The 72,089-nt window shown below is 32.3% G+C and overlaps 8 protein-coding genes across 8 annotated transcripts in view; 5 read left to right on the top strand and 3 right to left on the bottom strand.

Annotated features, from left to right (window-relative positions):
* Positions 1-5,313: 5,313 nt before the first annotated feature.
* LOC111893327 (heme oxygenase 1, chloroplastic) lies at positions 5,314-7,549 on the top strand. The gene is made up of 4 exons (XM_023889387.3): positions 5,314-6,031; positions 6,689-6,912; positions 7,008-7,115; positions 7,251-7,549. Exons 1-4 carry the CDS (start codon positions 5,620-5,622, stop codon positions 7,341-7,343), a joined length of 837 nt encoding a protein of 278 aa, XP_023745155.1. The 5' UTR covers positions 5,314-5,619; the 3' UTR covers positions 7,344-7,549.
* Positions 7,550-9,265: 1,716 nt separating this feature from the next.
* Positions 9,266-11,115, bottom strand: LOC111893342 (protein BUNDLE SHEATH DEFECTIVE 2, chloroplastic). The gene is made up of 5 exons (XM_023889408.3): positions 10,924-11,115; positions 10,439-10,539; positions 10,039-10,105; positions 9,716-9,812; positions 9,266-9,519 (listed from the first exon to the last, which is right to left on the bottom strand). Exons 1-5 carry the CDS (start codon positions 10,979-10,981, stop codon positions 9,441-9,443), a joined length of 402 nt encoding a protein of 133 aa, XP_023745176.1. The 5' UTR covers positions 10,982-11,115; the 3' UTR covers positions 9,266-9,440.
* Positions 11,116-18,215: 7,100 nt separating this feature from the next.
* LOC111893357 (2-alkenal reductase (NADP(+)-dependent)) lies at positions 18,216-20,156 on the top strand. Its single transcript, XM_023889423.2, has 5 exons — positions 18,216-18,487; positions 18,617-18,791; positions 19,192-19,358; positions 19,477-19,559; positions 19,634-20,156. The coding sequence occupies exons 1-5, from the start codon at positions 18,254-18,256 to the stop codon at positions 20,010-20,012; spliced, it is 1,038 nt and encodes a 345-aa protein (XP_023745191.1). The 5' UTR covers positions 18,216-18,253; the 3' UTR covers positions 20,013-20,156.
* A 175-nt stretch (positions 20,157-20,331) lies between these two features.
* Positions 20,332-22,077, top strand: LOC111893324 (pentatricopeptide repeat-containing protein At5g61800). The gene has a single exon (XM_023889384.3). It carries the CDS (start codon positions 20,346-20,348, stop codon positions 21,987-21,989), a length of 1,644 nt encoding a protein of 547 aa, XP_023745152.2. The 5' UTR covers positions 20,332-20,345; the 3' UTR covers positions 21,990-22,077.
* A 3,520-nt stretch (positions 22,078-25,597) lies between these two features.
* Positions 25,598-28,344, top strand: LOC111893345 (2-alkenal reductase (NADP(+)-dependent)). The gene is made up of 5 exons (XM_023889411.3): positions 25,598-26,107; positions 26,377-26,551; positions 26,833-26,999; positions 27,686-27,768; positions 27,849-28,344. Exons 1-5 carry the CDS (start codon positions 25,892-25,894, stop codon positions 28,225-28,227), a joined length of 1,020 nt encoding a protein of 339 aa, XP_023745179.1. The 5' UTR covers positions 25,598-25,891; the 3' UTR covers positions 28,228-28,344.
* A 1,131-nt stretch (positions 28,345-29,475) lies between these two features.
* LOC111893340 (protein SUPPRESSOR OF GENE SILENCING 3) lies at positions 29,476-32,184 on the bottom strand. Its single transcript, XM_023889405.3, has 6 exons — positions 32,026-32,184; positions 30,950-31,654; positions 30,580-30,877; positions 30,096-30,340; positions 29,848-29,960; positions 29,476-29,732 (listed from the first exon to the last, which is right to left on the bottom strand). Exons 2-6 carry the CDS (start codon positions 31,652-31,654, stop codon positions 29,711-29,713), a joined length of 1,383 nt encoding a protein of 460 aa, XP_023745173.1. The 5' UTR covers positions 32,026-32,184; the 3' UTR covers positions 29,476-29,710.
* A 26,701-nt stretch (positions 32,185-58,885) lies between these two features.
* Positions 58,886-60,338, top strand: LOC111893329 (probable sugar phosphate/phosphate translocator At2g25520). Its single transcript, XM_023889389.3, has one exon. It carries the CDS (start codon positions 59,107-59,109, stop codon positions 60,154-60,156), a length of 1,050 nt encoding a protein of 349 aa, XP_023745157.1. The 5' UTR covers positions 58,886-59,106; the 3' UTR covers positions 60,157-60,338.
* A 7,689-nt stretch (positions 60,339-68,027) lies between these two features.
* Positions 68,028-72,089, bottom strand: part of LOC111893354 (protein NRT1/ PTR FAMILY 6.2) — a 5,111-nt gene continuing 1,049 nt past the window's right edge. Inside the window, exons 3-5 of the mRNA XM_023889421.3 lie at positions 69,806-70,023; positions 69,131-69,672; positions 68,028-69,030 (exon numbers count right to left, since the gene is read on the bottom strand). Of these exons, the coding sequence (XP_023745189.1) occupies positions 68,181-69,030; positions 69,131-69,672; positions 69,806-70,023 (1,610 nt within the window). The 3' untranslated portion in view covers positions 68,028-68,180. The remainder of the gene's footprint in view (positions 69,031-69,130; positions 69,673-69,805; positions 70,024-72,089) is intronic.

Raw genomic sequence — 72,089 nt, 5'->3', positions numbered from 1 at the left:
TTTTTTTCATATTTATATAAACAACTTCACCAACCATTATTGTAATAAATCTTTATTAATAAATTTATCAAAAATATCATGTTTGTGTCGTCGAACCTTTTTTTTAAAGTATTGTAACTTTTTTTTTCAAATTGTTTATCATTAATAGAGTTGGAATAAATAAAAATTAAAAGAAAAAACTAAATAAAATTAAGATATATGTGTTTTTTTAGGCTATAACATATATGAAGATGTTAGAAGACTCTGGTCCACATCTGCATCAAGAAGAAGACGCACATACATTTTTAAGTTTGCAGTCTTCAAAAAAAACAAACAGCATGCGAAGGCTAATGTCTACACGGCACAGACAGAAGAGGTCAAGAAGATCTACAGACAAAAAACAAACCACACCTAAATCATGTATTAATGTCCACACACTTTAAAATGTTTTATAAATGGTATGATTTGTTTCCTATATATATATATATATATATATATATATATATGTTATAGTGTGGATGGTAAGTATTGTGTGGATGTAGGAATGAATCTGAGCCAAGAGTTTAAAATTCATATTCTGATTGAATACAAATTCTGACAGAATACATATTCTGATTGTATGGACATTTTGAAGAATAACAAATTTTTGAACCATAAGTTGAAGAATAACAATATTCTTAAAGAATCATCATCTATTATTAATATTATTGAAGAATCTAAGGTCCAAAAAATAAACAAAAAAACAAATTTTACTATCACATTCTTTAAAAATACAATGTCATTTGTTTAATTTTTGCCACTTTTTTTATAAGAATACAAACTTTATAGTAAGTCATTCTTGAAAAAATCTTCGTTCTATAAGAATAAAATGTCAATAACCCTTATAGCGTGGTTCTGTTTCTTTACAACTTGCCACTTTACTTCATACCACACGTTCTTGTTTTGATCATTGCATCTTTTCTGTTTCTCTATGTGTACATCATAATACTCATGAAGCTTCTTGTTATTTTATCCACAACGATTTTAGCTTATGGTTGGGTTAGTTGGCTTAGTCTATGACTCTATGTTGAATATTGGTTGAAATGCAATGTGTCTTTTGATGTCTTTATCTTTTAATGGAAGCATACCTTAGACATCTTAAAAGAAACTGGCATAACCAACTGTACTAAACTTATAGTCAGTCAAATGGATTCAAATGGAAAGCTTCTTTCAGATTGAGTGAGCCCTTATCAACCCCATGTAAATCTCATAGGTTTGTTTAGTGTATTGTATTGTTACTGTAAAAAATGTTCATGGTTTATAAAAAAATATTTTCTTTTACGATAGAAGCATGCTAAAAAAATTATGCCATATTTTTTTTTATGTTTCTTGAATTGGTTGTGACAAAATAGGTTGGCATTGAAATCTGATGGCTTGTTTTTAGCAGTTATTTTTGGTGGAGAAACACTAAATTTAGTTTTATTTTTTATTTTTCTTGCAAAATGGAAGTTTACACAAACCATGAAAAGAAAAACTATAATCGATAATCGGAGGAGAAAACCCAACTAAGTGCAAGCATATACATGAGGAGAAAACCCAACTACGAGCATCGGTTTTCTTGAAATGTTACCTTGTGTTCAACTTGAGAAGCTTCAGAAGGTGAAAAACCCTTGAATGTGTTCAATTTATCATCGATTTCAAGGATACCAGGCGCTTCTTCCCTTCATTCTGCTCTTGCTCTTCTGTCACTTGGTTCTAGCAAATAGAGATGAAAGTTAGTTCTCTGGCCAATAGGGGAAGTTTCAACAGGAACACTTGACTTCTCCAATACCTTAATCGAACCTAGGGCATGTAAGATTGAATAGTCTCCAACGATGGCAGGAGAGCCCAATCTTGTTGGTGATGCGAAGTCAGCCGGAAGAGAAGGAACCTAACGTCGTCGGAGGGGACGTTGTCTGCAAGGCGAGTTGACGTTCGATTGTAGAGTGTATTGAGTGATGATCAGTAGTGAGTGTTTTGATCTTTGTTGAAAAGCCCTATATATTTTAGCAGATACCATGATTTTTGAAACAAGAGCGCGTCTCATTAAAATTAAAAGGCGACGGTTATAAAGGACGCCCTTTTAATTAAAGCGCCCTCCGTGTTTTTGATTTTTTCCATTTAGACACTAATCTAAGGGCACACAATAATGCGTGACCAAAATTTTTAAAATTTTTGAAGAGAGGACACCATTTTAAGGTCACTCCCTTTTGCGTAACATAAATTACTGAGTGTCGTGGATTGCACGTCGTAAAATGCTATTTTTCTAGTAGTGAGAGTCTTCATTCTCATTCTTCCCAGACGAGAATTTATTTCCTTTGACTTTAGATCTTCAACTAATGAGTAAACAAAGGCATGTATTAAAAAATAGAAATAAGCATGAGAATAAGATTATACAAATAACATCATTATTGTATTATGATGTTGCATTTTCAAAGATAAGATACTAATTTATTCAAGCATTTTAACAAATTCTTGGCATGCAATCATATGCAGGGTTAATTCATATTCTAAATTGCAAGATCAACTTAAAATTCTATAATCATTTAAGTAATCATATTCTAAATTGCAAAATCAACTTGAATGATGAATATGTAAAATTAAAGAAGAATGAGAGCACAGTGGTTATTGACCCCCCAACTTCTAAATTGTATAGTGTCTTCCTCATAATCTTAATTCATTAGTATAATCATATTCAACCTAATCATAATCACTTTCAAATGAAATTAAGAACAACATTTATTATAAAGGTTTTGTATTGCCTCCTACACAACTTATTCCTAATTCAAGATCAAGAAAAACGTAATCTTTAGAACAATGAACATACAAAGCATATTTTTTTTCTAAACTTCTCAATATCTTTGCCAATCAATTCTTATTTACACTACATTTCAAGAATTGATAATAAGAGAAACTAACCTAGAAAGATCCCTGTTTGTTTAGCCATGGCTGCAAGGGAGACTACCGATCAGGTAGCATACTCGACGAATCGATAATGAAGCCTCAACGAACATAATCCCATACACGCTTATGATTTTTGAAAAGGATCTACCTTATCCAACATTTTATTCCTCTGATGGCTATGTAATTATTTCTTTCAACATAACTGATTTGTATTGAATTAGATAGCGAAATTTTGAACACGGAGATAGAAGAGTTAAGAACTGATTAAGAGATGGGGGTGATGATGAATGAGAGGATGAACGACATAAAAAAAGACTTTGGTCAACACCATTAGATTCTTGGGGTTTGATGCTGTGTACTGACAATATATGCATTAGGAAGATCAATTTTGGATCTGAACCAAATTACATTTGATCTGATTTGAGAAAAGGGGTAGGGTTGAGAACCACACTAATTTTAACAGATTGTTTGGGGAAGAACATAACTCAACGGATGTATAAGTTTCGCATCGGCAGAGATGATAAGAGGAATGAGAGCGTAGATGGGGTGAAGAGCTTACAAGAGAAATGGAAAACTCACAGAAGAAAATCAAATGATTGAGAAGATAGGGTTTTAAATAAAGTAATTTTCTTAAATTAAAGGGTAGATGAATTGCTTAATTAATTATTAAAATTAAATAATATCTTACCCATATTAATTCATACATCCACATAATATTTATTAATCCACATTTAAACCTACATTTATCTTTCTCTCTCTCTCTCTCTCTCTCTCTCTATATATATATATATATATATATATATATATATATATATATATATAGGGTTAGGTTATATTGTTCTAACTATCTATTGTGTGCATGTAGGATTGATTCTAGACCAATCATTTTAGTTATTTTAAAAAAGTAATTAATGCATATTAGATGTTAAAGATATGATGAGCATTAATTAGAACTTCAGCATTTAATATGCATTAATTACTTTCTTAAAATAACTAAAATGATTGGTCCAGAATCAATCCTACAAGCACATAATAGATAATAAAAACATTTGAACCTAACTCTCTCTCTCTCTCTCTCTCTCTCTCTATATATATATATATATATATATATATATATATATATATATATATATATATATATATATATATATATATATATATATATATATATATATTCAAAATTATATAACTTTATTTGTCATCTATATATTCCAATAAACATGAAACTATATTATTGTAAAGGATTTGTTCATTCAATGAAAAAAACGTGTTCTTATAACTTTCATTAATAATGGAAATAACATGTCTATTCACAATGTATTCTTATTTATAGTAAATTAAAATTTTATTTATTGAGATATTAAATCACTATAACCCAAAAAACTATTATTGGTGTTTTGAAATGATTGTATAAAGACCCGTATAATATACGGGTTTTTTTTAAAATTAATATATTTTATTAAGCATTACATGTTTAATAATTTACAAAACTGAATTTGAAAAGAATATAAATATTAGCTGTGAATGAGCCAATTTTTACAAGGTTTTTACAAATTATCGTGAATTCAAAAGAGATTACCTGAAAATTATGTTTTTCAATTATAAAAGTTATTTAAATTTAAATTGAATTTAATATATTAATTGACAAATTACATGAGAATTTATGGAGACATTTAAGTTTCTTTATTAGTTTATTATAAGTTTAGATTAGATTTTTTTTTATAATTTAATAACAGAGTAAAAAAAAAGCACAATTTGCCAAATTGATTTAAATGAAATTGAAAAAAATTAAGAAAACGCTATGCGACATATTGAATTAGGTGATGACATGTGGCAAAAAACATTTATTTATTAGGTAAGATTAATGTATTATTAAAAACATAACTAAGGTATGTTTGATATTGAAAAACTAATTTTTAGCAGAAAAATGGTTGTTAATTAATTACCTAAATTGATAGGTTATCTTATAAATTAATAAGTTAATAATGTTTAATAAAAATTAAAAAAATAATTTATAAGCTAGATCATAAATATAAAATAAAATTTTATACATGAACAGTGACATATATAACTAAAAAAATATAAACTTGATATCATTTAGATTATGTTTAAAAAAGTTTTATAAACTTATCAAAAAGTAGCTTATTAACAAACTAACTTATAAATTAATTTATAAAAATAAAATAAGTTTTTTATTTAGTTTTATCAAAGATTATTAAAATAACTTATAAAAACTTCACTTATAAATTAATTTAATAAACTTAATTTTATAGTTTTAACTGACAGTAGTTATAATAAGAGAGTTTATATGATAATTTATTTTTGTGGGGTCTAAATATAGAAAGATTATCATTTTATGTTATTTTTTCTCCTTCCAATATGGTAAATAGTATTATTTAAATCCAATAATCGAAATATTGCCCATCTCGAAACAGCCATACGGAGGCCATACATTCATCCGCACACAGAGATACGTACCGCTTTTTTTCTCTTTCTTGCTTCACTGAATTCTTGAAGACTCCATAGCCACATAGAACATCATTAATTTTTCCTTAAATAACTATTAAATGCTTTTCTTTGTCTTCAAGATTACAAAACAAACCAACAATCATTCACAAGCTAATCCTTTATTTTAATTTTAATTCCGATTCATACACACCCTTATCTTGTCATCATCTTCCACAATCCAACTCTTACACAGAACTTTTCACTTCAAATATGGCTTCAATCCATTCAATTTCTCAATCACAACTGTTTTCTAAGAAACCCCAATTCATATCCACCCAGAAAACTTCTATATTCCCAATCACAACCAGCTTCAATCCCTCGAATCGTTTTGTGTTGAAGTCCAAGAAAATGGTTGTGGCGGCAGCGGGGACGACGGCAGCAGCGGAGGAGAAGTCGAAGAAGAGGTATCCAGGTGAGGGAAAAGGGTTTGTGGAGGAGATGAGGTTTGTGGCTATGAAATTGCATACTAAAGATCAATCGAAAGAGGGAGAAAAAGAAGCTCAAGAGAAACCTTTGCCTAAATGGGAACCCACCATTGATGGGTACTTGAAGTTCTTGGTGGATAGTAAATTGGTGTATGATACTCTTGAGAAGATCGTTGATAAAGCTGATTTCCCTGAATGTAAGCTTTCCTTATTGCTTTGTTTCATACTTTAGTTATAAGATTGTGATAAAGTGTATAAAAGAATCATGCTTTTCATGTGTTGTGAATGGTAGAAATCCTCATATAATTGTCCAACTTTATAATTAGAAACCTTGTAGAATGATCTTATACACATATGCAATATGTGGTAAACGTTTATTGGGTGTTTATTTTCAAAATTTGTGCTTACCATCTTTACCCCCCATGTTTTAGAAGTTAGAGATACACTTTGACTTTTATGGTCAACTCTTCTAGGATCTAATTATGATTTAAATTTGGTTTTTAACCCCCTTTTCTTGAATACATCTATTGTGGCTTGAGAGCTCTAATTTGTGTCCAAAGTGTTTATTGCAACTTATTGAGCTTTTGACAAAAGGTGGGACAATATTTTATGTCTCATATACATGAATCTCACTCTAAAGTCTCTAATACAGATCAAACATAGTACAGTTTGTCATGTCATGTCATGTTATACATCAGTTTATGTCTCATATACATCAATCTAAAGTCTTTAGTGCAGGTAAAACATAGTATAACCTATCATGTCATGTCATGTTATACATCAGTCTCAAGTCTTGCAGTTTAAACATAGACAGTCTGTCATGTCATGTACTGCTATTTGTTGTTTCTTTGCAGATGCTGAATTTAGGAACACGGGATTGGAAAGGGCGGAAAGTCTTGAAAAAGATTTGGCATGGTTCAAAGAACAAGGTCATTCTATACCCGAACCATCATCACCCGGGCTTAATTACTCGGCATATGTCGAAGAGTTATCAAAGAAAGATCCACAAGCATTTATTTGTCACTTTTACAACACCTACTTTGCTCATTCAGCCGGAGGTCGAATGATAGGGAAAAAGGTAATGGATTTATCAGGAACAAGACTTAATGCAGAAAGAACGACTTAACTGTCTGTTATGATTTATGGTTATGAGTTTACATGTCTCAATTGTAGGTAGCTAAGGAGGTATTGAATGGAAAGGAATTGGAGTTTTACAAATGGGATGGTGATCTTTCTCAACTCTTGCAGAATGTTAGGGACAAGTTGAATGTAGTTGCAGAGGTAAAAGATTTTCACTTTAAAAAACGGATACTTTAATTGTTATAATAATTATTAAGTAGATTCTTGAAAGTACAAAGTATAAATAAGATTTATTCTATGTTGTAACATGTTTGTTATATGTTATGTTATAACCAGAACTGGACTAGAGAGGAGAAGAATCATTGTCTTGAAGAAACAGAGAAATCATTCAAGTTTTCTGGGGAAATCTTGCGTTTGATATTGTCATGATGTTGAAAAACACATGAAATGTAATCTTTAAAAAAATCTCCTTGATACATTATCTTTGTTGTTTGTTTTTGGCATGAATCGTTGTTTTCTGTGCATAATCTGTACTTTTATATGAAATGTTGAACATGAAAGTGAAGAAAAAAGGTGTCTTGACTTTCTTGAATTGCATATAATGTGTTAACATGCTCAAATGCTTTTGTCTTTCATATTCTCTTTATATGTGTGTTCTTTGTCTAGATTCCTGTGAGGATAAAATACAGAAAAACACAATGTAATTTTACCATTTTATTGGTTTAGTCGCTTAACATTATACTTTTTTGAAGGGTTAAAATACAAAATGAAGCAACATATCGATTAAGCACTAAGCTACTCTTTTTATGATCATATTAGTTTATAACCCGTGAGAACCACGGTTACAAAATTAATTAAACTTACTTTTATAGTAAATATTCATAATTATTAATCAATTAAATAAATTATTAATTAAGAGATATATCAAATTTTTAAAGTTATTATAACTTCAAATTTAACATATAATTAGAAAAAGTAAATTTGAATTTTGAAATGATTTGCCTAATATATCTCAATGACATGTAATATAATATTAATGAGAGGTTGTATTAGAGTGATACATAGCAGAAAGAGATTAAAACTATTTTTTTATTAGAATAGGAAGATAATATCAGTTTAATGGTTAAATCAATAAAAAGATTACATTTTAGTGGCTAAACCATAAAACATAACAGTTTAGTAGTTAAATCGATAAAATATATGTTTTTTTTTATAAATATTGCATTAATATCAAAACCGGGTAATTGTGGAAGATGGTTTCTTTTAAAAGGTTAGAACTTAGAAGAAAAAAAAATAATGGTTTTATGCAACCACATAGAATTAAATGGGTAAAATGGTAAAACGATGATAATACATGTATATTTCTATATATTTTTTGTTTCCGTTTTTAAGTATAAAAACAAATTTGTATGATTCTACTAAACAGGAAATACTTGTTATCTATGATCCTAAAACAGGGGCGTTGATGATGATATTACTCACAACATAAAAGTGGAACGGTTAAAAATTGATGACAACCACAAGAGTTTTGTACAACAAAATAAATGCTACTAAAATCGAAGGAAAATTTCAAAAGGTTGAAGTCAGGCCAAAATGTTGTAAGGATCACAATGTTAGCCGATGAGGTGGACATGTCGTAGAATATTGTTAGATAGGATACCAATGAAAATATTTAAAAGTCAAAAGTTGTTTTTAAAAAGTCAAAAGTTGTTTTTAAAAAGTATTTGGTTTAATTTTTACCTGTAAAATGACTAAAAAGGAAGATAGGTGGAGGTGGGTGTGAATTGATTAGGTTAGTTGTAAGGGCATTAATGTAATTTACTTTTTTTTAGGTCCAAAAGTCACGAAAAAATACAAAAACGTGTCTTTTGCCCAACCATCTTTTTCTTCTTATGTAAAAGTTGTTTGTAGAACTTTTCCATTTATCAAACAACTTTTGAGACGTTCAGACTTCTGAAGAAATTAAAAGTCCAAAAGTTGTTTAAAAATGAACCCCAAACACCCTAAGTCAGTAGTTTTCTTTTTCATAGTTTGTATTTTCCATACCATATTTATATTCTAATCTTGTCCTTTAATGTTTTCAGCTTTATTACTAGTATCTGTTTAATTTCACCATTGTTGGCTCGTATTTCATAGTCATCTTTGGAAGTAGTCTTCCTATCATTATGTGTAGGCATGATTACCAACATCTTTAACTCCAACTTACCATATTATGAGATTTAGGTTTTGCTATTGTTGAAGTTGTTGTAATAAGATGAAAAAATAAGTCGAAAATCCATTACTATAATTAAGTAGATTTTTTAAGTTACAATGTTGTGATATAAAGAAATAAAAGTACTACGATGTTTCAATAAACAAATAAACGGAAGTAGATTATTATTATTTTTTTTTTTTTTGCATTCAACACTTACAACCACAACCATCCTTACATTAAGAACTAACTTACAAAATCGAATAAACATAGACTCATTGTTTCACCAGAACCACCACAATCAAGGTGGCAGAAGGTGGTGGCTAGAGATTTCCCTAATCATCAGAAGAGCTCATGAACCCACCTCTAAATCCAGCTCCATTGCAACCACCACAAAGAATCTCCTTTTTACCCCTACACATGTTCAAAATGCATACACTTTATCAATACCAAATCAAAAAAGGTCAACTCTTCACAATCTTTTCGGTCAACCAACAAGATTTCTTCAATCAAATAATCAAATCCCAAATTGGGTACGAAAACCAAGCATAAGATAATATGATACATTTTTCTTTATTAAAAATTTTATATAAATATGAGAATAATAAACCTGCAAAGCCAACACAATCCACCAGCTTTGAAACGTCCACCAAAGTGATCTTCGGAGTTCACTCCATTTCCTTTGCATTGTTTACATTGTATACAACCTAATATTGCACAAGAGGGCAAATTAGTAAATTCCATTCCTCCTTTACCCAAAGAAAGATTATAACCAATTCGAAGCATAGATGAGGTGACATGTCTCGCTTTTTTAGGTGCAACAAAAAAAGTTACAATTTTTGTCTTATTGATCGGTTCAAGAAACAGAGTTCAAGAAACCAGTTAAAAATACAGTGCAACCTGTTATGTCATGTGTAACTTTATTTTACTCACCATTCCCTTCACAATCAGCACAAACTATGCTGTTCACTTTTGTGGTGCTGCTTGTACCATCTGTAGCCTACAAGATGTAACATGAAATTTAAATCAAAAACTATAAAACATTTTCTAGTTTCTTTTAAAGATTCATTAAACCCTTTTTCTTTTGGGTGATTTTAATAATGACCCAATTTTTATTTTGCTATAAAGGTAATCTAACTTGAATGAATTCAAATATTCAATCCCTGAATGTACGACGTTTGAGTTTTTCTAGTTCATGAGAGCTTTGGCATCTAAAACACAATTCTTGAGCTTATTATACACCAAAGTATCAAACTTTTAAAGAAAATACAACAGTTTAAACAAGATTTTGCAGGGTTTTGTGATCGAATTAAGGTAAATTTTAGAATCTGACCTGGACTTCCAAAGATTGAAATCTTTCGAATTTTGACTTCTGATTAGTCAAATTGTTGATCAAAATCACTTTCGGGGCATTGGGGTTTCCACTAATGAGCCCTGAAACATTATCATCAACCGTTAGAACCTCCAAATAGTCCTTCATCAAACAGTAATGCTACATCTATCTTACTTACTTATCCTATTTCTATAATTTATACATTTATAAAAATCAAATATTGTGTACTCTTTTGTAAAAAGTTTTCGGAGGATAGATATTATAGTCAATTAGTGTATACATACATTTAGAGGGTGTTTGAATGTGTATTTTAGAATGATTTCAGGAATCAGAAGACATTTAGTTGATAAATAAATTTACAATTATCCTCGAATAATAAATTATCATACAACAATTTCATATTCAAATTCGACATCTCTTTTTTATGCACATATGCATCGTACGTATACAATATACATATAAATATAGAGAGATGAGGGGAGTACTTGTTTTGCTCGGGGAACTGAAGGAGGAGATAGGGGTAAAACTCAGAGCACAAGACATTGTGTGAAGAGATTTTTAAGGGTAAATATGTGATAATTGAAGGTTTCAAGATTTTGATAGGTATAAGAAAAGATAGGAAATTTTTGGTCTTCAAAATGCGAGTTTTAAGAGAATTTGAGGTCCCGTTTCTTCCTACAAGTAGATAAGCCCCTCTTTCTTCCAAGAAGAGGGATTTTAGTACTTCGCCAGAAATACCCTTAGGATATTTATGTTGGAAGAACGACTACGGGGGTATAAGTGTCATTTCATTTCATCTTTTTCCTTTAAAAAGTGAGAATTAAAAGAGAAATTCGATGGATCCTTTTCTTACTACAAGTATATTTTTTCTTCCAAGAAGAGAGATTGTAATTGCTTTACCAAAATTATTACTAAGGTGGGAAGAAGTGGTGATAAACTTAATATATTGGCACAATGTCTACTTGTAGAAATTAGTTGTGTGAGAAGTTTGATTTTGATAAAAAAAAAACAACAAAATAAATGCAATCAATCATAACTCACATTCCCACTTTCTCTCTCATTTTTCGTATTGTTGGTGAACCAACACGTTTGGCTTAGTGTTCTTCTTGGCGCGCGTAAGGGATGGTGTTTGACGAGCTTGGCGTGCTTTGACGAGGGCTTGGCACGCCCTACTCCTCATAGCCTAAGTAACTCTTGATGTTAAAAAAAGTGTATGTATAATCCAAAACAAGTGTGGTCAAATCCTAAATCTTGATCCAATTTTTTTCCCGGTTGGGGAAATGTTAGATTAATCTAGGACTACTATGATGTTTATCTAGTCCCAATCTTAGTATGCTCAGGTCTCATCCTACTTAGATTTGTTCAGTCTAATTGGTATGATTAGTCTGATATTATATACACATTATCTATTAGGATTATTAATTTATAAACATCATAGATTACTAAAAAAGCCAATACATCGTTTTCTTAGTATATTTATCTTATAATGATTATAAATAAAGAAAATTCATCATTTAATACAAAAACAACGGTAAATGAAATAGTTAACCAACTATTAAATTACAATATCAAAACAACCAAAAGAAACGGTTGTAAATAAAATGTCCCTATTTATAAATAACTCATTTAAAATTCATTTCATAAATTCATTCATTATATTTATAGTAATCACATAGCATAGATATAAGATATCATATAAAAATAAAAATCACCAAAATAAGATAAGGGTAAATATTAATGTTTAATAACTCATCTTAATTAGTTGCAACACTTTTATTTCACTTCGTGGTTTGGATGTCTAGTTGTCATCTAAGCATATGTTTGAGTATTTAGCAACTAGTTACACTCTAATCATTCTAATATAAGTTCCTAATCTTTAACATCTCATCTAATTGTTACATATTACTCATGATATCACCCATGAGATCGTAGGAAAACATTTGAAGAAACTATACTTCATTTGGACATTGCATTTAAAAGTTATATAAGATACCAATTTTTTAACCAGACCATTACTTGGTCGAGTGGAATCGGTTTTTGATATTCCATTCGGTCAAGTGGAGCTACTACTACCCCATTTCAAGATTTTTGCACTTTTAAGATGTAATAACCTCGATCTCATAACATATAATCTATAAAAATATCTGAGTTTTTATTTACAATGCATAATTTTAGTCAAAATTTAAAATTTTTACATCCCAGGTTAAATCAAGTGAGCACAATAAAAATTTGTCTATTTACATAAAAATAAGTAATACAATAATAGCATCCTACTATTTGAATCCTCCTTTTATGCTCCTGTTTACTCTTCTGGGACCGCGACTGCTGAAATATAAACCTGAACCTGTAAAACATAAAGGTATCTGCAGTATCAGACGCAATGTGTATGGTTAGTTATTTTGTCTATCTTTCCATATCTATCGTTATCTTATTTCATACTTGTCTTTATAATTACTTCTCTAACTCATCTCATACTCTATACGTATCATAACCCTAACTTTGTCTCTATCTCTTCTCTACTCTATTTATTATACTCGGATTTATATCATTTATTAATCGGTCCTTTACGCTCTGACACATATTATCTTTTCTGTCTCTTATACTCTTTTCAATCTCATCTCCACTCCTTCTCATATGCTCTTGTGTGTCTCACCTCTACTCTGTCTCATGTGCTCTATTCAATATCATCTTTATTCTCTCTCATATACTCTGGTATGTCTCATCTCTGCTCTGTCACATGTATTCTATATATCTCATTCTCTACACAGTCTCACATACTCTACATCTTATTCTCTACTCAGTCTCATATACTTTGTATATCTCATTCTTTGTGCAATCTCATATACTCTGTATATCTCATTCTCTGCTCAGTCTCATATGCATTGTATATTTCATTCTCTGCTCAGTCTCATATACTTTATATATCTCATTATCTGCTCAGTCTCATATACTATGTATATCTCATTCTCTGCTCAATCTCATGTACTTTGTTTAGCAATGCAAATACATTCAACCTTACAAAAATATCGTCATTTTCATGCATTCTCGCTAATTATTATTTATTTTTGTTCTCACACATCGTTTTTCACTCATTTTCATTTTGACAGAATACGCCCCAATAAACATTCTGACAGAAATGAGAATAATAATAATAAGTGTATAATAACCTTATAGACGATTTAATTAGTGAGAATGTGTGTTAATGAAAATAGTTATGTAAGATTGAACGTATTTATATTATTAAACAACATATTTTCTTTATCATTCTCAAAGAATAACATTGTCCATATGTCCGTACAATAATTAGTTAGAATAGAATAACCTAAGCCTATATATATATATATATATATATATATATATATATATATATATATATATATATATCATCTCGACTCAACCTCATACTCTTTGTATATCTCATCTCTACTCAGTCTCATACTCTCTATATATCTCATCTCCACTTAGTCATGTATACTTTGTATATCTCATCTCTTCTCAATCTCATACTCTCTCTCTCTCTCTCTCTCTCTATATATATATATATATATATATATATATATATATATATATATATATATATATATATATATATCAAATTTCTACTCAGTCTCGTAATCTTTGTATATCTCATCTCTACTTATACAAAAATTTGGATTCCTACAGGAATCGTCTCTCAAGATTCTCAAAGGAATCATCATCTATTTTCCTTGCAAGTAACCTAACCTCATTCTTTATGGGATCATACTCATGTGCTGGAGAAATGTTTATCTCGTTCTCAAGGAAATTATACTCATCTTTTCCAAAGAAAAATATAATCATGTTCCCGAAGGAAGTATGCTCATGTCTCAATCTCATTTCCAAAGGAAATATACTCATATCACAATCTCTTTCCCGAAGGAAATATGCTTCTATTTCCGAAGGAATCTCAATTTCATATACTCATATTTATGAAGGAATCTCAATCTCATTCCCGAAGGAAATATACGCATCACATGCTCTGCTACATGTCTCTATGTACACTACATATATAATCTCCGATTATATATACATGCTCTGATACACAATTTTTTATGTATATTTATGATCTATTTTTTCATCGCATAACTTGATGGCAGTCACTTAGTGCCTCAAGGTTCTCATACATACATATATAAATATGAAATCAAACATATAACAATCATAAAGAAAAGGTGATAATGATAACTCACTCTATCAGTTAGTGAACACTAACTCTCCCACTTCAGCTTCAAATATCCAATTGATTAGCGTGATGAATATCTCGCCAAAACCTTTTCATATATCATGTAGAGTTTCTTAGGAATCATCTTAAATGATTAAGAGCTTAAGATCATTCCAATTTAACAAAATCACATTTTTTTTCCCAAAATACTAACTTGACAACTTCTTGTCAAGAAACTGATTAAGCTCCATGAATTAAGCTTATATATGACACAATTCATTAAGTTCTATACTTAATTTCACTATTTTATCACTTCCACCAATTAGGGCTTGAAATCCTAATAATCAATAAAAGAATTGAACCATTGAATCTCATCATAAAGTTTGTAATTAGCTTCTAAACACTTGTAATAACATCATGATCAAGTTACCCATAAGCTATTTCAAGTTTCAATCCCGAATTAAACATTTGCCATGGAAGCTGATAAACTCAATAAAGAAGAAAAATCTTACCTTTATGTGTTTCCAAAGATTACGACTTGTTTCCCTTGATTCTAGCCTTCTCCAAACCATTTTATATCTTCAAAATCATCCCAGAAGAGCCCTAGTTCGAGTTGGGATAACTTGGTTCAAAAACAGAGGTTTAACATATTGAATATGTGTTCTCTGCACATTTCCACGTCGTGGCATGTATATGGTCATGTCGTGGTCTCTAGGAATCAGCAAAGTACATTGTTGATTCCATTCCAACTCGAAACAATTTTTTCTTCACACTTCAAACGCGCAGAACTTCTTTGTTTCTTATCCTTTTTCAGTGATCTTTATATCCACGCTAAGCTAAGGACATATTCTACAACTTTATTAAGTCGCTTCTCATTGAATTAATACAATTCTTAATCTATTAAGTTTCGAAGATGGGCTAAAAAGCATAAAAATACAAATTTTACCTTTTTGGCCAAAATACATTTGTCATGCACTCTTTCTCTTGAACTTACTCAGCTAACTTCCCATAGTGACTAAAACTTGTCATAGCCATCTTCATGAAGTTACAACTTCATATTCTCATTTTTTTCTCATAAATGGCCAAATTGTCCTTTTTTATTTATATTTGACTAAAAGTCAAATTTTTCCAAATTTTTGGTTGTTACATAAGACTCCATTTCATGTCCAAACAAGTCCTAACCTCTTCCATTCCATTTCTAATGACATTCCATGACTATAACATTCAGACACATGTTATAAACCCTAAATAATATCCTAACAATCATTCTAAACCATTAATTAACTTTTTAGATGAGAAGAAAATGATTTATAGCTTCACAACTTTATAAATTCCATCTTTCCAACTTCGAACTCCATTAATGTCTCCTAGACTATATTGTTACTTATGCTTTGAAATTAGGATGAGAAAACCTAACTCGAAATCATATTTAGATCTTGTAACCAACATTCAATCATAACTTAAAGAGTTTTATGAGAGATTTGATTAATTATGAACTCTAAAAACACCATTAAAACCCCTAACATCACCATTGATCTAATTGAAGGTTCCAATGTTATGTTTTAAAATTTGAATCCATAAATTCACATTCAACCCACATAATTAACCCGGATCGTTATTTAGATTCAAAATCTACAAAATCTAGTGATGGTTCAAAGAAGCTAGGGTTTCAAAACCTCCATTAAAGCGTGCGTAAACTCATATTCACATAAGTAATAGGATTCTATCACTAGATTAGTGCTCTACATATAGAACCCAACACTAGATTCAAATTATTCAATATAAATTAGGATTTTATAATCAATGATTCTCTTTAACAAATATTTATCTCTATTGTTGAAGTAACACATAATTAAAAGCTTCCAACCCCACGACAAACATTTTGCTTATAAGCTAACACAATATCCGACTTTAGCCCATGCATTTTTCGAGAAGTATCATCCCCTCCCCAAAAAAAGCTTTGCTCTAGGAGACTCCAACTGATTCAACTAAGCCGCCATCCAGAAAACGACATATAATAAATATGTAACATTCGGGCACCGAAGCCAACAACATTGAGCGAGCACCTAGGAAAGCATGTTGGTTTTCCATTGACATATTCTTAATTTCTTATCAAATCTATCAATCACCTTTTGCCAAACTTGAACCCGAGACATATTAGAACTGTCCTGAATACCCGAGTACATACAATGGAACTCTTCCACTTTACAACCCACCATGTTTGAATACTCGTTAACTTCATTAAACTAAACCCCAACTCCAAAAAGACTATACTTGTGAAGATTCAAACAAAGACCAAAAGTAAAGTAAAAGTAGTTAATAACTCTTACAATGTTGGAAATGTTGTCCTTAGACCACTCATCCAAAAAAAGTGCATTATCCGTATAGAAAAGGTGAGAAACCGAGAGAATGTTGGCTTTGTTAGGAAATTGAACTCACTATTACCCACTTGAGCAATTGTAATCAATCATGCCGAAACCGCATCTTGTATAGATAAATGTAAAGACTCTCTATAATTATAATAAATTAAAAGAAAAGAAATGTCTCAAATCCCTTTCCAGCTGAAACTACAACGTTGGCTACCGTTAATCAACACTAAAACTGTAGACGAAAATAAGATTACTCGATACAAACAAACCAATTGATCTCACCCAAAAGAGTCATACACCTTTTTAAAACCAAAACTGTTTTTTTCTACAGAGTTTTGATTTGAATTTGAAAGCTTGGGTTCTATGCTTGTGACACGTGTTATGTATAAAAAAGATATTGACATACCAAAAAGCAAAAAGTTAGATAAGCACTGTTCTATACTTGGGTTTTCCAAGGAAAAGGATATTTATTTGGTCTAACTTCAGATATTTATTTTGAATAAGTTCAGATATTTATTTTGTCTAACTTCAGATAATACCGAACATATTTCATTTAAATCCAATTTGCTTTCTCTTTTTAAGTTTTGTCTATTCAAATTGGTTTCGCATATTTCTATCGGCTGTCGGCCTTATAATTGTTTTCTTATTATATCGTTCCGAAGGCTCGACATCGTAAAATACCAAAAAATATAAATATAAATAGAAACAAAAAGTTCATAACTAGAAAAAAATGGATGGTAGTTACATGGCATAAAATTTATTCGATTTAGGCCGGCAATGGTACATTTTTAATTCAACAAGTTCTTTATTTAATTCAAGACTCTTTAATCTTTATATAACATATGATGGTTGGTGTTGAATCGATAAATATAACCCTTTTGGATTATATAAATCTTTTCGTTATTTAAGATATTTTAATTGAAACTAATGATAGTCCAGGGAGAAAATAATATCCTATAAATATATTTACCATATTTAATTGATAAGAAACGTAAAATAATATCTACAGATTTCAAGTGAAGAATAATAATACAACTGGGTTTACGATTTAATTTTCATATTATTTAAAGTTTTTGACTTATATTAATATCTGTTAATTCGATACTATAGATGTAACTCCTAGAGAATCTTTTTGTACCATTTTGTCTTCTTTCTCTTGTAGGGTTTGTTCGATATCACATCATTTGCTTCTGTGGTTATTATATATAACTTAACCCATTCTTACATAAGCTGTATCAACTTCAAATAATTGAGTGCTCTTTTTGAATGGAAGTTACAAACAAATACGTGGCCATAAAGGCTAACATAGATGGAGCACCTCAAGAGTCTGATTTCGAGCTAAAAAACGGGTCATTTTCTCTACTGGTTAAACCCGGATCCAAAGATGTCATCATCAAGAATTTGTATGTATCAATCGACCCATATCAGATCAACCGAATGAAGATTGCTAGTGATTCTCAAACTACTTCAGTTTTTGCTACTATGATTGATCCTGGAAAGGTTTGTTTGATCTTAACTCAATAGTGTTTCTCATAAAACTTAAATGTATAGTTTATCAGTTTCGGTTTTATGATTCTGTTTTCATTTTTCTAAAAAACAAACAATTTCTAAAATATTTTTGTTTTTCAGGTGATTGATGCTTATGGTGTGGGGATAGTAATAGCTTCAGGGAATCCTGAATTTGAAAAGGATGACTATGTTGTGGGGCTTTTAAGTTGGGGAGAGTATTGTGTATATAATGGGCCTTACTTAAATAAATTGGATGCAATGGGCTTACCATTGTCATACTATGTTGGGGCCTTAGGTAAGTCCATTTTTAGGCAATCTTTTTGGTATACAATTTTGTTAAAACATGTCAAAATTATAAAATTGAATTCAAATATACAAAAGTTAAAAGCTACTAAATCAATTAAACAAAATGTTGTACATTTGATGGAAAAAAAATTCATTTTCTTAACAATGTATAACATATTTAGCTATTTCTAAAGTTACATTTCCGGATTAAATGTTCATTTCTACATAGCAAAAGGAAAGACTATGACTATAGTCTATAAATTTTATTATATTACAAAGTATATATTGCATTTGATATTGCCGATTTAAGCTTAAATAAGAATTTTACAAATAAACCAGTCTTTTTTTAGTAGAATTATATTTATCTTCTTCATATAAGCTTAAATGGGCTTTACGTTTGTAAAATACAGGGCTTAGTGGGCTCACTGCTTATGCTGGGTTCTTTGAAATTTGTAAGCCCAAGAAGGGTGAAAAGGTCTTTGTCTCTGCTGCTTCCGGTTCTGTAGGAAATTTGGTGGGCCAATATGCAAAACAGTTTGGGTGTTATGTAGTGGGCTGTGCTGGTAGCCCAAAAAAGGTTTTTTATTTTTTAAATTTAATTTAATTTAAATTTGGACTTTTTGTTTCTTTATAAAGTTAATGAGTGTAGCATAGTTTGAAACCATATAATTTACCTTTATAGTTTGATTTTTTAGGTGAAATTGCTTAAAGAAAAGCTTGGTTTTGATGAAGTCTTCAACTATAAAGAAGAGCCTGATCTAAATTTAGCTCTCAAGAGGTACCAACATTTAATAAAATATTGACTTAATAAATAAGACATCGAGTTCTTAATAGACATTTTTTTTATTCTAGGTATTTCCCTGATGGGATCGACATATACTTTGATAACGTGGGAGCTGAGATGCTAGAGGCAGCAATATTAAACATGAACTTGCATGGTAGGATTGCAGTGTGTGGGGTCATTTCAGAATACACTGACAACGGAAAACGTGCAATACCAGATATGTTAAGTGTTATATACAAGAGAATCACAATACGTGGATTCTTAGCTGGTGATCATATGGGCATGTTTCCTGAGTTCTTCTCCACAACCATTGATCATCTTAACACAGGAAAAATGCAAGTGCTTGAAGATGTATCATTCGGTTTAGAAGGTGTTCCTTCGGCTTTTGTTGGACTCTTTCGTGGTGATAATGTCGGGAAAAGAATAGTTCAGGTTTCCAATGATTAAGGACACAAACATACACACGAGTTTTTTCTCTATATGAAATTGTACCAAATGCATGTGGCAACATGTTTCTTCACGAATTGCTTCATATGACATTCCTAATTATACATCAATGAGATATTTGATACCGAAAAGGGTTTTTGATAATGTTATGCAAATGTTACAAACCCAAAGTACATAATATTAATGATAACTAGTTTATATCGTAGCTTTAATTTTATTAACAATAAACAACAAATTATATAATCATCGGAATGAAATGAATGATAAGATTTAAATAATGAGTTTACAAACACACGTCACATGCTATTAAATGTTGCATCAGAGTCGTATATAATGGTAGGAAGCTTTTATTGGTATCCCGCCATCTTTCAAATGATCAGGAAAACCCTTGAAATCTTTTCTAACGCCACCCTAAAAACACTTTCAGAAAAATGCAAAACCCTAAACCAATTCAAAGAAATCCATGCCCACCTCATCATATGTCACCTGCCGGAAAACCCTGTTATCATCGGACCTCTTCTCTCAGTCCTAGCGACCTCCAACAATGCCTCTTTCTTCTCCTACGCTCGTTTGATCTTTCAGCACCTTCGATTTCGAAACACTTTCATGTACAACACCATGATCCGAGGTTATTTACAGAACAAAGATCAAGTTTTTGCGTTTTTCTGTTATATAGATATGTTAAGGTTCGGTCTTGTAGCTAATAACTATACTTTCCCACCCTTAATCAAGGCTTGTTGTTCTGGTTCGAGTTTTCGAAATGCAAAATTAATCGGTTGTTCAGTTCATGGGCATGTTCTGAAATTGGGATTTGAAGACGACCAGTTTGTGGGTAGCTCGTTGGTTGACTTCTATTCTGCAAATTCAGAAATTGGTAATGCAAGAATGTTATTCGATGAAATTCCCATCAAGGACGTGGTTCTATGGACAGCTTTAATCGACGGGTATGGTAAAAACGAAGACATTGTAAATGCACGAAAGCTGTTCGATGAAATGCCTGAGAGAACAGTGATCTCTTGGAGTGCAATAATGGCTGCATATTCACGTGTCAACGACTTCCATGAGGTGATTTCCTTGTTTACAAAGATGCAAAAGCTCAATATAAAACCAAACGACTCCATTCTTGTCACTGTTCTCACAGCCTGTGCTAACTTGGGTGCACTCACACAAGGTTCATGGATCCATCTATACGCTAAAAAACACCACCTTCTTTCAAACCCAATTTTATCCACATCATTAGTTGACATGTACTCAAAATGTGGGTGTACAAATTTAGCGTTATCAGTTTTTGAAACAATTTCTTTCAAAGATACAGGAGCATGGAACGCGATAATTTCTGGAATGGCCATGAATGGTGAAGCAAAAACTTCTTTAAAACTTTTAGATCAAATGGTGTCAATCGGGATCCAACCAAGTGGGCCCACGTTTGTGGCTATACTTTCCGGTTGTGCACATGTGAAAATGGTGAAAGAAGGGGTTGACTTGTTTGACCGAATGGAAAAGGTTTATAAAGTTGAGAGAAAATTTGAGCATTACGCTTGTGTGGTTGATTTGTATGCAAGAGCCGGGATGTTGAAGGAAGCAATGGAGTTTATTGAGGTGAAATTAGGGGGTGTTGGTGGAAGAGATGTGAATGTGTGGGGGGCGTTGCTTGGTGGTTGTAGGAGTTATGGGAATGTGGTGGTTGGGAATGGAGTATGGCGGAGGATGATGGAGATGGGAATCGGAATGAGTGATTACGGGGTTTGTGTTGTTTGTTATAAGATGTATGTGGAAGCAGGGTGGAAACGGGAGGCGGAAGAGGTTCGGAATCGGATTAGGGAGATGGGAATTAGGAAAACTCCGGGGTGTAGTGTGGTGGAGGTTAATGGTGTTGTTGAGGAGTTTGTTTCCGGTGGTGTTTGTCATCACAAGGGATTGGAAATAAGTAAAATGCTTGATTTGTTGTTTAATGTGGATGCTCTTATGTTGTCATAAACTTTGATCAACTTTAACAAAAAAGATCGTGAATGGGCAATGCATCCTAGAAAAATTAAGAAAATTATATACAACAAATAATTGCAAATATTCTTTCAGAATTAGAATTACTAGACAAAGAAACGCACCACAATTACACAATCTTTAATCGTATCTTGTGGAAAATATTTCAAACATAGTCGGGTAGTTTTTTTTTTTAATTTATGTTTTATATTTTAATAAATTCTTATTTGAATTTGATGTTATCAAAATTTAATGTTTATTATATTTTTTATTAATTGTAAATATTTTATTCAAAATAATCGTGGAAAGATGAAAAGAAACAATGTTTTCATTTGATTTGGAAAAATCAAAAGTTAAGAGATAATAATAAATAAATAACGAGTAAATTGCAAAATTGATCTACCAAAAAGTGTATACTATAGATTGAGTACAAATTATTTTTAAAGACGATTGCATACATTAAATATTTTGTGGAAAATAGTAAAAAAAAAAAAAAAAAAAAAAAAATTACAAAATTAGCCCTTAAAATCGCAGATGAATTAAACCAACATCTGTGCTTTAAGCACTTTCACGTTTGCAGATGAACAATCCATCTTTGCTTTAAGCACTCTTATACATGAGTTGACAATTCTATTTTATTTTGTGCAATTGTTGGTTAGACTTGAACTTTACTTGATGCATGCTTAATTAGAATATTAGATTGTACATTCTATTTCTACTACGGACAATACCACTTAAAGTGAATACAACTCATTTCTTTTTTTTCTACAAATTACAGTTAAAAGCTAATAAATTATTCTTAGTATCATATTTATAAAATATTCAACCAACACAAAATAATAGTCTGGATTAACAAAAAAGTTAACAGTTCACTAGAGATTAATTTTAAACGACAGGAAGGGTTTAACTAATAATTAGATTAAGAATTAAGTAAAAAACGAGTGAGGTCGGTCGAGTCGTAACTCAACTGGGATGGGACTGGAAACAATATTTTGTAGCTGTGATTGTTGACCATTGCAACTGCTTGGCTGCTTGCACTTACAAACAAACTTATAATTTTCTTTTTCTACACGATAAAATTAAAAATACAAATAAAAACAATAACATATCTTTTAACAAATTTTCCAAAGAAATTACAACAAAAATGATAATTTTTTGAAAAAATTTATATATAATAAGGTTGTTTCTTAGTCAAATTCTATCAATTTAGTTGTAAAAATAAAAAAAAATAATAAAAAAACAAAAAAAAATCACTAAATCGCAGTCGAATAGAGAGGAAATCGCAGATTAGGTTGGAAAGGGGGTATATATATAACGAAAAAAACCATTTGCGAATGTACAAGTGGCTAAAGCATGTCTGTGCCTTAGTCACTTGTACGTTCGCAGATGGCATGACAAAATCGCAGATAGATTATACCCATCTGTGATTTTAGTGGCTAAAAATGCAATTTTGGTTTTTTTTTTTTTTGCTATTTCCACAAAATAATTAGTGCATTTGACTAAATTTTTAATTTTCTCTAGGATGGTCGCTCAAAAATCAAAACTTTAATTAATGTAGATTTAGCCCCTTGAGTTAACTTTCCATCCAAAATATCTATGAACTCTTACATGTCTCTAAAAGTCATGGGTATTTTCGTCCTTTTAGGTATATGTTCCTTTATTATTATTATTTTTTTTTCCAATTTCATGCGCTTATCTCACCCATATTTTTTTCCTTCTCCAAATGGTTGGACCTAGTTCCCGACAACAACTTCACTCAGCATTTCCGACCACCTAGTACCACAGGAAATCATCTCAAAGTCTCAAACTCAACACAAATCTACATAAATGTTCAAAATCGGCCCAACAACTCAAATACAAAACCAAAATCCAATGTGCAACTCAAATCCAAAACCAAAAGTAAACCTTCCATTTGTAAATATATGTGAAGTTTAAGATTGTCTCTCCAAAATAATTATTGCTAGTCATTGCAGAAAGAAACGAAACTCCAACATATATAGCCACTTATAAGACCGTTTCATAGCAATATGAGATTCATGTCCAAATTCAAAATTAAACGTGCAACTTAAACTCAAATCCAAACCCAAAAACTTTGATGCAAAAATCGCACATACAACCTTAAATGTAAAAACCCCAAATTTAATCATAGAAAAATCGATTAACAAGAAAGGGAAAAAAAAGCTTGGTGAATCAACGTGAGAGACCACGTTAGACCAATGAGTCGATTACATTTTTCGTTTTATGATCAATTTCCACCAAACCATTATTAATAATAAATTAATAATTGGGCGGTTACCGGAATTGAACTCGGGTCTCCCTTATGCACACAATGGCATCTGCCAGCAAGCGAGTTTTTTTTGTGTGTTAATCTCTAAATAATTTATTTAATGTCTATTATGCTGGAAGTTGTGTATATATTATTATTATTATTATTATTATTATTATTATTATAAAGAGCATCAGGGTAAAATAGTTATTTTGCATCAGTCAACACATTCAGTCACATATACAATCAAACAACATGGTTTCTTACTCAGTCAAACTTTATTACTATCTTTCTCAATCAGTACTTTTTCGGTTAACAACTATCAAACGACCCCTTACTTTAAAGATTTATAGATTTACCTTCGGTTTCATTTTTTGATGGTAATCGTACATGAAGCTTTCCATTCCCTGTCTTGATTCAACGTGAAACTAGTCACCGAAAAACCATCATAGCATAGAAAGTCAAGTGATTAAAGTTTTATGCGTTGGATTTCTCACCATCACATGAACCTTCATGTCGTTCTCATCTTCATGTTTTTTTTTTCTTACATTTGCATCATCTGATATGAGATAAGAGAGAAGAGAAAGAGATTCATAAAAAAATGGGTATCAGGCGGGTGGAGAGACATAGGCATCAGAAGAGGGATAGGTGAGATCAGGTCTAGGAAATTATTTAAAAAAATAATAATAATAATAATAAAAAGAGGTTAGAAAGAACAAATTCATGAAATAACGAAAATAGCCTTACTTTTAGAGTCATATAAGAATTAACCGATGTTTTGGATAAACAATTAGATCAAGAGACCAAATCTGTATTAAAATTTTAGTTTTAGATGATCATACAAAAAAATAATAATAATAAATAAAACTCAAACTACAATTTTTTCTGATAAACCATGTCGAGTAATTTTACAATTTACTCGTAAACAAATAAAATTGAACTCATGGCATATGAAAAATGTGGGTTTAGTGGGCATAGATACCACTGTGGCACTACCACATACTACCTCCTTTATTCCATTCTTTACATTCACTTTACATACTTAAAAGAAAAAGAGAAAAAAGGGAAAATGACTCTTGAGGGTAATTAACTTTTGCGTTTGTACTCATTTGGTCCCTTTTCTTTTTTTTGTATTCAATATACCATCGAACTTGTTGTTGGTGTTTACCATAGCCCTTTTGACCGGATTTTGACCTGTGATAGCCGGTCAAAAGGGCTATGGTAAACACCGACAACAAGTTCGATGGTATATTGAATACAAAAAAAAGAAAAGGGACTAAATGAGTACAAACGCAAAAGTTAATTATCCTCAAGAGTCATTTTCCCGAGAAAAAAAATCAAAGAAGTCAAAAAACGACTCCTTCTTTACACTCACTAAAGGAGCAAAACACTTTAATCCATTGAGAAAAGAACCCCAAAAACAAAGGAAAGGGGTTTCATTGGGATCCTTTCAACTTTCATTATCCCTTTGATCTGGTTCCAGGTTTCTATAAGCTCCGCCTTCACCTGTTTATCGATGATTCAATCGGAGATGAAATATTACAGCAACACCCATAACGCATCGAAGTGCTAGTATAGTATACTGATTCCGTTTCCTGATTTTCTCCACTTGCAAGCATTCTAACGCTCGTTAATGGAGGTCATAAACAGATATGTCGCCATAAAGGCCCAAATCGATGGCGTACCAAAAGAGAGCGATTTCGAACTGAAGAACCAACAGTTTTCGCTATCGATTAAGCGTGGATCCAAAGAGATCATCATCAAGAACCTTTATGTATCAATTGATCCGTATCACGTCAACCAAATGAAGACCACCGGTACTTTAGGTAGAACCATCGTTCCTGGAGAGGTTAGATCTCAACTCAGTAATCAATCAGCTTTTCTTTTTTCTTTTTCTTTTTTCTAAAATAACTTACCTTGTAATACCTCATAAATCAGATATTCACAAAATTGCCCACATTATTCAAACTAGTTACATATGATGATATGAATAGTTTATTTGGTTATAAATGTTTATAATTTATAAAATCATTGTAACACAAATGTTTAAACTTTTTTTTTGGACAAATCGATGTATGTTATGTGTATATATATTTAAATTTAATGTTGTTGTTTCAGGTGATTAGTAGTTATGGTGTGGGAAAAGTAATAGCTTCGGGGAATCCTAGATTCGCAGAAGGTGATTATGTCGTGGGAAATATAAGTTGGGGAGAGTATTCCATATCTAAGGGCTTCTTTCTAAGAAAATTGGATCCAATGGGTTTACCATTATCATACCATATTGGGGTTTTAGGTAATTTCATTTTTAATCAATCTAGTTTTGATCCCGTTTTAATGAATAAATCGATTATATTGTATTTAGTATTTAGAGTTTTTGAAAAGGGTAAAATTCTTTGTTTTTAGCAAAATTAAGAATGATAAAACTCGCATTTAAGTATTCAAATGAATTTAGAGTTTTTGAAAAGGGTAAAATTCGGGTTTTAATGTTTATTCTATAAGACTTATAAGACTTGATAGAAAACAAAAAACATAAACATAAATATGGTTTTATTGTATATTAAATGTGAAATACAGGGCTTAGTGGGCTCAGTGCTTATGTGGGATTCTTTGATATTTGTAAGCCCAAGAGGGGTGAAAACGTATTTGTTTCGGCGGCTTCTGGATCCATTGGGAATTTGGTGGGCCAATATGCAAAACTTTTAGGTTGTTATGTTGTGGGCTGTGCCGGTAGCCCAGAAAAGGTTTTTTTTTGTTCAATTAATTCATTTATTTTAAACTTTGGGGTGTTTTCTTTTATTAAGTTAATCATTTAATCTTATACATGGTTGTTTTTTATTAAAGCCGGACAAAATAACTTAATTGGTTAAGCCAGAAAAATTGGTTTGATTTATTAAGATACCAACTATTTAACTACTTGCCCTTTTTTCCTCATAACTCCCCTCACAATATTGTGAAAACTGCTTGTTGGAATGTAAAGGTAAAATGGATGGTTATTTTTGGGTTTTTTCCCACATTGGTAAGATGTATGTTTGGATAAAGTGTTGTAGACCTAAGGTCCATTTCTTTTATAGAATAAATAAATTGTCTGCATAATGACCATTTTATCTTTAGATTAAAAAATACAAATTTTCACAATATTCATCACTTTTAATGTGAAAGAAGTTGAAAGGAAAAAAGAAGGGAAATAGGTAAAGGACTAGTGTTTAGTTCATTAAGTGGATCGAGTAAAAAGAGACAAACCCTTCTTATTCACACGATTTATTCAGTCTACACTAGGAAAAAACACTAGACATCATTAGTCATTCAATCATTTTACCCGTAGAGAATTTAATAGAAAATGAAGACAAGAAATAGCCCCTTTGTCTCATCTATTATATGTTTTGTGTCATTAGATTCTTGAACTTGTATTCTAATGTGTCACATTTAGGTTGAATTGCTTAAAGAAAAGCTTGGTTTTGACGAAGCCTTCAACTATAAAGAAGAAACCGATTTAAATTTAGCTCTCCAAAGGTATTTACATTACCAAAATATTGAGTTGTCATAAAATAAAATAAAATAAAAAGTTTAATAAATATATTATTTTGTTCTAGATATTTCCCTAATGGGATAGACATATACTTTGACAACGTGGGAGCTGAGATGCTAGAGGCAGCAATATCAAACATGAACTTGTATGGTAGGGTTGCAGTTTGTGGAGCCATTTCCGAATACACAGACAGTAAAAAACACGTAAAACTAGATATGTTAAGCATTATATACAGAAGAATCACTATTCAAGGATTCATAACTCCTGATTACATGAATTTGTTTCCTGAGTTTGTTTCCAAAACCGTTGATTACATTCGTGCGGGAAAAATACATGTGCTTGAAGATGTTTTGATTGGTATAGAGAGTGTTCCTTCGGCTTTTGTTGGAGTGTTTCATGGGAATAATGTTGGGAAAAGAATAGTTAAGATTGCGGATGATTAAGGATAGAAACACAAGTTATTTCTTATTACCAAATCCAATCGTCAAGATGTTTTGTCATAAATTGTTTCATGTGACACTTGTTGTATGTTGATAAAGGATGGTTTGTATTGGTGTTAACTATTATTCTTATATATATATTAAAGGAGGACACTTTTTAGGAATAGTAAACTTATGTGACTTTTGGCAAGAATGGCCCTCTGTTTATGTGTTTGTGTTCAAATCCGTCTTTAGGTCATTTTATGTCCGTACCCATACTTTGTGCCGATACGTGTTGGAAATAGTTCCGGTTTCCCTGTCATTTTGTGTTCAAATCCGTCTTAAGGTGCAATTTTTGTTTTTTAAAACAAATATATGTAAAAAAACAAACTTTTTACATCCTATAGTGAAAATGAATATGTAAAAAATATGAATTTAATTTTTTTTAAAAGTCATTCTTAAAATGTAAAGTTATTTTCATATTTCAATTTTGCTGAAAGACTTGTCGCATCCTACCACCGCAACGCGGGGGTTCCCCACCTAGTTAATAATACTTTACCTTCATATTTCTATAGCATTAAAATCTTTTAACTTTTAAATGCACAATTTGGGGTCATACTCAAAAGTTGCAACTAAAACACTACAAAATCCAAAATAATAATTCAATTTTGATCCAAACTAATCTTAAACCCCAAAGATCCAACTTATACAAGTCTAATCCAAATTCCCTAAAGATGTCTAATCCAAATTGTTTGATTAGATAATTCAATTTTGGGAAAATAATCCGAAATGACAAGTAATAGCGCAAAAATTACCTATTAAGTCACTCAAGTTTTAATTGCACCCAATAGACAAACTTACTTTTTTTTTGTTCTATTATACCATTGAAACCGATGATAGCTGATTATCAACAGAAACAATATAAGTTTAATAACTTAAAAAAACAAATAAAATGTTATTGGTTGTTATTTTATGACAGTTTGATAGAAAATATTAAAAAAACTTTTAAACACCATTTATATATCCAAATCTTTGGTTTTTTATTAACTTGTCTTAAAAATGTTTAGACCAATCATAAAACAATTAAGATATTTTTCAAACTAGAATTTTTAATTTTCTTCTACCTATATAACTATTTCTAAGAAGTTGACAACAAGAAGCTACCCAAGCCATTGAATCAAGAAGGAGCTTACTCAAACTAGTTTGAAGCCCTATCTATCCCTCCATAAAAAGCCAATGCCAATATTAACTTTTACAAATAAAAGGCAATAATGAAGTAAACAAGACACATAAAGCAAAAGGGGTCAAAGTTTTACATATTAAACCCTAAAATCAAAATACTTACATAACCACCTCCACAAAACTATAACCATTAGAAGGTTTAAAACGACACTAAAGTATTTTTTAAACATTAATTAGGACCTAGTAGTATTAATCAACTAGCTTACTCTTCATTTCCATCATCTCTTCTTCATGCAACTTCATCAACTTTTCCCTTCATTTCTTTTCAACTTTCAACCTTCTCCTTCCTATACATGTTTAAGAAAATCGATTACACAAGATAAATGTGAAATTACCTAACTACCATTAACTTTATTTGTACTTTTAAATATCATAATACGGATTACACAAGATGACAAATACCTTTCATCTACACAAGATTTCTCAATCCTCTTGCTTTCTTCCTTTTTGTATGCATTTCGCGCATCTTGAATCACTTTCAGTTGGTCCTTAAAAAACTTTTCTTGGAAGTCCATCTAATAAAAAATACATCACATGAAAATGTAACCAATTAGCTTTGTGGGTGTATTTCAATTCCCTGTTTCTTTTTGACTTAATACAAAAAGAACGACATAAATGAGGCTTTCTCATTAAAGCCCTAACTTTTTTACCTCTTCTTTGTTTTGTTCATGGTAAAGTTGTGTTCTTTCTCTCACAATGCGGCTTTCTTCTTCAAGTTTTTTCAGCTTTTGAGACACTATCCAGAAGCTTTCTTCAAGTGCTTTTAAACTTATCTCTTGTTTGGCTACTTTTTTCTTATACCAATGCAACTGTTGGCTATCCTCATTCATTTGCTTCAACCTTTTCACAACCTTCTCTTGATACGAAACCAACTCAAACTTCATCTTTAATTTTGCTAAATAAACACATTCCAAAACTCAAAATCATGATCTTCCACTAACACCCCTTTTCTTGTTTGTTACAAAAGACAATATTTCTCATGATCAGGATCAGGAGGGCATTTATGTCTTTTGCACAGACAAGAGCTCAAAAGTTAGTCCATGTCTCTCCCACCTTTTGAGGTTATTGACATCAAAAAGTTGCAATTTTTATAAGTCCAAGAGAAAGAACAAGTGTATATAGTTAGTTGCATACCATGTGAGTATTGGTTAAAGATTTCCAAGTCTTCTTTTGTAGCCATGAAACCGTATAATTGCCTCTTATTACCCTCAAGATGGAAAACATTTGGGTAATGATCCCACGCATCTCTACCTAAGCCTTCATGTTCAAACTCCTTGCTTAAACGCTCAGCCTCAAGATACCCAACTGCTGACGTGTCAAATATCAACACACTCATCCCTCTATGCCCTTCAGGCCCAAATGAGCTTCGGGCTCTCACAGCTTCATATGAATCAAAGTAACTAAGAAGCTCTTGAGTTCCAATTCCAATCCACTGAAACTCACATTCATTTTCACAATCAAAAACTTAAAAGAAAGAAATAAGGGTACAAGATATAAGACATACCTTTTCATTTTCATCTTGTTGAAGCTGTGTATTCATGACAATCACCATTGGAGGCCAGACAATTTCATGATCTTTAACATCTTTATCAAGTCCTTTCCATTTTCCATAAGACTCACCACTTTGAATCACCATAGCCCCTCTTCTACAAAGTTCTTCATCCAAAAGTTTAGCAAGATCTCTATGAAGCTTTGGCCTTCGTGTCCCTTTGGTTTTGATATGTGTGAGAAATGATTTCATACCTCGATACCACTTTATAGAACAAGGGCCATTCTGACAAGCTGGACAATGCCATTGTCTAACTGGCTCGTTGATTTGCTGAGGTGTCAGATCATCTAAAATTCCAAAGAATTCAGAAAACCATGGGTTCTTTTTACGGGTGTCATGGCTCTCTTGACTGTCGTCTGAATCATAATCATCACTTAAAAGTTCATCTTCAGATACATAAATGTAATCCCCAGAAATTTGATTGTTAGCTGATTCATCAGTTTTCTTGGTATCAGGTTGAACCCATGAACGCCAACCACCTCCATCTCCATTTTTGTTTCCCAAAAAGAGGTCCCAACTGTTGTCTTGGTTGGAATTCAGGCTCATATCTACAAAACCCTGGTTCAATTGGTCAACGTCAGAGTTAGGAGAGACAGCCATGGTTGTACCCTTCTGTGAAGACTCGTTGCTGTCGCCTCTACTGCCTCCGCTGGTAGTCATCTGCATGCATTCAGATTTTGTGTTCATTTTCTCAATCTTTAAAGGCTGATTACTTTGCTTATGCGACGAAGTTACAGAAATATTGCGGAACAAATTAGTAAAATAAAGCATAAATTGGTAAAACCCTAAATTAAGACCGATAAATTAAGTAAAACAGGCAACAGACAACGAAAAATTGTTTCGGGAACATCATAAATACATTTATAGATAAAGAATAAGGTTCTAGCTCTTTCGATTTGGAGATTTTTGTTTCATGAATGTAAAACCCTACAGGGGTTTTGAGTGTAAAAACACATACATTGAAGCGACAAATGAAGAAACAACGTCGAAATGCAACGATCGAGAGACATATTGAGGAATCAGAAGATTACCTGAAGGAGATATCCGTAGCTCGACGGGAAACGACGGAGGAGAAAACACGATCACCGTGTGGAATAACAGTGTGAGCCGAAACAAAAAAGGGGAGTGTTGAATAGTGTGTCTGTTACAACTTACAAGGGGAATATGAATTGTGAAATGACTAAAACGGTAAAACTAAAACCACGTCTGAGCTCTATTTAAATGACTAGAATGCCCTTAAGTTGTGTGTCAATTATAATTTTGCCATATGTTCCTTGAAATTATTATTATTTTTTTTTTTTTTAGTTCGGATTGTAAATGAAATGAACACATATACGGTAATTTTTATTATATTCATGATTTTGAGAACCCATTTTTTTTGTCCTAGGTTCGTTATATCTTTAGACCGACCCTGAGTGAACGTTTACCGAACTGTTTATGAACTGTTCGACAGAAAGTTCTTTTATTTAATAAATGAACGAATATGAACAATTGTGATGTTTGTTTAATTATGTTCGTGAATGTTGGTTTATGTTGTTCGTTTATATAAGTTTATGTTATGTTCATATATGTTTAATTATGTTTCATTACATTACTATATTATATGTTCATTTATGTTTGTTTATCGTTTTCATTTGTTTATACTTTATATTCGTTAAATGTGTTCATGAACATAAACGAGCCAACATGGATAATTTAATTTGTTAAACGAATAAACATGAACAAGAAAACTTGTTCGTTTATCCGTTAGTATTCGTTCGTTTATTCGGCTAACTTATGAATGAATATGAACAAAACAAGATTATAATAAAAGATAAATGCAAGACAGTGATTTTTGTTATTATTAAAAAACGTCAAAAATTAAAAGAAAAAAAAATCTCCTACTACCCATTAATTTCTTACATCATGGTAAATATGTCAGGACCAAGCGAAATTGTCAAAAAGAAATGACTAAAAAATTATCAAAGCAACATCATTTTGCTATTCATGGGTGAAATTTTTTGATTTGGCCCATGGAGACATTTAGCTTTTGATCCACAAACACAAAAATAACTACCAAGATTCTTACATGTGAATACAATAATAACAGTAAAATGGTAGTTTTCGTTTGTTTCTCATTTTATTTATTTATATATATTATTTTCTAAAAGCTCTTTTTTTTTTAATTTACCAAAGACTTTTACAAAATTATATGAAATAAAATTACAAGGCAAAACTAGATACAAGCTACATATGTACATAACTAACAAAAACGAGACCTAACAAAGCTAAACTATAAAGCTAAGCAAAAACTAACTTGAGATCAAGACCGGATTGTGTCTAGATCATGAAGCAAGATAGTATGGAATGCAAAAGTCAACTATAAAAGATCTCAAAATAGCAAAGTTCTATTTCTTGTTCTTTATTTGGAAGATTGTATACTTAGTAAGTAATATGCTCGTGAGGGACGGTAACCACATGTGCAATGCTTGTAATAAGTCGACTTATTTGCATAAATTACTTTTATACTCTACCTTATGTATGTATACTAGAAATATAACTGATATGTGATTTACAATATGTAAAATATGTACACAAGTTTTAAATTTATAAAAGTGATTTTAATGCAACTAAAGTATAACACACAGTATGCAGTATGTAGTGTACCTAATTATATAGTCGTATAGTTGTGACAAGACCATGTATCAAACATATAAACGAGTATGATTTTAAACTAGTAATTAAACTAAGAACAAAAACGTAAAAAAAAGGTGGAGGGGGTGTTTAAATCAATTCAAACTTGAATTTAATTAGCAAACTAAACTAACAAAAGCAAAGAAGTTCATTAAATCGGTAATTTTAAATTACTTCCATTTAGATTTTGAATCCTCTTATTTTTCTATGATTGATTTATTAGATGTGCAAATTATTAGCTATCTTGGTCTAATTAACCAATACCATTAATTATAAAGCAATTAGCATAATGATCATGCAATTAGCTAACTAAATAATCAATTAAACATTTGAATTATAAAATATTTATCTAATGATTAATCTCAATGGTTATGAAAATCAATTTAAGAATAGAATGGTTATTTAATGTTATCTCCCACGTTAAAGTTCTTAATTATATCACCTAACCCTAGGATTGGTCATAAATTATATCACTTAACCCTAGTCCTAATAGTTTATTGTTCAAAATTTAGTTAAGATACAAGTTAATATAATTAGATTGGTCCTCTAAATTATGTAAAACTTAGTTTTAGATGATAAAAACCAAAACTTTAATATATAAGGATTTGAAATCAAATAAACATATTTAATAATAAAGTTTATAAATCCAAACTAACAAATCAAACCATAGTTTTAATGGTTACATCTACATCCAAGCGAAAACAAAGGGTATTGGCCCATCATCATAGCTAAAAACAAAAATAAAAACCAAAAAGGAAGTGAAAAACATTTTATTAAAGCAACCCAGATGACTAATTGATGTTTCCATGCTGCAATTTTCAAAACAACACCCCAATTGTGTTCTTCAGCTTTGAATTCCCTTATGAACCCTAATTTTTGTGATATAACTTGTCTCTCAAGTTGGCCTTAGGGACTAGGAAAGTTATGTTATTGTGTCTTGGGGACGCCAACACCTTTTAAGTCATTTTGGTGTATCAAAGTTTAGATCTTGCATGTTTGGAAGGTCTTAATGGATAAAATTAAAACTTTAGCCATTAATACATTGTTAATGACCAAATCTGGAAGTTTGAGCCTTGACTTAATGGATTAAGTCAAGTCTCCCTTGTGATTAAAGCCTGGACGTGACACGTCTTCCTTTGGCGTGACGCAATTTATGAAGTCTTCCAATGCGTGCCTGTTTAGACTAGAAACCCGACTATTTTGATATTTTGATATTTTTAAGAATTAGATTCATATTATATTGATATTTTGGAAGCCAAAAAATAGGAAAGTTGTGACCCTCTAAGCTCCCATTAAGTTAACCCTTTGGTTTTTATGTTGGACTTTAGCAGATTCGAACACACATCTTTCAGTATAAAAAGAAAAAAAAACAATTTATTAGTTGATCCAACTTCTATTTACAAATATCAATAAATTTACGTTCTATTATATAAAAAAGTAAAAAAAAAATTATAGCCACGTCTATTCGTAAATTTAACAAGATAAATAGTATTTTCTAATATTTTTTAAAAAAAGTGGTTATTGGAATATATATTAGCTCATTGTTATTTTAACAAACTATTTGAAAATGAAAAAATTATTAAGCCAGCCTAAAACACTAATTATTTATTTATTTTTAGCTAAAAATTAACAATTGTTCTAAAATAGCCACCAAAACAGTAGACGATTAGGATCGCCTACTCTTTTGCTCTAAAACCTATGATTTCAGTTTTAATATAAAAAAAATTATTTTTGAAATTAAAATCGTAGGTTTTTAGAAACCTATGGCATGCTCTCAATGGCCAACGGTTTCCTAAACCATAGGTATATAAAAAAATACAGTTTTGGCAAGAAACCTACGGTCAGTGCATTGTCTACTTGTACCCCGTAGGTTTCGTATGAAGCTTACGGTTTCATATTTTTTTTTTTCGTTTTTTTAAAACTCTATGTATAAAACCTACAAATCAACAATGTGATGGTGTTCTTTGAATGCTTCATTGAGAGAAAAGAGTAAAAAAAAAAAATAAGAGAAATGACATATACCTTTATATATTATGGTGGTCCGATGTGTCCTGAAAAAATGGACAGACCACGAAAGAGTAGCCCATAACTCATTGCTCTGAAAAAGTAGTCAATTTTTTTTCGTTGACTGTAGACGGTCCTAATTGTCTACGGTTTAAGTCGCTAGTTTGGAATAAATGATATTTTTTAAGCTAAAAATAGATAAATAATTAACTTTTTTGGCTGGTTTAGATTTTTTTTTTTCCTTTAAAAATCATATATAAATACTTCAGTTACTAAAATTTAGAGAAAGTAAAAACAAAGCACGTGATAGTCTTGGCTATACGCAGAAGATTGTAAAGGTCACGTGACCTGTGGATGGGGCCCTTCCAAATCTGCCTCCAATAATAGCTTCGAATGTGGAAAGTTTATAAAGGTTGCTTTGACCTTTTCTATGATACTTGACTTCCATTTAAAAAAAATTATAAAAATCAGTAAATAAAATCACAAATATGATTACAAAAATAATTATTAAACCATTAATATGATGTTACTAATTTACATGATGTAGTAGACTATGGGCGTGTTTGGCAAAAGTAGTTGTTAGCTGGAAGCGGGTAGCGGTTAGCTGGTAGCGGGTAACTGGTAGCGTGTAGCTGGTAGCTGGTAGCGGGAAGCTATAGCTTTTATTTGTTATATGAATGTTTGACAAAAGTAGCTGGAAGCTTTTGAAATATATAAAATTACATAAAAAGAAAATTGATTAAAAATAAAAAAATATATAAATATATTTTTAAGGGTAATTATGAAAATTGATTTCAAAAGCTCCGGAACGTTTTGTTAAAAGCTACATGAAGTAGCTTTTAGAATCATAACGTTTTGTTAAAACTAAAAGCTAAACGCCCGTACTACCAAACGAAACTTTTTGTTTAAACTAAAGCGTTTTGTCAAAAGCTAAAAGCTAAAAGCTAGAAGCTCCCAAACGCTTCCAAAAGCTTCGTGCCAAACACGCCCTATATACATTTAGATAGGTTCTGAGAGACCTTTTATCGACTGAGGTGGCGAGCAAAAAAACATTGAGATGGTTGATAGGTGGTGGATTTTATTTTCTTGGGTTGTCATTCAGACTAGCATGTTTGTTTATGTGGGTTGCTACAAGTTTTCTATCGGCTATAAAAAAACAAGCTTTCGATGTTGTTTGTATGATGATTGTTTAACTTATTTAGACCTATCGTAATTTATTGGCTATCGGCTCTAATTGTATTTTGAGAAGATTAAGTAGTAAGACTTAAAGTCAAATAAGTTTTCCGAATTAAAAAAAAATCATATTTTGGATATTAATTTATATGTTTGTTACGTATTTGCTAGTTTCAATAAAGTTATCAATATGGGTTAGCGAAAATCAAACCGAAAACCACAAAATAACCGAAAAACTGAAGCCAAACATAAAACTGATGGTAAGGTTTTAAACTAAAAAAAAACACAAATTTCAGTGCGGTTCAATTTTAATCCATATAACTGCACCACAAAATAACCGCAATATTTATTTATTATATATAATAAAACACAACTTGCAAAGAATAAAATGAGCCAAAATGATAGATTATTTGCAACAAAAATTTAGAAATAAATGAAGTCAACAAAATTATGCAAATAAAAGAGAGTTACCCAAAAAATCTAGTTTGACATGAAAAACCGCACCAACTTATTTTTCGGTTAAAACTCGAAACCACAAAACAACACCAAATCAAAACCATAAAACCGCACATATTGGTTTTTCCCGTATTGTAAACCACAGTTTTCAGTTTGTGGTTTCAGTGTGGTCCAAAAACGCATTGTGCTCATCGATAAAAACTTCTCCACCCACATAACATTAAAATAGTGTTTGTTTAACACTGAAATAATTATTGAACTTCAACCAATCCTAAAATAGTGTTTTTTAGAGCCCTCATTTTTCACTTTCATATTTGATGTTAAAATGGAGCTAGCAGAAAAATGATGTTAAATTTAAAGGTTGGTTGGAGGACTCTTAGCCTAAAGAGCACCCATAAAACCTTCTCCAACCACATAACACTGAAATAGTGATTGTGTAACACTTAAATAATTATTGAACTTCAACCAATCCCTAAAATAGAGTTTTTTAGAGCCTTCATTTCTTACTTTTATATTTGGTGTTAAAATGGAGCTAACAGAAAAATAATGTTAAATTTAAAGGTTGGTTGTATGACTCTTAGCCTCAAGAACACAAACTTGGTATTTTTGGTAGATGGTTTGAGTTGATCTAAAGTTATGGTTGTAGACTATAAACGCCATAGCCGGTGGTAAGGGGGGCAACCAGGGCCTGGTTTTTTAAGGGGTCGAATTTTTTTTTAATATATTTCAATTGCAGCCCATTTTTTAATTCTTAACCCAAATCTATTCTAGTTTTCATAGTCCACAAATTAAGGCAGCAAGTCGGCAGCGATAGCAAGGGCTTTACTCTTTAGAGATTACTCATCAATTTTATTATTGTTAATTCATTAATTGAGGCTGCGGCAGAAGAGAAGCACCGAAGTTTGATCGTTCGTAACTTCAAATAAAGTAATTGGCTAATTGATTATTCACTTATTGAGATAATCATATTAATATTTTTATTAGTGTATAATTGAATGAGGATTGATGAGCAATTGAACTTGAATCATTATAGAATAATTGAACTTGAATCATAATCAAAATTCACTAATTCAATTAAGATTGAATGTTGTTTATGTGATTATTGATTGAAAATCGAAATTAAGTTGAAATAAAAAATCTGATTATATGATTGAGTGTTGAAATTCTGTTGAATGTTGAAATTGTGATTATTATGATATTATCTAAAATCCGAAATTGTTTATTTGATTGGATGTTGAAATTTATCAGATGCTGAAATCAAATTATTAGATTATGTTTTTTTGTATTTAGTTGAATATTAAAAGTTGAAAGTAATGAACCTGTAGTGATGAAGTCTAAACAACTATCCGGTAGTCAAAAACGTAAAAAGAGAAAACTAAAAGAAGAAAAGAGAAAGGCCGATGTCGGTGCTCTAGATAAGTTTATTCATAGACAACCTATTGAAGAGCCTATTGAAGAGCATGTTGAAGACCAAGAAAATGTAGAAGTAGAAGTAGAAGAGGCAGAAGAGCAAGAGCCCGTTAAAGAGCTTGTTGATATATGTGATCCAAGAAGGTGGGAAAAACTTAATTATGAAGAGCTTAAACTTTTGGTTGAGAAAGGTCCTAAAAGAGATATTATGTATGGTCCCTACGATAAATCTGGTAGACGATTTTCTGCAGCTTTATATACAAGAACTTTACCAAATTTGGAGAAGTATGATAGAGAATGGCTAGTATATTCGAAAGATCTCGACAAGGTATTGTGTTTTTGTTGTAAAGTGTTTAGAAAAGGGATTTCTAAAGGTAAATTAGGTGACGAAGGTTATTCGGATTGGCACCATGTTACCAATATAGTTAAAGACCACGAAATTTCTTTGGATCATCTCATAAATAGGAATAAGTGGTTTTATATGCATAAAAGATTGAACTTGAATGAAACAATTGATAAAGTTCATTACGAGCAATTCAAGAAAGAAAGAGATTACTGGAAACAAGTCATTTTGCGAATCATTGTAGTAGTGAAGTTTCTTGCTAAACATAATTTAGCATTCCGTGAATCAAATGAAAAGTTGTATCAAAAAGGTAATTATAGATTGTATATTTTTTTTTTCCAATTTCAACAAATACCTTTTTGTTAATTATTATGATTGATTCCACTTCTTATTTGTTAAATATATTTAACGGTTAATGGAATTTTTTGGGTGTCATTGAAATGTTTGAAGAGTTTGACCTAGTTATCAAAGAGCATGTGCGGCGGATCACAAATGACGAGCTTCATGTGCATTATCTTAGGCACACGATCCAGAACGAACTAATACTTTTGATAGCTCAAGAAATTAAAAAAGAATTTATTAATACAATAAAGGAAGCAAAGTACTACGCAATCATACTTGATTGTACTCCCGATTCAAGTCACCAAGAACAGATGACTATAATAGTGAGGTATTTAAAGTTATCATATAATTATATTACTGTCGAGGAGTCATTTTTAGGTTTTTGAATGTTGATGATACCTCCAGAAAAGGACTATTTGATATTACACTTAAGGAGTTAAAGTCTTTTGGTCTTGAAGTTAATGATATGTGAGGTTAAGGCTATGATAATGGAGCAAACATGAAAAGAAAACACCAAGGAGTGCAAAAGAGATTTTTAGATATAAATCCTATATCATTTTACACTCCTTGTGGTTGTCATTCTCTTAATATAACATTATGTGATATGGCTAACAAGTATGTTAAAGGAAAGAACTTTTTTGGATTCATCCAACGCATTTATACTATATTTGCAAATTCTACTAAGAGGTGGGAAATCCTAAAAGATAATGTAAAAGCTTGGAGTCTTAAGTTATTGTGTCAAACTCGTTGGGAAAGTCGAGTTGAGAGTGTAAAGGCTATTAAAATGCAACTTTTTGACGTACGAGAAGCTTTACTTCAAGTTGGAGAAAAGATAATGATGTTGCAATTGCAAGTGAAGCAACTTCACTAGCAGAAAAAGAACTTGGTGACTTTGAATTTTTGGTATCAGCTGTTATCTGGCATGAAGTGCTAAACCATGTGAATATTGTGAGTAAAAAGTTACAGTCAAAGGATATGCATCTTGATAATGCTATTACAGAAATAAACAAATGGATTGGGTACTTCAAGGATTATAGAGAAACTGGTTTTTTAAAAGCGATTGATGAAACTAAGGACATTGCTATTGAAATGGGTATTGATCCAATATTTCCACAAAAGCGTTTGATTGAAAGGAAAAAAAAAAAGGTTTGATGAGAGTTCAAGTAGAGAAGAAGTTTTATTTACATACACCTGAAGAGAATTTCAAAGTTAACTATATCTTATACATTGTTGATCAAGCTATTTCTTCTCACTACAAGAAAAAAAGCCTTTTACGACGCTCATTGCCCGTCGTAAATGGCTCAGACGACGCGCAAATGCGTGTCAAGGAAGGCCATGTCATAAAGATAGACGACGCGCATTTACGACACGCATTTACGACGCGCGGTTACGACACGCAATGCGTATCAAGGAAGGTCCTGTCATAAAGGAAGACGACACGCATTCGCGTGTCGTAACCTTACGACGCGCGTGTTAATGACACGCAATGCGTATCAAGAAAGCCCCTGTCAAGAAAGGCCATGTCATAAATGAAGATGACACACATTTTTGCGTATCGTAATTTTAAATTTAAAAAAAAATTATTTATGGATTTACTTATTTTCATATTAAATTTGCATTTTATGTCACATAATGGAAAATAAAATACCATATACAAATAATACAATGCATTGCACAAAAGTTAATGTTATACAAATAATCATTCGAATAGTAGACAAATGTAATACTACAAATAATCATTCCAATAGTAGACAAATGTAAGATTTCAACATTTTTTATATAATTAACTAAATTATTAGCCAAATTTCCTGAAATACCAACATACTTTTCTATGAAGAGCATTAACACTATTCTTTTCCATCAAAAACTTCAAAACCTGCATAATTCACTACTAGAAAAACAGCCTTTTCCACACCAATAGCAAATGGCAAAGTGGAAGGGTAAACTTATATCTCTATTCCATGATAAAAGAAAAACAGCCACATGAAAATCTGAAAAAAGATAAAACCATAAATAAAAATAAACCCAATCAGGCACAAGACTTTTGGAGCAGTAGCACATATGAAATGGACAACAATGATAAAAAAAAAAAAAAAAAAAAACAAAACAAAAAAAAAAACGAGTTTTGGTGTTGGGTTGAAAAAGTATGAAGTTCTTCTAGACGATAAACCAAAAGAATTCACTAAATAAACTTCTATATAATAAAAGAAGTAAAATTAATTATACCCTGTCATTTGGAGCTGCTGCATACCCATAATGAAGAATGGAGGAGTGCAACAACTAGAAGAAGAAGAAGAACAGAAATAGCTCTTATTCATGAAAAAAAACATTTGTACCCTTTGGTATCTTTTAGAAATCAGCAGAAGAGTGCAACAACACTTACAATAAGAAATCAACATCAATTGCAGCAACAATTGCAGGAATCAGATTACACTGTAATGCTTGATTCCATTCCCTCTTTGATTACTGCATACCAAACAAACTACCTTATTTAAAGTAACTATGACAGACTCATCACTTCACTCGGTAAAAATTGTACAAAAAACCAAAAAGCTCTCTTACTTCATCTGAATTGTCTTCTAAATCAGACGCATCACTTCACTTGGCTTTCTTGGTGGCTGCAGCAGCACCATTCTTGGCAACAGCAGCTGGCTTTTTTGGCGCCTCCTAAATTACATAGAAGAATACTTAGAAAAGTGGAGAACAACATGTATCATGTAGAGAATGCTGCTAAAAAGTGACAAAATTAATGTGAAATTAGACAAACTGTATCCAAGTGCTAAGAGATTTACACTCTGACTCACTTCTTCATCTGATGAATCACTATCATCCGATGATTGAGATTCAAATTCAGATTCATCTGAACTACTTACAGGTTTACTAACAGTTTTTTTATTCGATCCAATTTTAGCTGTAGGAGCGGACTGTTTCTTAGGTTTAGGTTCCTGCAACATGTTAAAAAGGCTTGTAGAAGGGTGAAGAATAAAATAAACGATTTTTTTACAACATGTGATAATGACTTCATATTCAACTTCCCTTAGCTGATCAATGGCCTCTGAGATCTCTTCTTTTAAGTTCTAATTCAGATGTGACATCCCCAATTTCACGGCCAGAAAAGACCGATTTGTTTATGCTTTGTTTTTCAAAATCAGAGTGATCGTTTAAAGAAAACGGTTGCGGAATTTGTTCCCAAATAAAATATGATAACCATTTTATCAAAACATTTCTCGAAAAGAATGTATTTTTTTATTAAATAATAAAACCTCGGGATGTCATGTTCGTTACAGACCAAAAGCATAAACAACATAATATAGACCTTACAATAGTTATTCAACTACTGATCTATAATCCAAAATCTCTCGTCAAGTCCGCCGACTTATACTCTTGTGTCATTACCTGTAATGAAAAGAAAACTGAGTGGGTCAGGCTTGGGAGCCTGGTGAGCATATAGGGTTTTCATCCCACAATGTTACATCATATATTTATAAATATAGAACATTCAAACCTGCACAATTTCACCACATAAAGACAACTCTTAACCCACCCCATTGATCCTCACAATGACACGATCTAAACTCTCGCATCTAATATTTTTCCTCTTTACCTGATCCCTACTCATGGATCTAAAACTACCCGATCCATACCCACGGATCTAAAACTACCTGATCCATACTCACGGATCTAAAACTACCTCCTGATCTGATCCATACTCCCGGATCTATAACTGTGCCCAATCCATACTCCCGGACTAGGGACAATTATCTTAATCTTAATCCATATCTGATCCATACTCCCGGATCTATAACTGTGCCCAATCCATACTCCCGGACTAGGGACAATTATCTTAGTCTTAATCCATACTCCCGGACTAATAGCAAGTTTATCTCTTTACCTGATCCATACTCACGGATCTAAAACTAACCTCTAAATCTGATCCCTACTCACGGATCTAAACTGACCTCTTGATTTGATCCCTACTCACGGATCTAAACTAACCTCTTGATCTAATCCATACTCGCTGATTAACTAGATCAACAACAACAACATCGGGGCCTCTCATCTGTTTATCACACATCAACTGTCTCCCCATGTTCTACCCAACATATTAGTAGATAAAAATATATATTTTTATCCATAGTTTGAAACCTGTATAACATTCTCATTCAATACCTATTCCACATAACAGATGAGGCACACCCACATAACACGTATTTCATAGAGAATAAATCAGATCTATGAGATAGAAGAAAGTGAATATACATTCACACACATAACAACAAAACTATACACATAACACGTATTTCGTATAAAATACTTCATATTGATGTGTTAGAAGAAAGCAACTACACACCCACACATATAAACAACAATATACTTAATACACTCAAACCATACTTGTATTATTATCGTGTTTATGAAAGGTAGTATACACTCACTTGATCAGAAGATGATCGGACAGCACTACGACTTGCAGAAGTAGTATTCCTCAGCAGATCTGGAAGATCTCTTCAAAAATCAAACTTCTCGCGGGCAGAGCTTCGGCTCGGGAACCGCACTTCTCGGGATCTTCGGGATCTCGGGACTCGCCTCGGGGCTAGAGAATAATACCGGGGCTTCGGGGTATTTCTGGCACGCAAACCGATGCAAAATGGGAGAAAGAAGAGGAGAAATTGGCAAAACTATCGGCTGCCTTCGGATTCCTTTTATAGAGGCTGAGCCTCGCACGTACGCGGGGCGTACGCCAGTACGCGGGGCGTACTGGTCCGAAAAACGTCACTGCGTGCGTCATCCGAAGCCACTTGCTGCGAATGTCGACACTTCGGAGTACGCGGGGCGTACTCGAGTACGCGGCGCGTACCTCGGATCAGACCGGTGACTCCTTCGGATAATGCTTCCGAATTAAAGATTAAAAATAAATACAAATTATTTAATAATCTTCGGAAATTCATATCTTCTTCATACGAACTCCGTTTTCGACGTTCTTTATATCCACGCGAAGGTGAGACTACGCTCTACAACTTTCGTTTAGACTCCGTCGGCTAATTTTGACTTTATTTTTATTAATTATTTTTAATAGGCCGCGACATAAACTTTCGTTATAAATTCATAACTTCTTCGTTTGACGTCCGTTCTCGCCTAACTTTTTATCGCTTCGATACCAACAATGAGATCTTCGATTCTCATTTAGATTGCTTCGGCTAAATACTGCTCTAACGTAAATTCACTTTTTACGTTGCATTGCGTCGTGCCGGTTCTGTCGCGAAGCTTCGACGGGCCATAACTTCTTCGTTATAACTCGGATTTTGGCGTTCTTTATATGCACGGAAACCTTGTGACATATACTACAACTTGGTTAAGATTAATCCTTCTAGATAACCTTCCATCAAAAAGTCATTTTTGACGCTTATTGTTTCTAAATTGACTAGCCCTGATCTACGGGCGTTACAATTATCTCCCCCTTAGGATGATTACGTCCCGGAATCATCAACGAAATAGGATTCGCATACTGACTCCATAAGTTATCTTTCCATTCTAAGTAATAACCTTGATGCTCAATCCTGCATCTGCTCTTCGTACTATCTTGGACTTTCAATCATAACCTTCGAGTTACAAAATAAGTCCTTATTGCGAACTCTTTCTTCTTCTTAGGATAAATATATTCCTTTATCCAATGTAACAAACCGATGGGTCGTGCTCTATCGACCTCTCATCGCACGATGCGACGCTTAGACTCGGTCTTTAATAAAGTTAAATTCCAGAATGGAATATACCTTCCTTCATATTCTAATGCGATATAATCACATTTCAGCATGTAGCATTTCTGCCTACAAACTTCTTTTAACAACGAGAGCGACACTATCAATCGCATTAACTTCAACCTTCTGACTTAAGTCAGATGTTACATCTAACTCGGTCCTCTAGACCACGTACATATTCCTCGCCGTCGAACTTAAATTAAACATGACCACTAGGGTCGGAACAAGAACCATCTTACTAGTCATCACCGAAACAATGGTAATGACATACCAGAATAAAATGGAATCAATCACTAGTTTCTTGGTAACCTTGTGACTCTCCCTGATCCAAGTACGAGTCCTGTGCTTCCGGTAGTATATGCATCTACTACCTTTCACACCTACTCATACTTGTCCCAAGTATTGTCCCGCAGTCGACCAAGTCACCATACAAGAAAATCACATAATCAATCAACACATCAGATAGCAAAACTAGGGTTTATATTATTTCCTTGAAACGGTTACACAAAAGTTCAAGTTCACCCTATACCATGCCTCTAATAGGCTACACCACATGTTACTTTTCATATCGCTACTTTATATCTTGATCTTTGGATATAAAATCCTCATTCCTGATTCCTTGCATTGCCATCTGCTTCATCAAGGATCATGCGGAATGCTTTTGGTTTTGGTGGTGCATTTGGCCTTATAGCCTCTTCTCTTCTTGGGCAGTTTTGCTTGAAGTGCCCTTCTTCGCCACACTTAAAGCAGACTTCTCTTTTGGTTGGGCATTTGCTGGCGTAATGACCAGTCTTCCCGCATTTAAAGCAGGTCATTTCTTTAGAGCATTCACCAATGTGCTTCCTTTTGCACTTGTCACACCATTGTGCTCCTCCCTCGAGCTTCTTCGAATCATACTTCGAAAATTTTCTCTTCTCATCGGACCTTGAAGATCCTTCCATCTTTCTTTTCTCACCCACCTCGTTTCTCTCCAGACCCCTTTCCTTTAACTGGGTCTCCACATTTTTAGCTGCTCGGACTGTTGTCTTCAAAGTAGTTGCCATCTTGACCGTTGGGCCAAAGTCGGCAGGCAGTCCATTTGCGAACCTCTCAATTTTTGAGAGTTCAGATGGCACTAAGTATGGAAATAACTTCATCTTTTCGGTAAATGCAGTAGCATAATCATCAATGCTCAATTTACCTTTCTTCATGTTCTGGAATTCATTGTTCAGATCAATCAGATCTATCTCTGAGCAGTACTGCATCTTTAACTGCTCCAGGAATGATTCCCAAGACATCTTCAGGGCTTCCCCTCGAGGCATCATATCTGCCAGTAACTTCCACCAGCTCAAGACTCCGGTCTTTAGTTGTCTAACTGCAAAGACAGTCTTCTGTTTGTTGCTACAGTCGCAACTCTCAAACACCATCTCCATTTCGGAGATCCAGTCCATAATCTCAACAGGCTTTGGGCTTCCAGAAAGACTTGGCGGTTTGGCGCCCAAGAAATTTTTATACATACGCCCATCCCTGTTTCTTTCCCTCTCTGGGTCATTCCTTTCTACTACTGGGGGTTCTGCTCGTCCAACCGTCCCACTGTAGTTACCTCCCTCTGAATGCCCTCCATTCACTTCAGGCTTCTCCACTTGAAGTGACACTTCCTCACGATTCTGTTGGAGTAATCGCCTTGTCTCCTCCATTTGGCGATCCAACATCATCTGTATCATCGCTTGCACCCCAGCCATTGTCATCGGCTCTGGTGCTGCTGCTACAACAGGTGCTTGCTCAACCGCAGGTGGTTGATTCCTGTTTTCATCAACATTTCCAACCCCACTTCTTGTTCTCACCATTTTTGATCTACACACCCAATAAGGTGAAATTAGATCCTTATTCACGATAGATATTCAAATCATCCTTATCACTCCGAAACGTTTACATGCTAGTTCTAATATCGTAGACGTACGCTTAGAATCCTAAACACATAAGGTTTCCAGATCCGGTCGGCAACAGACCATAGATCCGAACAAATAATAGCATCAATTCAGCTATCACACAAAACATTTAGCACATAAAAGCATTTTAGGCATCATTCCTAAAATGAACTAGTGCTTGTGTCAATTTAGGTGTACTACCTAACATATTTTAGACACACTCCTCACAATCATTACTTAGCATTCTAAGTTTAAGTCTAGAAATTTCCTACAAATTCCTAGTTCGCTTAAACTAATGCTCTGATACCAACTGTGACATCCCCAATTTCACGGCCAGAAAAGACCGATTTGTTTATGCTTTGTTTTTCAAAATCAGAGTGATCGTTTAAAGAAAACGGTTGCGGAATTTGTTCCCAAATAAAATATGATAACCATTTTATCAAAACATTTCTCGAAAAGAATGTATTTTTTTATTAAATAATAAAACCTCGGGATGTCATGTTCGTTACAGACCAAAAGCATAAACAACATAATATAGACCTTACAATAGTTATTCAACTACTGATCTATAATCCAAAATCTCTCGTCAAGTCCGCCGACTTATACTCTTGTGTCATTACCTGTAATGAAAAGAAAACTGAGTGGGTCAGGCTTGGGAGCCTGGTGAGCATATAGGGTTTTCATCCCACAATGTTACATCATATATTTATAAATATAGAACATTCAAACCTGCACAATTTCACCACATAAAGACAACTCTTAACCCACCCCATTGATCCTCACAATGACACGATCTAAACTCTCGCATCTAATATTTTTCCTCTTTACCTGATCCCTACTCATGGATCTAAAACTACCCGATCCATACCCACGGATCTAAAACTACCTGATCCATACTCACGGATCTAAAACTACCTCCTGATCTGATCTATACTCCCGGATCAATAATTGTACCCAATCCATACTCCCGGAAATAGGGACAATTAACTATACCTTAATCCTGATCTGATCCATACTCCCGGATCTATAACTGTGCCCAATCCATACTCCCGGACTAGGGACAATTATCTTAATCTTAATCCATATCTGATCCATACTCCCGGATCTATAACTGTGCCCAATCCATACTCCCGGACTAGGGACAATTATCTTAGTCTTAATCCATACTCCCGGACTAATAGCAAGTTTATCTCTTTACCTGATCCATACTCACGGATCTAAAACTAACCTCTAAATCTGATCCCTACTCACGGATCTAAACTGACCTCTTGATTTGATCCCTACTCACGGATCTAAACTAACCTCTTGATCTAATCCATACTCGCTGATTAACTAGATCAACAACAACAACATCGGGGCCTCTCATCTGTTTATCACACATCAACTGTCTCCCCATGTTCTACCCAACATATTAGTAGATAAAAATATATATTTTTATCCATAGTTTGAAACCTGTATAACATTCTCATTCAATACCTATTCCACATAACAGATGAGGCACACCCACATAACACATATTTCATAGAGAATAAATCAGATCTATGAGATAGAAGAAAGTGAATATACATTCACACACATAACAACAAAACTATACACATAACACGTATTTCGTATAAAATACTTCATATTGATGTGTTAGAAGAAAGCAACTACACACCCACACATATAAACAACAATATACTTAATACACTCAAACCATACTTGTATTATTATCGTGTTTATGAAAGGTAGTATACACTCACTTGATCAGAAGATGATCAGACAGCACTACGACTTGCAGAAGTAGTATTCCTCAGCAGATCTGGAAGATCTCTTCAAAAATCAAACTTCTCGCGGGCAGAGCTTCGGCTCGGGAACCGCACTTCTCGGGATCTTCGGGATCTCGGGACTCGCCTCGGGGCTAGAGAATAATACCGGGGCTTCGGGGTATTTCTGGCACGCAAACCGATGCAAAATGGGAGAAAGAAGAGGAGAAATTGGCAAAACTATCGGCTGCCTTCGGATTCCTTTTATAGAGGCTGAGCCTCGCACGTACGCGGGGCGTACTGGTCCGAAAAACGTCACTGCGTGCGTCATCCGAAGCCACTTGCTGCGAATGTCGACACTTCGGAGTACGCGGGGCGTACTCGAGTACGCGGCGCGTACCTCGGATCAGACCGGTGACTCCTTCGGATAATGCTTCCGAATTAAAGATTAAAAATAAATACAAATTATTTAATAATCTTCGGAAATTCATATCTTCTTCATACGAACTCCGTTTTCGACGTTCTTTATATCCACGCGAAGGTGAGACTACGTTCTACAACTTTCGTTTAGACTCCGTCGGCTAATTTTGACTTTATTTTTATTAATTATTTTTAATAGGCCGCGACATAAACTTTCGTTATAAATTCATAACTTCTTCGTTTGACGTCCGTTCTCGCCTAACTTTTTATCGCTTCGATACCAACAATGAGATCTTCGATTCTCATTTAGATTGCTTCGGCTAAATACCGCTCTAACGTAAATTCACTTTTTACGTTGCATTGCGTCGTGCCGGTTCTGTCGCGAAGCTTCGACGGGCCATAACTTCTTCGTTATAACTCGGATTTTGGCGTTCTTTATATGCACGGAAACCTTGTGACATATACTACAACTTGGTTAAGATTAATCCTTCTAGATAACCTTCCATCAAAAAGTCATTTTTGACGTTTATTGTTTCTAAATTGACTAGCCCTGATCTACGGGCGTTACATCAGACAAACATAATAGGAGAGAAAATAGACAACATTAAAAAAAATCTAAAAAAGTTAAAATTTTTAATAAAAACCTACCATTTATCACCCCAAGTTATGCACGAAGGTTAGAAACTTGTCCATCTCTTGTCTGTTGTGGAGCTTTTAGATCACCTATGCATTCAAGATTCTTTTGGTGTCCAAAAATCAGATCACCTATGTATGTATCTCAAATAGAAACCTACTTTCATATCTTTTTATTATTTTTTTCTTAAGTATAAAACGTATGAATCAAAAGCACATGGAATAAGTTATCTCACCGCACAATGTACGACAACAGGTGCCCATTGACTTTCAACACCTAACATTAGTATATGTTCCAAAACATTTCCCTACAAATAATAGATGAAAAGAAACTGAGTCGTGATGATGCATAAAGTCTAGAGTTTTATATTTATGAAAATAAATAGAAGATTTAAAAAAACACAAGTTTTTTATGCAAATAAATAAAAAAATGAATTGTTAAAACTTAAAAGATAGGGATATAAAACTTACCTCATTCCAGTCCAAACAGTCGATAGCTTTGACACATTGATTTTCCTCATTTAACCTTTTTTTAGCATTCCTAAAAGCTCGCATCATCACCATTGGTTCCCAGCTAAGTCCACATGTCTTTTTTAGGACATTTTTAACCACAACTGGTTAGCCTCTTCTCCAATGCATTTGAAAATGTTCAAAATCTTTGTCTTCTAAGTCAATAGCATCAGGGCAATATAGTAAATTGTTGTCATTACTACTACTACTACCCTCCCTAGAAGCCGATTTCCTTACACCACGTCTATGATGATGATGATTTTCCACACCAATGGCAAATGGCAAAGTGGAAGGGTAAACTTATATCTCTATTCCATGATAAAAAAAAACAGCCACATGGAAATCTGAAAAAAGATAAAACCATAAATAAAAATAAACCCAATCTAGCACAAGACTTTTGGAGCATTAGCACATATGAAATGGACAGCAACGATAAAAAAAAAAAAAAAAAACAAAACAAAACAAAACAAAAAAAAACGACTTTTGGTGTTGGGTTGAAAAATTATGAAGTTCTTCTGGATGATAAACCAAAAGAGTTTTGGTGTGGTGAAGAAATATGCTTTTCCATCTGATACTCTTCATTTCTGGTTTCATTTTCCTCATTACCTACTCCAAAAGTAGTTACTTAATATCACCAAAAGTTGAAATCACCATATACAAGCAACTTATAATGTTATAATATGCACTGAGAAATTGAAGATTATTTAGTAATGAGCTAATTTCAGTTTAGTCATTACATAGTGGAATGATAATGATATATACCTTAGTGTGAGCTTCAGAACTTATACCAATGGCATATTGGATCACAGAAAGCTCCAATTTTGACTTCAAAACACGACATTCAGTCAAACTAGGGTGCATGGTCTTAAGATCTGTCTCAAATTTCTCAATCCCCTGAAGTAATAAAAAATACAAATATAGTATCACTTACTAAAGTAGCAAAAATAACATATTATTCACACTAACTGTGTATACTTCCTGCAATTTATAGATTGTTTTTGGTATGCTACAACTTAACTTAGTTTTTAAGAAATTTAATATTTTATATGGAATTTTCAAATGCTACTTACTTCTTTTTTAAGAAATTTAATATTTTATATGGAATTTTTCTATCAGGTATAGACTAGGAAATAACATACAAAATTGACCCAGTGATATCAAATTTTGACTTGTGCTAATGAGCAGGAGGAGCCCTTGGAGCAGATTTCTCAGCCATTCCCACACTAATTTTGTAACCTCTCAATTCATAATCTGATCAAACATTAAAAAAAAACTAAATTAGACAAACCCATAAAATAATTTATATAGTTGAGAAAAGAAGGTACTTTGGTTGTAGAATCCCCCAACAGAATGTGCTGCAGAAGAATCCCATCAGAATGTGATGCAAGAAGGGACCCGAATTTAGGGTAGGCCCATGCAACCTGCCAGACTGGACCATTGTGACATGTCAATGTGGTAAGGGGGTGTGAGGTGGCGGTGCTGATGGTGGTGGTGACACTGATTATCTTGATTGTGGCATCAGAGGAGGTGGATATTACTCATTTTCCATAGTAATCCATACAAACATCATGGATTATGTATGTATGACCTGTTTCAATCTTCTGCCCAGGCATGATCTGTTGAATTTGAAGAAGATTTGGATCAGTGGATGTGAAAACAAATTGAACAATTCATATAATCATTAAGTTTGATAGAAGAATAGGTTTAGTGTTATGAAGAAATTGAATGTTCCAAATCTGCTCAAGGATATGGTTGAGAGAAGAGTGTAAACGTAATCATCAAAATTTTCCCCAATTCAAAAATTTGAAAAATGCATTTATAATCAAGACGCTGTTCTTCCCCAATTTCTAAGAATTCATATGTTGCTACACAATTATATACGAAACAAAACTTCTAATCTATGAAATTTCATACCGAGGCAATTAAACATTTCTCAATTCTAAGCCCTAATTATAGATCTCTATTCAAATTCTCCCCTTAGATTGGAAGATCAATATCAAGATCGCCAATTTGGCAAAAGAAATAAAATAGAAGTGTTATATAAAGAAAATTTTCATCAATGATGCTTAGGTTTGAACCATTCATCAGTCTCGTATGTTTTGGTTCCCAAATCAGAAAAATCCCCTTTACAAATACATAGACTAAAGATTGAGCACCAGATTTTCGCATCTAACTAAACTATAAACACTGAACTTCAAATAATACCGATTTTATAAATATTTAAGAATGAAATAATGTTAATCCTCTGTACAAGAAGTATATATGTAGAAGTAGAATAGAAAAGAAACAAAGAAGAGGCGAGGAGAGGAGATGACCTAAAATCAGAATCTGCAATTGAAAAAGCATGACGAGAGGCGCTTGTTGTTCAGAACATGTTCATAGTTATAAAATCTGTAATGGAACTATAAATGGTGAAATGAGATCGAGAGGCACTTGTTCGGCCTTAAGATGTCAAGGATATCAGTTGCCTTCTCTAAGAAGTTGTTCCAAATCCACTCGTACCTCCTCCTCCGAGTTCTGTACCAGAATATACACACAGGCCATTGACTTGAAATTAGGTTTTTGCTCCCGTCGACAGTCATAGAGCGCCGGAATCTGATTGTCGTCAGAATGTTATATAAGGATTTCGCAAGGTTTAATAGTGAAGATGGGGTGAGAGAGCTACAAATGGTAATGGTGGATGAAGGAAAAGGGTGGTCTGGTGGTTCTAGGCCAAAAAACCTTTGATCAATTTCATGGCCTGGTGACCAAAAAACCTTCGATTTCACTAAGAACCGGAACCCTAGTTCCAACAATAGTCGATTTTTGGTATTTGATTGAGAGAGAGAGAGAGAGAAGAACGATTGAAAGAAGGTAGAGGAGAGCTTGGCGGTGTTTTTAATTTTTTCAGAATTTCATTTCCCCCTTTCCCCCACTATTAAAGGATGGAACGCGCGTTCCATTAAAAAATATAAAGCGACATCCTTAGACGACGCGCATTTTATTATAGGTGCCCTCCGTGTTTTTTTTAGACACTAATTTAAGGGCGCGCAATAATGCGTGTCTTCTATCCTAAATATTTTTGAAGAGATGACATTTTTCTAATGTCACTCTCCTTTGCGTAACATAGATCAATGAGCGTCGTATTTTGCGCGTCGTAAAAGGCCTTTTTTCTTGTAGTGTCTCTTGAGACAGGATTTGAACAATTCAAAGAGTATGACAAAGTATTTGGTTTTTTATTTCCACATAATTTGAAGGGAATTGAAGATAAAGATCTTAAGTCGTTTTGTCATTGTCTTGAAAAAGCACTCAAGTTTGAAGAAAGATCGGATATTGATGCTGATGAACTTTATACGGAGTTGAAATTATTTGAGACACTAGAAACCAATGAATTTAGCAACCCTATAGATGTTTTGAAGTTTTTGAAAGAACTTGATTATTTTCCAAATGCAAGCATTGCATATAGAATATTGTTGACAATTCCAGTAACGATGGCATCTGCTGAAAGAAGTTTTTCTAAGTTGAAGTTATTGAAGTCTTACTTATGCTCCACAATGTCCCAAGAAAGACTTAGTGGTTTGGCAATGATATCTATCGAGAACGAAATCTTAGAGAGTATAGACTACGAAGAGTTGCTCAACCAATTTTCTATCAAGAACGCGAGGAGAGCTTCACGGATCGTCGGTTAACTGTTACGATATGTAATTATTCATTAAAATACTATGATTTTGTTATGTTTATTTCTATAAAGTTTATTGTCGTTCTAGAAAAATATTAGTTTATGTAATTTTAATTCGTTACACTTTAAGACCTAAGGGCCTTTTTTTCCGGCTCGTCCTGGGCATTTGAATTCTCGGGACCAACCCTGTTCACAACAACTCCTAAAATTTACCATTTTTGTGTAAATTTTTATTTGAATCAAGCAATTACATTATATATATATATATATGATGCAACATTTGTGTATGTGTGCCTAACAAATTTTTAAACACCCAAAATTAATATATGCCTATTAATAGGCTAAAAAACGTTCCATGTGCTTAAAGTAAAAAAGAGGGGACAAAGGTGAAATCAAAGATATCATATGGGTACACTACAATAATAGGTTCACCATACCTCTATTGTGAGCCTCCATAAGGCTTTGCGGTGCTCCTTCATCATAGTAGTGTGATGATGTGATACTATAATGCATGCAGTGAACACCGTCCCTTCATCACTTTCATCGCATACCCCTAACGTTCATGATTGCTTACACTAGTAAGATTTAGGGTTAGGAGATGCCGAAGCCAAGAAAGAAAGAAGAGGAAATATATTGAGAAATTAGGATGTTTTGGTCTTAATATCATGTGAAAATAAATAGTTTCTCATTAATATATATATATATATATATATATATATATATATATATATATATACACATACACAATTACATGGTAACGACATGTTATACATAGAGGGTTGGACATATGTTGTACATAAGATGTGTCGTACATATATGATATGTTTGATAAACTAGTTAGTAACTGAAAGTTGATATTTGAAAGTTATAGAATAGTATAATTTTATTTGTATAAAAATATTTGTCAAAAGGAACTATAAGTTTTTGAAACATGTAAAATGATATAAAACATAAAAGTTAAAGTTAAAAGATAAACACTCCTACAAAGTTTTTTAAAACTTGTTGAAATATTTTTATATTATGATATTTTTGTTTAAAATAAAACCCTTAAAGTTGTACTTCCAAACTAAACACTTTTCTTTAACTCAATTTTTTTAGAAAATTTAAAAACTAAGAATTCTCAAAAACTAGTTGAGTACTACATACTTTAAGAAATTATTTATAATAGTACAACATTTACATATCAAATATTAAAATTTAAATAAAAATATTCAGTTAGATTAACAATAATAATTTAATTGAAAGGTTGAATTGATGAAAAATTGAACTTTAGACATCACTACAAGAGTACTTCCTTCTTTAAGAAAAAAAATCTTTGTTAACATTTTAACTTATTGTTTTATAGATGATTAATTTATTGTTTTATAGATAATTAATATATGTTTGCTACAATTCAATATGCATCAAACTTTTGTATCTAGTTTTGTTTCATATGTTGGATTAGTGTCGAAGTCAATAACTATTTTGGTATGTACTTGACCTGATTATGAGCATGGTCCTTTTGGGTTGCCTTCACAATAACAATATGTAGGATGAATTAAGGAGAGAAAGGATTAATTATGATTTATTAATATATTATAAGAATAATATATTAAAGGAGAAATCATATTGTTTAATTAATATTAGTCAAGAATTAATTAATTATTAATTTTGTAACTAAAAGAGATTAATTAAACTTAGGGGTCTGGAGTTGTAATTATAAGATAATTACAATTAGGCTATGGATCACCTAATAATATATAGGTTGGACGAATTCTATGGGAAACCCATAAGGAATTCGTCCAAGGGATATGTTAAAGGAGTCCATGGGCTGCTTAGGGTCTGAGCAGTCAGATTAAGGTTTCCTAGTTGCAAACTCTAATAGCCTACATGTATATAATGGACCCCTATGCCCCAAAAACGTGGCTAAGTGTTCCTTTAGGGGTTGTAGCAGTTTTTGGTGCCTCCTCTCTCCTCCCTCTTCATCCAAATTTCCAAATTGCTTAGTGGTGTTTGTGACTCTATTAGAGGTGCAACACTTGAGGCATTAAACTTTCTGAAGCCAATGATTGATTGTTATTGCTATATAACAATCAAAGGTAAGATCTAAACCCTAATTTCAGTTATAGTTTATTAGATCTAGGGTTTATGGCTTTGGATTATCAATTGCATGTTCATTAGACAAATTAGATCCAAAACTATTAGGGTTTGCATATACACCATATGATTGATGTTTTGCTCAAAACCCGTCATCATATTATCCAAGTTTGTAAATGGGCTTGAGTATTGAAGTAAATATATTAATTCCAAACATTACATATAACATATGTGTAATAGAATTATAATTTCACAACAATTCCCAAAATATGCCATTTTTGTGTATATTTTTATTTGAATCAAACTAGTGCATTATGTAAATGGTGAGGCATTTGTGTACCTTATGCCTAACAAATCGTTAGAGACACAGGATCGATATGTGCTTATTAATAGACTCAAGAAAACCTTCCATGTGCTTAAAGTAAAAGGATAAAGGTGTCATCTAAGATATGGTATGGGCAACACTACAAGAATATGCTCACCATACCCCTATGGTGAGTCTCCATAACAAGGTAATTTCATTTTAAGCATGTAAAAATGTGTCGAATTTTTCTAATTTGAGTTGGTTTGACTAGTTTATTTAGATCATAAAATTATGGCCAAAGTAAAATTAAAAGAAAATAATGACAAGGGATTTGAACTCTTGTTCTTTAGTAATATCACTTAAAGCTAACAACTAAAAAATACAAACATCTACAATTAATTTTAATACATTATTGATTATACACTTTAGTTTGTCAAAATTTACCAATTTCTTAATACAAACTTGTTGTAAAACATAAATTTTGGATTTGATTTTATTTTTCTAATGGACCTGCCCAACAGGAAATCTCCACGTTAACGAAAGTAACTTATGTTGCTTTAGTTTTAGATAAATCTATGCATACTCCTAACTATATGTATATTGTGACTATTATGTCATCATCGTAAGCATGTATTGAATGATCGTAATCACAAAATAAGGGTGTGCAATGATCACTCTAAACTATGATTTCACATTCTTCATTACGTGTAAAACAAGAAGTGTTATTTTCTTTCCTATTGAAATGATTGTTGTTATGTTGAAGATTATTGTAAGGAGTATTTTTATATTCATTATATGGGTGTGTTTGAGGGTAGAGTTCTAACTTTTTAGCTTTTAACAAAAAAAAACTCATTTAAACAAATAGTTTTGTTTGAGAGTATGAACTTTTTTGCTTTTATTTAAATAAAAAACTCTAAATTTAAAAACTATTTCATATAGATTTAAGAAAAAACTATTAGATTTTTATTTTTTAGATATGCCCTTAAAAATTTATTTATATATTTTTCTTCTTTAAAAAATTATCTTTTTATATAATTTCATATATTTCAAAAGCTTCCAATTATTTTGCTAAACGTTCATATAACAAATAAAAGCTATATATATATATATATATATATATATATATATATATATATATATATATATATATATATATATATATAATCATCTATTTTTTCATTGTGTATTGAGCAAAACACAGCCTTTTAGTTTTCTAGGTAATGCTCGTGTACAAGGAATCTACCGATCACGTTTATTTGATTTTTGTTTTGTTACCTTTACAAGATTATAATTGAACATTCTTTTAAGAATAGATTTATGTGATTATAACTCAATACACCTTTTGTATTAATATGTTTTTAGTTTTTTCAATATGATTTTTTTCTTATAAAAATAACAAATATAAAATTAAACGTGATGACCAAAACTAAAATTATTATGTATTTAGGATTTAAAGTTTATTAAGAGAACCTAATTTTTTTTTTCCTTATGAAAATTTAACAATACTTTATCATTGTTCTAAATAATAAAACTTTAAAAGCAAACTGTACTAGAAGAAATACATTTTCAAGCAATTTTTATTGAAAATGAGTATATGGAATAAGATTTTTAGAGAATGTTCCACGTTTGCAGGTGTATTAGTTCATCTATCAAAATAAAACACCATGAAAAATAAAAAGTACTTCTCGGTGCCAAGATAAGATGTAGCTTAATGATAATGTCCTAACCCAAATATGACTTATAAGTTGTAGTGAATATTGTGTCGTATATACGATCATGCTAAAAAAAATTAGCATCCTGTTTCGGACACGAATTTCATGTTTAGGAAATGATTGGCATGTGCAGACATTTATATGTGTTTCATACATTTTATTCGTGTTCTATACTAGTTTTAAATGTTCATATTATGAATATAACTAGAAAAATACCTAAGTATTAATAAAAAAACTTCAAGAAAATATTTTCATCAAAAAGTTTACTACATTCTGGACTTGTTGTACACGTTCCGATAAAGATCTTCATATTTCGAACTTGTTTAAATCGATGATATGTTGCAACAAAACTTATTAAAGAGAACTTATCCATAATATTGTCTATCATTTATTATAAGAATCCATATTCTTAAAATAAATCAAGAGTTTGAAATGCTACTCCGAATACTTGTTGTTTCATTCCGAAAATTGCAGATCGGGTATCCGATCAAAATCAGACCAATATAGTACCAATCCATTTGATAGAAATTTTGTATTTTTGCTTCTTAGATTGGAAATCTCATATTGTAATCCCGACGATTTTTACTAATCTAGTGATATTAATTTCTAACTAACAGTTTACCATTTTTTTAAAAAAAATTCTTTAATTTTAATTAAAAAGATTATTGGTTTAATCAATATCTTTATAAAACTTGTTTTAGAAATTGATTTTAAATTATTTTTCCATCGATAGGCATGAAAATAACTTCCCTTCATAAGTTCATATATAACAATCCGTATTGAAGTCTCATTCCTCCTCAGTCCTCCGTCTTCACACACTTTCACACTCAAACACACACTACCCAAATTCAAAATCCCCAATCATTCAGTCAAGTTTCTTCAAACTCCATATATAATTCCCACTAATTCCCCAATTCCAACAGGGGATTTCTCGTTTCACCCTTAAATCCATCAAATCCAACCGATTTCGTACCCAGATCTAATCGAAGAATGGGGAAAGGAGGAGCCTTGAGCGAAGGTGTATTGAGGAAAATCATACTCTCCTACACATACGTCGCGATTTGGATCTTCTTAAGCTTCACTGTAATCGTCTACAACAAATACATCTTGGATCGAAAGATGTACAATTGGCCTTACCCGATCTCACTAACCATGATTCACATGGGGTTTTGTTCTTCATTAGCTTACGTTCTCGTCAATGTCCTCAAAGTCGTCGAACCAGTTCAAATGAGTCGCGATGTTTATCTGAAATCCGTCGTCCCAATCGGTTTGCTTTACTCTCTTAGCTTATGGCTCTCCAATTCCGCTTACATTTATCTCTCTGTGTCCTTTATTCAAATGCTTAAAGCCCTAATGCCTGTCGCCGTTTATTCAATCGGCGTTTTACTCAAAAAAGAGAGTTTCAAAGGCCAAACCATGAGCAACATGCTTTCGATCTCATTCGGCGTTGCGATTGCTGCTTATGGTGAAGCCCAATTCAATACATGGGGTGTTACGTTACAGTTAGGCGCTGTTTGTTTCGAAGCTACTCGATTAGTTCTGATCCAAATCCTATTAACCTCAAAAGGAATCACATTCAATCCAATCACCTCCCTCTACTACGTCGCCCCTTGTTGTTTAGCTTTCTTATCAATTCCATGGATGATTGTCGAGTTCCCTAAACTAAGAGACACATCAAGTTTCCATTTTGATTACTTAATCTTCGGGACAAACTCCGTGTGTGCTTTTGCATTGAATCTTGCTGTGTTCTTACTTGTCGGCAAGACTTCAGCTTTAACCATGAATGTTGCTGGGGTTGTTAAAGATTGGTTGTTGATTGCATTTTCATGGTCTGTGATTAAGGATACTGTGACACCCATCAATCTTTTTGGTTACGTGATTGCTTTCATGGGTGTTGCTTATTACAATCACGCAAAGTTGCAGGCTCTTAAAGCTAAGGAATCAGAGAAGAAAGCATCACAGCCTGATGATGAATCTGGGAAGTTATTGGAGGACAGAGAAACTGAAAAATCAACCAGGAAAAATGAGTCTGATAATTGATATCAAAGGAGTAGAGAGAGTTATTTAGGTACTTATTTATAATTTATCTCGTTTTTATGTTTGTGTTTTGTTTTGTCCCTTCATATTCTTGGGCTTTTGAGTTCAAGAAACTAAGAAAAGACTTGAATCTTTTGATATGTGAGTGATACATATTTATGAATCATGTTTCTTTTCTGTATTAAGCTCGATTATTATCCTATTATTTGATAATTCATTACCCAATTGATTCTTGAAGATTGATTGTGAGGTCACCATGGATTTATTTAACAGTTGAACTTTTGGTTAACAATGCGTATTATACAGCTTTTAAACAAATATGGTGGTTTTTAGTTTTTGTATATTTCAGGATTTGGCATCTGATTCTTTGTTTGTTTCTACATGATAGTTTATTGTTTATTATGTTTTTTTCAAAGAAAACAAATGGAGGCTTTTGGTTTAAGTGTAAACTTAACCGAAGTATATTCGTATCTTGGAGAAAAAAATGTTGTGTTAATACACGTGTTGGGTCACCTGTTTTTTCAAAGTTGCTAGAAAACAAGGAATAAATGCAAGAAATAATAATGTACTTTTACTTATTTGTGTATTATAGCATCCTACTTTAGTTTCATTATATTCTATTGTAATAGTAAAAATGAAAGTATGATGCCACTAAAAAGAACATAACAATGATGTGTTCACATGATGATGATGATGATACATCAGTGGGCCCAGGTGGTGTCTTTATGCATAGATGATCCAACAACATAGACAGCTATGGTTTCATTAGATACCAAAACATTTATGATATGTTGTACAATGATAAATATGGGCCCAAATTAGAATCCAACTTCAATTTACAGGACCATAAATAGTTAATACATGCATGATGATGTATGGTCCCCCAATCCCCCATCCACCAACCAATTATAAGGTTGGAACTATTATCTTGGTTAGCCTTAGGTTATGAATAAGTCAATAAAAACTTTGACTTCTTTTGTATAAAGTAAAGTCGACAACAATGATATTTTCGGGTGTAAATGATTCATATGAAGAATGAATGAGTGCAAAAACTTTTTTATTTGATAAGTTTCTGGGAATACGATTAGAATGTGTAAGTAAAAATCTATAGAATGTTGTTTGGTGACAAACAAGAAAAATTATCTAGCATGATTTTCAGTGTTTAAAATTTTGACATAAATGAACAAAAGGGTGCTAAATATGATAAAGAAACTGTATTATGATGGGAACAATTTGAGAACTTTGAGTAGATTGTATAACTGAAGATATATTTAGAGTAAAGTTTAATCCGTTCGGCCTTTTGATTAGTTTCCTCTTCGCCTAATTTTTAAGAAACTATAGGAATTTTCTTTATGGTTTCAATTTATTGCGATTTTGGTCATTCTGGTTTCATTTTGTTTTATATTTGATTTGAAATTACTATCTTACTCTTAGTTTGTTTTTGTAACTTCATTATCTTTCTTTAATTTATAATAATATTGTATAAATAAAAACTTCACCAACCTTACACCTAACCACCACCCATTTCTTCCCTTCCTCCGTCAACTCCCCTCCCTCGTTCATTTTCTTCGTGATACCCTTCCTCCCTCCCATCAACTTCCCTCCCCTGTTCATCTTCTTCAAGATATAGATAGTCTCCCCGCCCTTACTACACAATCACAAACCACATGCTTCTCCTTCTTACAATCATCAAGTTCCAAAGACACATCGATGAGGCTCCTTGATTCTATCACCGAAAAAACATCCAGATCTTTCTCATTTTTTAAGAAAATAACAGATCAAATAAAATTTGAACCCCTACCACTTTTGGTGTTCAAATTTGCTTCTAAAACCCATAAATCGAATTTTTTGAAACCCAAATGGCTACCAATGGTAAGATAAAAGAGCATTACGAAAAACACACATAGATGGTCACTTAACATGTTTGAGAAATAAAGAAGATATGTTATCTCATTCTCCACAACCTCAAAATCTTCATGGGTCTTGAGTTTGTTGGACTAGGTGATTGTATTTTATGTAATTATATGTATGTTTGTCATAAAAATCATAGACAACGGGATTTACTTTAGCATTGAAAACATGTTCCACCAAATCAACATGAAGGTTGCGGTATCCAACTCGGTCGTATACTCCATTTCTATTCACTATGTACTCTGAGGTCAAATACCACTCCTTCGACTGTTGGTAAATTCTCATTTGTACTATAGTGGCAAATCGCATTTCCGTCGTATTCTATTATCATATCATGCAATATGATGTATGCGTACATGATGCTACTTTTATTTTTCGCTCGAATGATCATGTCAGTACTGAGAGTATCTGCTAATGCCTCTTTAGAGCACCAAATGCTCGCTCGATATCATTCCTAGCTGATTCTTGGGACGACTTGAACTTTATTCACTTTTCATCGTTTGGACATGAGAATGATTTCATAAATGTAGCTAACTCGAGATATATCCCATCAGTAAGGTAGCACCCACGCTTGTATGATATCTTATTTGCTTGAAACGACACATCATATTGAGAGTATGTGCCAATGTTCCTTTAGAACACCAAAGGGTGCGACATAGTTTTCTCATGTGGTGGCCTTACTGTGCCTCAAAGTATTGGATGGTGTTGTGTTCACCACACTATCAGGATGACACATCACCTACCGTAGTATTGCGGTGCCTTCCGCTCCAATCTGTCTTAAAGGATTAAAAAAAGATAAGGGCATACCTAATTAAATAAAAAAAAGGAATATGCATCATTTATGTCTTAAACTCCTTTCAATTTTTTTTTGAAATCGACACCGAACCAAATAATATGAAGGTGTGTCTTATGTTTGAATTTGATATCATTGGTTGATTTCACATTATATGGTAGGGATTAACATGTATTTTATCATTAACTCTCTTTACAATCCTCTATAATAAATAGAAGTTTTTTTTGCCACTTGTCAAACTCTCATTAATTTTGCCAAATGTCTTTTTGTGATTATTTTGAATTAATTTTTTATTCACATGTAATTTTATGAGTTTCTATTTTATTAAATTTCACATACTATTTTAATGTGATAATTGTAATAAATGTAGCAATAAGTAGATATTAATTTCATTAATAAACTTACCGTTTAATTTCAAAATTCTTAAAATTAAAGCTCATTAGTTTCTTTTCTTTATTTAAATTATTTGTTTAAATTTAAAAGATAAAAAACATTTTCATTGTAATAATTTATTATTTTTCTTATTTTCTTATAAATTCAAAGTTCTCAAAACCTTTATATTTAACATTTTTTTTTAAATTAACCAATATAATTACATGAGTTTCATAACTAGTTGATTATTAATTATATATTGTGAAGTAGTATTTATTTTTTATTTACATTAGAGTAATGTACAAAATGGGTCCTTATGGTTTGATCGAATTCGCAGTTTTGGTCTCTAGGTTTAAAAATTAATAGGTTGCATTTATGTGGTTTTTGAATATTGTACTTCAGGTCCTAACTTCATATAAAAAGACATAGTTACCCTTTCTTTCCTTTTTCTTTTTCTTATAATAATTTATTATATATATATATATATATATATAAATTATTGTTTTTTTATCTTTATTTTATTAGAATTAACATAGATTATTTATAAAATTATCCTAATTTTTATAAATCTTATATCTAAATTATATAAATTCATATTATTATTATTATTATTATTATTATTATTATTATTATTATTATTATTATTATTATTATTATTATTATTATTATTATTTGTAACATCCATAAAAATCATGCAAATTTGAAACTTTTTTAATCATTCAAAAACCAACAATTATTACAAATTTGTTTTCAGAATGATATCATGTTAGAGTATCCCAGAACCAAATCGTAAAAATATAAGGAGGTGCACGCTCACGCCTTCGCCTTTCCGCGATCATCTGAGGTACCTGAAACAAAATCCAAAACTATAAGCCCGAAGCTTAGTGAGTTCCCTTAAAGTATGGACGCTATACAAATATAACCACATCATAACAAACAAACAGGATGCATATAGAGTCTACAGCATGACTGGACTGCCCTCACTGGGCCTTCACTATATCTGGCTCACTCTCAAATCCTTCAGCATGTCTGGTCCGCCCATCCGGGCCTTCGGCCTGTCTGGACCGTTCTTCGAGCCTTGGGCCTAACTAATGGGTCTACAGTCTATCCGGTCTGCCCTGGGTCTGTTAGCCTTCATCACAAAGCAGATCCGCCTCAACCCAACCCCCAATCAAACAATCATGTGCACATAAATATCATATGCTAGCTAGCATGTACATATAGTCATACATATCTAACAAATCAATAACATAGCATCATCCTATATACCAGGATACCGACCTAACATGTCACTAACATATCATCATCCTATATACTAGGATACCGACCTAACATGTCACTAACATAACATCATCGTATATACTAGGACACTGACCTAACAGGTCACTAAGCATATCATCATGCAATAAACCCGGATACAAATCCGAAAAGGATCGGCATTGGTGCCATCAACCCTGCTAGTATAGTGAGGACAACTTACCTCACCATGTCGATCAGAACTGGAATGTCAAACTCCCGAGATACGGCTCCAAAACACCAACACCTACAACCATCAATGATCAATTTCCATAAATACTCAATTTACCAAAATACTCTCAGCAGTCAACTGGTCAACCTTTGATCAAGGTCAAAGTCAACGGTTAAGGTTAACAATCTATGTTGACCCAAATCGTCGAGTGTAGCTTACTGACTCACCGAGTTCCTTCAGAACTCGAGAAATCGTGAAAAACCCAATCGAATCGTCGAGTTTTTAGACTACTCGTCGAGTCCATGCAGTGTCCAAATGTTGGGAAAACCCTAAACTAACTCATCGAGTCATCTTACTGACTTGTCGAGTCCATGCAGGACCAATACAGTCAAATCTTCATCTGACTCGTCGAGTTGACCATGCAACTTGTCAAGTCTCATCAATCTTTTTCTTATTAAGACGCTTTTAAGCAAGACCAAGGCTCCAAATTGCAGATCTAGCCTCTTAGGGCATGGTTTCCACGTAAAGTTACAAACTTTACGTGCATGCAAGGTCTTAAATGCCAAAGCCAAGCTAACGAAGAAGTTTTAGGTAAGGAGAAGGCCATAACTTGCTAAAGACTAGAACTTTATGACTATAAGGGGCTAGAGGAGTCCAGATATGAAGTTACAACTTTAGATCATGACTAAAACCAGAAATAACTCCACAACAAACTAGAAATAATCCTAAACCTTTGCATGAAGAGATCTAGCTAGCGATAAGTCAAGGTAACGACTTGTTACCTTCAAGATGATGCTAAGATAAAGTAGAAATCGGTTCCACAAGCTTCTCCTTGCTCCAAGCTCCTTAGACTTCAAGCTCTCTTCACAAAATCCACATTCCAAGCTTCTTAACACACAAAAATGAAGAGTAGATGCGATTAGGGTTTTCTGAGCTCAAGGGGGGTGGTAAGGGAGACAAATGGAAGCTAATGACCCTTTAAATAGGGTGCAAAACCTTGAAAATTAGGGTTTCATTTTCAAGCTCCTACTTATCGAGTTGGGGTCCTCCAATTCGTCGAGTAGAAGTCATAAATCACGTGGGCTGACCAGGTTCGACACGACGAGTTGGGGCCTCCAACTTGTCGAGTTCCCTCCATAAATGAATACAAAGGTTTAAAAATTATACCTGAGAGTCGGAATGTTACATTATTATTATTATTATTATTATTATTATTATTATTACTAATTATTATTATTATTAATTTATTTATTGCTTCATTTATTTATCATTGTTTTTGTGGTTTAAAAATCTTTTAGTATTTTTGAAGTTTTATTTGCATATATATTATTTATTATTGTTTTTTTTTGATGTTTTGTTCGTATAAATTATATAATGATTTTCTTGACGTAAGTTTTTGAATAAACAAATTAAAACAGTAACCCAAATAACTTTCAACTGTCTAATAAAATTATTTAATGTTTGTTTTTTCCTTTTTCTTTTAACGATATACCGAACTTTCAATCATCTAATAAAATTATTTAATGTTTTTTTTCTTTTAACGATATATATATATATATATATATATATATATATAAAAGATTGAATAGTTTTACTTTGTTTTTATAAAAATAGTTATATGAAAAAATATAATTATTTAGGAAAAAATGAAGAAGTACTACATATAAAGAAATGATGTAAACAAAAAACACATAAAACTATAAAACCTCTTAAAACTGAATGAAAGAACATACACTAACATATAAATGTATGATGTAAACAAGAAACATATAAAAAACAACATTAAATAATTATATTGGTTGATTTATAGTTATTTGATTTTTTAATTTATTTTTTATTCAAACTAAATGTAAAAAAATCATTATATAATGTAAACGAATAAAACATTAAAAAAACAACAAAATAATATATTCAAATGAAACGACAAAAATATCCGGCATGGGGGCTTAGAGGAGGGGAGGGGGGGGGGGGGGGGGCTGCATTGAGCCTAATTTTTTTTATTATATATTTTTATTTAAAAATACAAAATTATAATAAAGATAAGGGTTTTTTTTTTCTTATTCGTCCTGAGCCTTCAAAAATATTTCATTTTTCAGGACCGGCTCTGATCCGGGTTATTATTTTAATTTGTTTATTCAAACAAAACATAAAAAAATCATTATATAATGTAAACAAACAAAACATTAAAAAAACAACATCAAATAATATACTAAAATAAAACATTAAAAAATATTAAAATTTTTTTAAATAAAAAAGCAAAGATAAATAAATAAATTTAAGAATTAATAATAATATGATTTTATATAATTTAAATAACTGATTAAAAAAATAAAAATAAATTTTATAAATAATCTATATTAATTCTATTAAAATGAAGACAAAAGAAAGAAAATGTAATTTGGTCTTTTTTATATAGAATAAGGACCTGTAATATTCAAAACTTAACAAATTTTAAACTTAAGGACCAAAACTACATATACGACCAAAACACAAGGATGATTTCTATAATTTACTCTTTACATAAACAAAATTTAATATTGGTATAATTTGAAGATATTAGTAAGACCTTTTTAATGATATAACTTGTTATAAGTTATAATTAAATTCTAAAAAGATGTTGTATATAATATGGGATCATATAAAATGGTAAAATATAATGATGATATAAAATTAAAAATTAAAATGATAAAAGATATAAAGGTAGTATCTAGATAAACTGAAAGGCTAAAACTTTAACTTTTAATGAGATATGAAAGACATTTTTGTGAGATGTGAGATGGTGGGGTCACAACCCCATTTCTACACAACAAAAGGACCTATTTTTGCAAAGTAATTGGGGGAAGAGCTTATTTTTTCAAAAATCTCCAACATTTTCGATATGGAGTTATCCAATCTTGTTATTAAAAACGTGTTATAATCTGTTTATTTGAGGATACAATATCATGAAAAAAACCGTGAATTATTGCAATTTTGTACATCGCCATTGTCGTCACACTCCATTGGAGTTGGATTCTAGGTTCATCGTGATAGATTACACAAGGGCTGCATATGAGTTGATCGCATTATTATTATCGAGCAATTTGAGTTTAAACTCAATTCGACCTTTGCTCAAACTTCATCGACTAAGCACAAATATGTATCATGTACTGACGCAAGTTTTGATGCATATCTTTTTGTCCATCTCCTTTTTTGGAACTTATAGACATTTTTGACACATTTAAGCTTTAAAAATCGAACTTGCTTATTGGACATGATTTTAATAGATTTTTTCAAGCAATTTTAGCGCTCAAATGCTCTTAGAGTCGATCTTTGAAGTTGCGCATCAAGGAGTAAACATAATTTGAGGTATTACCATCAATTAAGAAGATCAAACACGAGCTCCACTCTAAACGCTCGGTTCATTTGCATGACATTACAGGAAAAGTGACGAACATATAAACAAGAAAACACACCATCTACGTTAAGGTACTTAACGATTACTTATTAAACCACACTCTCCATTTCTACTGCTTTATCATCTTTCTTGTTCCACCTTGCCACCACCAGATAAACGCCAAAGTTTATCACACCCAAAATCGCCAACAATCCATAGAAACAATCCAGTCTTCCATTATCAATGTCGTCGGCAAGCCACCCTTCTCCACCGTGGCTTCCGGTTACCTTCTTCACAACAGACACCAGAAAGCTGCTCATGAAAAACCCAAGTGCAAGAGTCGTGAGGAAGAGCCCTGTGCTCATCGTCTTCATGCTTTTCGGTGATCTTGTGATGAAGAAATCAAGTTGGCCTGTATATATAAACGCCTCGCCGGCACCCACCAGGAAGAACTGTGGAATGAGCATGAATACACTTATCGGAAGTGGATTCACAGTGGTGGTTCCGCCAACTGCTTTAGCCACCGATAATCGCTTCATTTCAACCACCGCAGCTGCCGCCATGCCTAGGGTTGAGAGGATCAACCCTAACGCCATTCTTTGTAGATCAGTGAAACCTGGCTTTCCTTTCCATTTCTTCCATAGCGGGATGATGAAGCAGTCGTAGATGGCGCAAGTTAGCAGTATGGCAAGCACAAAGAACACAGTAAGAGATCCTGCGGGGATTCTAAACCCTCCGATGGATCTTTCCATGGTGGAAGCTTGCTGAACGGAGAAAGTGATCATCTGAGCATACGCCGTCCAGAACAGTATGGTTGTTGCCCACACCGGCAACAACCTGGTCATCATTTTCACTTCCTCCACCCTTGTCACCGTGCATAAGTTCCATGGATTCAGAGTAGCACCCGAGCCATTTTTCACAAAATCTCCTTCTGCTACAACCGCAGCCTTATCCAAACAACTACAACAAGAGAATATATAACGATCATCAATTTGATGAGTACGTAAAGGAAAAAATTCTTCTAAACGTTTAAAAAAACAAGTTTTTTTTTGAATGTTACCGAAATTGATCTGTGTGATGGATTCTTGAGCCCTCGGGAGAGTTTTCATGCAACATGTTATAGTCGTAAGGAAGATTCATATTCCTCTTCCTTATAGCAGCGACTAACACTTGAAAAATGTTGACAATAGGGCTTCCTGCGCTTTTCTTGTACCGATATCTTTTAATCCCCGACATGATCACCAAGATAGCGATGAACATGGAGATTGTACAAATCCCATAAGCCAAACTTCGACCAACTTCATCCTGTATGTACACTAGTACTGTAACTGCGGTCAATGATCCCAGACTGATGAAGAAGAAGAACCTATTGAAGAAATAAGCCATTTGTGTCTTTTCCGCTTCGTTCTTCTCATCAAATTGGTCAGTTCCAAATCCCGAAACGCTTGATTTCAGGCCACCTGTGCCAAGTGCAATGAGATATAGAGCAAGGTAGAGAATTCCCATTTGGAATCCATTTGCTTCTTCACAGTTTTCGTCGGAGTGGCATGGTGGTGGCCTTAAGCTTGGCAATTTGGTTGACAATGCTAGCGTTCCAGTTCCCTAGAATAATCAAATTCGAAATGAAATGTTAATATCAAGAGCTAGAAGTTATAATTTGTGACATGAAAGGCTGTGAAATTAAATGGAAGCGAAAGTAGTACAACTTGTATATATGTATGATAGGAAGACTTACTAGTGTTTGAATACAGGCAAAGATGACAATCGTTTTGAATCTACCAAGAAATGAGTCAGCTAAAAAGCCACCAAGTAGACACAAGAGGAAAGATGTGCCTAAAAAATCAGTCACCACATTGGCTGAAGTTGAGCTAGGGAGGTGCATGGTTCCACCCAAATATGTCACCAAGTTCACTGCTATTCCCATTGTTGAAAGCCTCTCACATATTTCAATCCCTGTTAAAAGTTAAAATCAAGGTTCATATACTCTTCGTTTTGTTAATTGTTATATTAACGATACACAAATAAGTTAGAGCATCCATGATACATTATGTATTGCGCTTTATATACATTTTATACACTTTAATGGATAACCACATAAGTATTCTATCATATAATTCTATTATTTTTCCTATGATGCATTGAGTTATACAAAAGTTTAGTGAAGCATTTGTTTTAAATATAGAACGAGCTCTAATGCTAATTCAATAGACAACAAATTATTCCGCACCTCATGACCGAAACGGGTCTTTCAAGAATCTTATAGTGACAAGTTTTGTTTTTTTAGTACATGTTCTAACGATTGTTTTTACTTTATTCATGATTTTTGTTTGATGTAGATTTTTAAGAGCTTTGTATTAAAATAAAATATTTGGAGGCAACTATATCGAATAATCCTGACAACCTAATGTTTATCATAGATTAATGTTTACCACCTGAAAGAAAGATTTGTAAATTCGAAACATTAATTTTTCTGATACAAAGATTCTTTTTGGAAAAAAAGCGCGGATTTTGATTACTTATGACATTAATATTGTTTCTGAGGGGTTGAAAATTTTATAAGTACTTCTTGAAGTTGGAGAGTAGAAGAAAAATAATCTCCGCCTGTCTTTCTTGGGTTTGAAGTTTGAACCCACATCCTAAACCTTCAAAGTCATACATTTAACCATTTTTCTTAATAAATACTCATGTTAGCAGATCTAGTGATTTCTTCAATGTTGCAAAAAATATATTAAACTTAAAAAATGTGAGTATTTTGCGACTTTGTAATTCACAACCTTTTTGGGAGAATTTTTTTTTTCTTATAAATTCACAAACCCTGTTTTATTTATTTATTTATTTTTATATTTTTTTTAATAGAACATATGATTATTTTGTGAGAAACAACTCATACAGCAATCCACTCACTAATACGACAAAACTACTTTAATAATATAAAGAAGAAATATAAGACAAAACTACTTTAAAAGAAGCAATAGTCCCCGAGAAAAATCGACGTACCCAACTCCCCTCAATATAGCTTACGAGTTACGACGCATGTCTCAGTATTACTGGTTATTTTTTCCAATAAAATTTTATAAATAATGATTTTTTTTAAATGAAAAAGCAAATACAACGAAATTTACAACTTACTTTTCCTATCAAATGACATCAATATATATATATATATATATATATATATATATATATATATATATATATATATATATATATATATATATATATATATATATATATATATATATATATATATATATATATTTTCTATAACTGTTTAATACAATTAAATTGACTTTAGTTGCGTACCCACTGTTATACTCTTAAGGCTATATAATTTTGTTTCAAAAAAGAGTTGGACCTTTAACCTTTAGCGGAGACATATTTCCGTCTAATCCTAATATCCACTGCTCTACTCTTAAGTTTATTTATATCTCTATGTGGTTTTAATTTAAAGGTTTATTTATACACTTTATGTTTAATCACTCTACATTGTCATTTCTTATGTTATATCATCACCGATAATATATAAATAACATATTATATTTAAAAGTAAAGATATAAAAGTTAGATATATTGAAAAGTAAAGATATAAAAGTTAGATATATATAATGAGGTATAGTTAAAATCACCTTAAAAAATTACGATGAAAAGACGAATTTGACATCGTTATATTCAATTATATCCTTTTCAAATTAAGGAATGATTGCCTTTCTCCCTACTCTCACCATGTTGAATGTACCTTTTGATTAATGGGGCCAAACATATCTTAATAATTATAAGGGTACAATGATTGATTACTAGCATATACCATATTCTAAAAATAAATGTGTACTCTTTAAATATAATTATCGAAAAATATATTTTTTATTTACACTTACACGGTTGCTTTGACTTGCAATATTGAAATACTTCTTTAAGAAAAAGCTATGTGTATGCTTATGATGAAAACTTTTGGCTTCCTTTTTTTACTTTCCAAGAATTTGGGTGAATTAAATCTTAACTATAAATCAAAAACACCATAT

The sequence above is a fragment of the Lactuca sativa genome, chromosome 7, assembly GCF_002870075.4.
Source record: "Lactuca sativa cultivar Salinas chromosome 7, Lsat_Salinas_v11, whole genome shotgun sequence".
Lineage (NCBI taxonomy): Eukaryota > Viridiplantae > Streptophyta > Magnoliopsida > Asterales > Asteraceae > Lactuca > Lactuca sativa.
The sequence above is the reverse complement of the archived record's forward strand: the minus strand, read 5'-3'. Positions and strand labels throughout refer to the sequence as shown.

Coding starts and splice junctions, on each gene's coding strand:
- LOC111893327 (XM_023889387.3), top strand. CDS start 5,620: ATGGCTTCAATCCATTCAATTTCTCAATCACAACTGTTTTCTAAGAAA. Junction 6,913..7,007: donor GTCGAATGATAGGGAAAAAG/GTAATGGATTTA, acceptor TCTCAATTGTAG/GTAGCTAAGGAGGTATTGAA. Junction 7,116..7,250: donor AGTTGAATGTAGTTGCAGAG/GTAAAAGATTTT, acceptor TGTTATAACCAG/AACTGGACTAGAGAGGAGAA.
- LOC111893340 (XM_023889405.3), bottom strand. CDS start 31,654: ATGACTACCAGCGGAGGCAGTAGAGGCGACAGCAACGAGTCTTCACAG. Junction 29,961..30,095: donor ATGAACAAAACAAAGAAGAG/GTAAAAAAGTTA, acceptor ATTTTTTATTAG/ATGGACTTCCAAGAAAAGTT. Junction 29,733..29,847: donor AAATCTTGTGTAGATGAAAG/GTATTTGTCATC, acceptor AAACATGTATAG/GAAGGAGAAGGTTGAAAGTT.
- LOC111893324 (XM_023889384.3), top strand. CDS start 20,346: ATGGTAGGAAGCTTTTATTGGTATCCCGCCATCTTTCAAATGATCAGG.
- LOC111893342 (XM_023889408.3), bottom strand. CDS start 10,981: ATGTCTTGTGCTCTGAGTTTTACCCCTATCTCCTCCTTCAGTTCCCCG. Junction 10,106..10,438: donor TTCAATCTTTGGAAGTCCAG/GTCAGATTCTAA, acceptor TACATCTTGTAG/GCTACAGATGGTACAAGCAG. Junction 9,520..9,715: donor GGATTGTGTTGGCTTTGCAG/GTTTATTATTCT, acceptor GAACATGTGTAG/GGGTAAAAAGGAGATTCTTT.
- LOC111893357 (XM_023889423.2), top strand. CDS start 18,254: ATGGAAGTTACAAACAAATACGTGGCCATAAAGGCTAACATAGATGGA. Junction 18,792..19,191: donor ATACTATGTTGGGGCCTTAG/GTAAGTCCATTT, acceptor TGTAAAATACAG/GGCTTAGTGGGCTCACTGCT. Junction 19,359..19,476: donor GTGCTGGTAGCCCAAAAAAG/GTTTTTTATTTT, acceptor TTGATTTTTTAG/GTGAAATTGCTTAAAGAAAA.
- LOC111893329 (XM_023889389.3), top strand. CDS start 59,107: ATGGGGAAAGGAGGAGCCTTGAGCGAAGGTGTATTGAGGAAAATCATA.
- LOC111893345 (XM_023889411.3), top strand. CDS start 25,892: ATGGAGGTCATAAACAGATATGTCGCCATAAAGGCCCAAATCGATGGC. Junction 26,552..26,832: donor ATACCATATTGGGGTTTTAG/GTAATTTCATTT, acceptor TGTGAAATACAG/GGCTTAGTGGGCTCAGTGCT. Junction 27,000..27,685: donor GTGCCGGTAGCCCAGAAAAG/GTTTTTTTTTGT, acceptor TGTCACATTTAG/GTTGAATTGCTTAAAGAAAA.